General features: G+C 33.0%; 1 pseudogene; it reads left to right on the forward strand.

The window, feature by feature from the left end:
- The first annotated feature begins 16,146 nt into the window (after positions 1–16,146).
- Positions 16,147–17,044, forward strand: LOC111721443 (annotated as a pseudogene).
- The last annotated feature ends 55,045 nt before the right edge of the window (positions 17,045–72,089 follow it).

Below are 72,089 nucleotides of genomic sequence, written 5' to 3' on the forward strand. Positions count from 1 at the left end.
AAATGATTTGTGTTAATCATACCTGTAAAATTCAGATTAGTACCATGTGAAATGAAATTATTAAAGTACTCTGTCCCCTCTTAGCACTTCAATGTCTTGTGTAATAGCACTGTTCATTCCTAAGAAATTCACTTTGCTCTTTTTCTTACAAGTAAACACATGTCAAGGGGCCTTTCATTGCAGGTGGCTTGAAGGGAGGAAGAATGGATTTCTCAAGCTTCTTCTTCCCTTATTTTTCTACAAGAGAGATCTTCATTCTTGCAAGGAGAAGAATCAAGAGATTAGGGCTGGAAGCCACTACTCTGTTCCTACCGAGGAGGTTTATTTGACTGCAAATATTTTTTCTGCTTCATAAATATTATTAATCTGTTATATCTCCTTTCAAGGGTTGCTTACCCACTTTGGGTATCTAGTTTTCACCTAACTCTCACTTATGGCTCCAATAAGTTATGTGCAGTGACCCCCCCAAAAAAAAAACACAACATTTTAGCACCAAGTTGAAGGTAATTGATAAATCTCAAATCTGTTGGTGAATTAGAGAAATATCTACGTCAAATATGTGAAGATTTTGTCTAAAAAAATTGGGTGAATGAAAACATTCTGTTCCCATAGCCACGAAGGTAAGACATGTAAGATGCCAAAGACCACTGCATCAAAGTCCATTTCCAGTCATCCTGACATCTTTTTTACGAAACTTGTATGATTTTAGACATGAGTGTGAGGATGATGACTTTGCACATCTCTCTCACTTAAAAATCCAGTTTTTACAAGTCAAGATATTACTTCATTATGTCTTTTGCAAACAAAGGATGAGCAACAACAATATTAGTCTATACTTATGTAGATTTATATAGAATCTGACATGTTTGAGTTTCTTCTTTTGATTTCTTTGTCATATTTTGTGGGGAAGGTGGACTTAACACCAATTATATCAGCAAAACAAAACAAAACAAAAACAAACAAAAATCCCAAATAGACAAACAAAAAAATCATTCGTTCATTCAAGTCATAGCAAAATAGGAAATCTGAGAAGCAATATATAGGAGAAAATATACCAGAAAATACAGAGTGACTGAGTTCTCCTATTGGGAACAAGATAACTGAGCTCAACCAAAAGAGAAAATCCTGGATCTTATTCAACGGTAAACTCCCTGAAGTCTCTTGAATAGTATGCTGGAAAAAGGAACATGACAGAATATATGCACTGCTCTAATGTCTTCCCAGAATCTTTTTCCTTAAGCAACCAGAGGTGGGACTGAGCGCTTCTCTTTTGGCTTGTTTTCTTAACTCTGTTTCTGAGGATTGGAAGGAGTTTTACATAATTAGGGCTAGCTTTCTGGAGGAGTGCAGGAGGCAGGAGAGCTACCAGGAGATGGTCAAAAATGGAATGTCTCATATCCAGTCCTTCTCAGCCCTTAAATATCCTATTACAATTACATCATTAGAGCATACTGAGTATGTGTGTTCTAGAGAACCATTACATCACCATGCTAAGTACTAAGTATATGTATACTAAAGAACTATCATCTCATCAATTCCACTGAATGGAACTTACCTTGTTGTAAATATCCTTGTTCAAGTACACTTCTCCAGAGTTCCGTCCCACTACAGTTTTATTATCAATTATAAGAGTCCATCAATTCCCTATGGGACTGAATAGAACACTGGAAAATTACTTACTCACTCACTGATTTCCAGTGTCCTATTAGATACTCTTCCATGTGACAGAAAAAGAAAAAGAAAAGCAGGAAAGATGCTCTGGCCCTCTGATTTCAGTTTTTAATGAAATCCGTATGCATGTTATTTACCTTCATTCATTCTTCATTCTATTCTAGCCAGCTTTCTGAGTGCTTCTATACATGCCATCTTAATTCTCCCTCCATATCTTTATACAACATATCCCTCCTTCCTACAATGAACTACTTCACCTCCATGTATGATTCCCTCAAATATCATTTAAAGCATCAGGTTTTGTTTATATAGCATTTACTATGTGTCAATTACTATTCTATACTCTCCAAAATTATTATATTCCTGAATATTCACAATGACCATGGAAGTAAGAGTAATATTATCATTTCCATTTTACAAGTAAAGAAACTAACATAAATAGAAATTAAATGACTTGCCCATTGACATACAACTGATAAATATCTGAGACCACATTTGAATTCAGATATTCCTGACTTCATTCCTAAAACTTTTAGTTGGCTGATTGTTGTCCTTCATTCTCAAAAAGGACCAAAATGGCATAACTATGTTAGAGTCAATTTAGTAGGACACTAACTAGTGTGGGTGATCAGAACAAAATGAGCTTGGAATGCTCGGCGACAGGTTACACACAAATAGTCCCTCTGAACATTTGGGGTAGCTTCTCTGCTCATTTTGTGTTTCTCTTGAGCTAATTCAATTCTGCTTTGTTCATAAAGCACAATACCTTCTTTGATGAGGGCACCCCATTCCAGGCGGTCATTTGCCATCACCTCCCCTAGTCTAAAGTTCTTAAGAGAGACGTTGAGAGTGTCCTATTGATTTTTTGACCTCCTTATGAGCTCTTGTTTTGTGTGAATTCTCCATGAAATATAGTCTTTTTTGGCAAGTGTGCATTTAGCATATGAACAATGTGGCTAACTCAATGAAATAGCACTCTCTGCAGTAGAGTTTGTATGCTTGGCTGTTTAGTTTGAGAAAGGACTTCAGTGGGGGAGGATTCTGGGAAGATGGGAGAGCAGATTGGAAAATTTCAAGCTCTTCCGATTTCCCCTACAAATGGAACAAATTTGCACCTCAGGGTGAACACAGACTGGTAAAATCAAGAAGGCTTGGGGCAGAAAAGAGGTGCTCCTGATACAACCCAAGAAGATATGAAGAAAGATGGGCTGGGAATTAATCTGTCTGAAGTGCAAACATCTTCGGGCTAGCTCCACAGAAACACCAAGTGGGGACCCCTCGGGCTAGTCGGGTGTGACCAGACCCTTAGCAGCAACCCCACAGACTTTCACTATCCAAACTTTTTGTGGAGTTGTGATCTAAGTCTGGGAAGACTGAGAGAATCTCTGCTGATTGGAAATACCAGGTCCAGCTGTGCTGCTGAGATGCTGGGGGTGAGGGGACTGGGACTTGGAGAGAATCTGGATGAGAAGGAACTAGCAGCTGGTGAGTGCTGAGGCAGCAGGGCAGGGATGCTGCTAGCTGTGGGCACTTGCAGGAGGGTGAAGCTCTTGGTTTGGGATTCCTGGTCATAGTGAAGAGCTGAAGGGAAACTTGAGGCACCACTGCCCTACCCCACGATTACAGTTGCTTACAATAATACCTCTTATTATTTTTTTAATAAATGAACTGGCAAAGAAGAAAGAACTTCATCATTGAAATATATTATGAGATGAGGGAAGATCAGGGTTCATCTTCAGAGGAGAACACTTTAGTTTAAAAAAAATGTTTCTATCCCAAAGAGTAATGTGACATGGCTCCCTGCCCTGAGAGAATCTATTGAAGAACTCAAAAAAGAATTTAAAATCAAATGAGAGGCACTGAGGAAAAACTAAAATAAAAAAAATAAGAAAAACAAGATTACCAAAAAGAAAGTTAACCAACTAGAAAAAGAAGTACAGTCTCTAAGATGAAAATAATTCTTGAAAATTAAAACTCGGCAAGGGGAAGCCAGTGAATCTATGAGACCAAGAGATAACAAAACAGATTATAAAGAATGATTGAGTAGAATAGAATGTGAATAATCTTATAAGAAAAATGACAGATCTGGAGAACAGTTCAAAAAGAGAAAATATAAGAATAATTGGACTGCCAGAAAATTGTGACCCAAAAGAGAACTTTGACATGATAAATGCAAGAAATAATCTTTAAAAATTGTCCTGGAGTGATACAACATGAGGGGAAAGTAGAAATAGGCAAAAATAAGTGATTACCACCTCAAAGATATCCTTTGTGGAAAACACACAAGAATATTATTGCCAAATATCAAAACCCCAAGGTTAAAGGGAAAATTTTGCAAAAAACAAGAAAAAATCAATTCAAATACACTGGAGCTATACTTAGAATTGTTTGAGACTTATTAGCAGATACAATAAAACACTGCATGTCCTGAAATATATCTACCAACAGTCTAAGAACCAAGACTGCGAAATATCATGTCCTAGCCAAATTGTCTATAATTTTGAATGAGAAAAAAATGGATTTTCAATGAACTTGCAGATTTTCAGGACTTTCTATCAACCAAACCCAAACTTAACAGAAAATTTAACATATAAAAGTCAATATCAAAAATCAATTTTAAGGAATTCTACATGAACAAACATTAAACATGGACAAATTTTTCTTTTTTTTTTACATGGGAAATGTCAACTACATGTTTAAGATTCACATCAATAATAGGGCAACTCAGAAGAAAGACTGGCAGACTATATAAATGAGATACAGAGGAAGAATAGACACAGAAGGATACTCCAAAATCTAAAGAGAAATAAAGGGAGAAAGATAGGTGGATGGGGAAGCAAAAGGTGAGGGAAGAAGAAAAGGGAGGGATGTTTGGATCGGGTGAGAGTAAGTAATAGCAAGGCAAGTTATGGAGCAGAATTTAACTAAATAGTCAGCTGGGATAGGAAAGGCATGTGTATGTGAGGTATGTATATGTGAGTGAATATTTGTATGTGTGTACATATCTACATATGTATACATACATACATATTTTCTTAAATGTAGCTTACTTGGGAATGGTAGTGGGGGATGAAAATGGGAAAAAAGAATAAAATAAATAAGGTGCACAGCACAGAATCAGAAAAAGGAATTTGGTGTCTATCTATATCTTATTCTGCCAGTGATCTTCAGACTTTATCCATTAATTATATGAACTGTCTTCTTTTTTATTTATTTTTATTTTTATTTAACAGCCTTTTATTTACAGGTTATATGCATGGGTAACTTTACAGCATCAACAATTGCCAAACCTCTTATTCCAATTTTTCACCTTTTACCCCCCACCTCCTCCCCCAGATGGCAGGATAACCAGTAGATGTTAAATATATTAAAATATAAATTAGATACACAATAAGTATGCATGAAACCAAACCGTTATTTTGCTGTACAAAAAGAATCAGACTCTGAAATATTGTACAATTAGCTTGTGAAGGAAATCAAAAATGCAGGTGGGCATAAATATAGGGATTGGGAATTCAATGTAATGGTTTTTATGATCTGTTTTCTAAAACTATCATCAATTCCCATCTAGGCAAAATGTGAGGTATATTGAGAAAAAATGTAAACATTATGTTATCTTTGTGGGTACCACAAAGTGGCAGGATTCTGGCTTAGCACAGACTTATCCACTGGCAGAGTAGATAAAGTGTTGGTTTTGAGGAAGGAGGACCTTAATTAAATTGGACCTCAGATACTTACTAGCTAATTGATCCTAGGTAAGACACAATCTCTGATTCCCTCAGTTTCCTCAACTAAACAATGGAAATAATAATACCCACCTCCAATATTTGCTGTAATGAGAAAGCAAGATATTTGTAAAATACTTGGCACAATGCTTGGCACATAGAAGGTCCCTAATATTTCCTTCTTGATAAAAAATATGATGGACTATAGTATGTGATATCTAATATTTCTTCTAGTTCTAATTCTATGATCTAGAGGAACAACAGATCATAATACAATGGTCAGGAATGAGAGGGAACTTGTAACAATTACTCTCATTATTGCTATTTTTCTTTTCTGTCTCCAGATCTTAGAAATTTTAAAAGAAAACCAAAAACAATAGCATAATTTGTATTGCAACCCACTCCTATGTCAGAGCCCCTTTTCTCTTACATTCTTTTGAATCTTTTCAGACTAAATCCCTTTCTCCATCTGTCCACTTCTTCCTTTGCTATTGCTCTTTGCAAAGGGTGGAATCTTCTCCAGGGACTAAAAGTCAGATCTGGTTGTTCCAGCAACCAGGATAGGTATTTTTTTATTACAAGTTATAGGCCGCAGTATCCCCATGGTGCCATTAACAGCTGTATCCTTTTGCAAATACCACAAGCTGTAATTTAAAAGACTGGCTTCCACAGCTCGCTGAACCAACACATCTCTCTGGGCAGGACAATTTCACCAGGAAGATGTTATGGGCCATGACTGTCCCTTTGAATCTTTTGCCTCAGAACACTGAAGCTGAGTGTCAAGTCCACAAGGCTTCAGTGAATAGCGCAAAGAAATTTACTAAAAGGACTGAAGCAGTCTCTAAATAATGCATACATCTCACCAGAATGGCAGGTAGATTTCTTTCTTGGTTAATAGACCAGGACAATGATGTATAAATCCACAAATTCATGTTAATGTATGTTGGCGACCACTTTAGAAACATCTGCAAAGGAAAAATTTAGACCTATAAACCAGATAAATTATGGAATAGTTATTAAAATATGGAAAAATAGCCTTTTACCAGAGGTATTATTTTAATAAATACATTGAAGTTATAATTTCAAGTGAAATTTCCTTAGTCTACTCCAAATCTATACCCCTTAGTTGACAGATGAGAAAAAAAGTCTCAATGGGCTGAGAAAGTCAAAATTAGAGACAATAGTAAAAGACATAGAATTTCAATTTAGGTCCTCCAAATCAAAATTATTTTTTTTCCACTATGCCAACCATAATTCCTTCCATTGACACAATATTCTATTATTGGAATATGTTTATGCAATGACGTGCATTTATTTTGCAAAAAATGACTGGCACATTTAACTTGGCTTGAGAGGTAAACTGTCTAGTGGAAAGAATTCAGGACTTGAAAAGAGAAGAAATTTTATTTCGATCCTATTTCTGCTACTTGTTATTTGGATGTCTATTTAATTTTTCTGAGTCTCAGTATCCTCTTTGGAAAGTAGAGATAATATCTTTAGTAGTTACCTCAGGGAGTTATTGGGAATATCAAATTGAATAAATTATGTAAAACATTTGCAACCATTAAATCATGGTATATGTAAATTATTATTATTATTATTATTATCTGCACGACATACATATATTCTATCATTGTCCTCCAGATGACATATTGGTCAGTTGAGTGTTGTATCAAAGTATAATTATTCTCTTACCACTTGTTCAACTCTCCAGCCTGTAAGGCAATTTCCTAGTCAATAGAGGTCTAACAAGTTTTAGCCTTCAAGAAACTTATAAGACAGGAAACAAATGTACACAAGAAACTATAATTCAAGTGAGTATTAGAAATATCAAGCTGGGAGTGAGGGTGGATCAAAGATGACAGAGTCAAGGTGGGAAAGTACAGGCCAGGAAGCAGTTGATTTATCCTTTTTCCCCTCCAACAACTTTAAAATAATACTTCAAACAAAATTTTGGGGTGTCAGAAGCAACAAAAGAGGTAGGAGATATTTATACAGGCTAAGATAATTTGGGAGTTCTGCAGGAAAATTCTGTAACACTAAGTGGGTGCAGGCCCAAAGAATAGCAGGAGCACTAGTGGTGGGACTTGGAGGTGGCCATGAAAGCAGCAGCAACAACAGCTTTAGGATCGCTAACCTGGAGATTGTCAGAGGATCAGACAGTTGGTCAGAAGGATTTCAGAGAATCCTTTGGGTATAGCAAGTGAAATTGTAAATCTATTACCCATCAGTGATTGTGGCCTGCAATTTCAGGACTGAGAGAGTTGATTGGTCACAAGGGATCAGGTGCCCTTGTTACAGTTCCATCATTAAGAGTAGTCCTAGTCCTTGCTGCTGCAGGAGAGCAGGAGACCTGGTCACAATTTTAGGCCCCCAAAAGGGCATTATTTCTTATAGCTACAAGGGAATAGGAGCCCTTTTTTGGAGATACATCAGAATGTAAACCAGGAGAGCAGTAACAGTTTTTCTCCCAAGATAAAGTCACCTTGGAAATATCAACAACTTAGAGATCTCCAGAACTAGCTTTGAAAACAGCAGCACACACATACACACAAAAAAAGACCAAAGCTTGGGACATTAGTTTCCCAACTTCAGGAAAGTAGATCCCAATTTTAACTTAAAGTTTAAAGTAAGTAAATAGCCTGCAAAATGAGCAAATAATAGCAATAAAAGAACTTCACTATAACAAACAAATATCATGGCAGCAAAGATAAAATACTTAGAAAATAGCAATGTGAAAACAGCTACAAACAAAGCCTCAAAACAAGTAATAATTGGACCCAAGGACAACAAGAATTCCTAGAAGAGTTAAGGAAGGAGATAAAAGTGGAAGAGGAACAACTGAGTGAAGAAATGAAAGTGATGCAAGAAAATTATGAAAAGAATTAACAGACTTGCAAAAGAGACTCAAAAATTGAACAAAATCACACGTAAAACAGAATTAGCCTTTTAGGCACAAAATTTCACTGAAGAAATTGCTTATTTTTAAAAGTAAAATAGACCAAATGGAAAAGAAGGTACAAAAATTCACTGAAGAAAAATTTCTTCAAAAAGCAACATTAACCAAATGAAAAGAAGGATCCAAAGTCCACTAAAGGAAATCATTCCTCTAAAATTGGAACTGGTCAAGTGGAAGCTAATGACTTCATGAAATTTCAAACAATAAAAATCTTAATCAAAAGAATAAAAAATGTGAAGTATCTAATTGGGAAAACAACTTATTTGGGGAAAAAAGGATCAGGAAAAGATTATTTGAGAATTATGAATTATGAGAAAGCCATGAACCCAAAAGGAGACAAAGCATCACATTTCAAGAAATATGCAGGAAAACTAGACCAATATTTTAAATGCAAAGGATAAAATAGATAGTGTAACAAAGAGATTCCAGAATGAAAACTCTCAAAGTATTATATCCCAATTCATGAATTCCCAAATGAAGAAGAAAATATTGCAAATGACTAAAAAGAAACAAAACAAATATTGTGGAGTCACAATTAGGCTCCAAAAGATTTAGTAGTTTCCATATTAAAAGAGTGGGGAGTTTGGAATATGATGTTCCAAAAGATAAAAGATCTAGGATTATAAGCATAATTTAAATATCTATTTAGAATAGCTCCAGAAGAAAAATAAATTTCTAATGAAATAGGTGATTTTCAAGCATTCTGGAGCTGAAAAAAATGATATTCAAACAAAAAATTCAGAGAAACATAAAAAAAAAATGAAAAGACTAATCATAAAGACTCAATAAAGCTAAATAGTTTACAATCCTATTTGAGAAGATGATACATATAATTCCTAAAAACTTTCTCATTTTTGGCAGTAAGAAAGAGTTTATATAGACAGAAACACAAGTATGAATTTATTATGTTGGGGTGAGAAAGAGAGATATATTAGAAAAAGGGACAGAGAACGGGAATAGTTTTATCACAAAAAAGGCACATAAGAAAAGTTTTATAGTGGAAAGGATTGAACACACACACACACACACACACACACACACACCTTCATACTCAGGTGAGCCCAGAAATTTATCTTACCCAAAAGACAGAAAGGGAAGAAGATAAAAAATATGGGGGTCAGGGCTTGAAAAAAAGGGAGAGTAGTGTCAAGGCAAGCAGTTGTCAGAAGCAAAACAAATTTTTGAGAAGGGACAAAATTAAAAGATGGAGAGAAGGATAAATAGAAGTAAATAGGATGGAGGGAAATATACAGTTAGTAATCATAACTGCAAATGTGAATAAGATGAACCAATTCACAAAATGAAAATGTTATCCACTGCTGGAGAAAGAACTGATGATCTCTGAATGCAAATGGAAGTATAATTTTCTCTTTTTAATTTTTTTTGCTTTGTTTTCTGTTACAGCTTGTATGGAAATATATTTTGCATGATTTAACATGTATAACTGATATTTTATTTGCCTTCTCAGTGAGTGGAGCAAGGTTACAAAGGACAGAGAAAAACTGGAACTTTAGAAGAAAAAGCTTTTAAAGACATATCTATCCACAAATATAGATATACACATATATTATATATAATATCATATAATTAAATAAATACATAAAGAAGCATGAATCTGACTTTATGATCATTTCCCCAATATTTGCCAGTTTAGTATTTTTTTAAATTTGGCTATATAGATAGATTAGATTTCTTCCCTTGAGAATTGTGGAGAGATGGAAGTATAAAAACAAAAGAATGTTTGTCAATTAAAAAATAAAGAAATTAAAGGACAAAAAGTCAAGAAAGAAATTAAGGTTAGAAATTTTAAAGTCATGTTGCATAAGCAAGACAAATGAAAAAAAGGGATGAAAGGGGAAAATATATGTACTAAGAATAGCAAATTCATTGGTATCATTTTAGGATTTGGAGGAATACTCAATGAAAAATATGGAAAATGAACTATTCATGGGAGAAGAGCTCATAGAGGAAAAAAAAAAGTTCACCAAATCTATATAATACCATAGAAAAATCAGAGAGAATGAGAACAGAAAAGATGCCATTAGATGTACATATGAGAATATGACTCTTTAGTGAAATAGTTCAGAGCTGATTTAGACAAATGAACAAAATCTTTCAATCTTACTTATAATAAACAATGGAACTCCATCTGTTTACTTACAATCTTAAGACTCTTAGGATTTGTGATTATTTGGAAAACTGAAAAATAAATAAAAATCATATTTGACATTCCATGCCTGGAGCTTGCCACCTCTGTATACTGAAGAGGCTGGGAATATGCTTCTACATTCATATTCTAGTCAAGACTGATAATTATATTTAATCTAATTTCTGATGCATTTTAATATTTATTTACAGTGAAATTTTTATATGTATTTTATCTGATTTTCTATCATCTTCATTCCTAAATATATCCTTCCTCCATTACTCCATGCCAAAAACTGTCCCTTGTAATAATAATTTAAAACAAAACACTCTTTAATACTCAAGCCTATAAACAGTATCCAATCAAAAAATAAGCAATGTGCTAAGCAAATTGTCAGACACTATGCTAAGCATTTTACAAATATTATCTCATTTGAACCTCACAACAATCATAGGAGGTAAATGCTTATTCAGTCAAGGAAAATGAGACAAACTGAGGTTAAGGACTATCCTAAAGCGACGTAGCTACTAAAACTGAGGCTACGTTTAACCTTAAGTCTTCCTGTCTTTAGATCCTCTGTTCTGACTATTACATTATCTGGATGATTTCAAAAGGCAGTAATTGGGTGTAAGTAAGTTCCTTTCTAATTGATAAATAATTCCCAATGCCATAATCCTCTATAGTTTATGGCAATTATGACTGAGAACAAGAGCTGTTTATATAATAGCATATACTATCCTGTTTCCCATGGGTAGTTCCTAATAAGAAATGACATCTGGTTACTACAAGGCCGTTGGGAATTAAATATGTACACATAAAACAATAATGTACATGTGGCTTTCAAGATTATCCTAGAAAATTTGATAGTGCGATGGATAAAAACAACATGATAATGGGGTTGAAATAATTACAGTATTCTAAAATAAATAAATAAATAAATTAAGCTGCTCCCTATGGTCTACATTCCATTTCCTACCTCCATGACTTTTCTTTTTTTTTTTTTAATTTAATAGCCTTTTATTTACAGGATATATACATGGGTAACTTTACAGCATTAACAATTGCCAAACCTCTTGTTCCAATTTTTCACCTCTTACCCCACCCTCCCCCTAGATGGCAGGATGACCAGTAGATGTTAAATATATTAAAATATAAATTAGATACAAATAAGTATACATGACCAAAAGTTATTTTGCTGTACAAAAAGAATCAGACTCTGAAATATTGTACAATTAGTTGTGAAGGAAATCAAAATGCAGGTGTGCATAAATATAGGGATTGGGAATTCAATGTAATGGTTTTTAGTCATCTCCCTCAGAGTTCTTTTTCTGGCATAGCTAGTTCAGTTCATTACTGCTCCATTGAAATGATTTGGTTGATCTCTGTTGCTGAGGAAGGCCTGGTCCATCAGAACTGGTCATCATCTAGTATTGTTGTTGAAGTCATATAATGATCTCCTGGTCCTGCTCATTTCACTCCAGCATCAGTTCGTGTAAGTCTCTCAGGCCTTTCTGAAATTATCCTGTTGGTCATTTCTTACAGAACAGTAATATTCCATAATTTTCATATACCACAATTTATTCGGCCATTCTCCAACTGATGGACATCCATTCAGTTTCCAGTTTTAGCCACTACAAAAGGGCTGCCACAAACATTCGTGCACATACAGGTCCCTTTCCCTTCTTTATAATCTCTTTGGGATATAAACCCAGTAGTAACACTGTTGGATCAAAGGGTATGCACAGTTTGATAACTTTTTGAGCATAGTTCCAATCTACTCTCCAAAATGGTTGGATTCGTTCACAACTCCACCAACAATGCATCAATGTCCCAGTTTTCCTGCATCCCCTCCGACAATCATCATTATTTTTTCCTGTCATCTAGCCAATCTGACAGGTGTGTAGTGTATCTTAGAGTTGTCTTAATTTGCATTTCTTGATTAATAATGACTTGGAGCATCTTTTCATATGACTAGAAATAGTTTCAATTTCTTCATCTGAGAATTGTCTGTTCATATCCTTTGACCATTTTTCAATTGAGAATGGCTTGGATTTTTATAAATTAGAGTTAATTTCTATATATTTTGGAAATGAGGCCTTTATCAGAACCTTTGACTGTAAAATATTTTCCCAGTTTATTGCTTCCCTTCTAATCTTGTCTGCTATTAGTTTTGTTTGTAAAAAACTTTTCAGTTTGGTATAATCGAAATTTTCTATTTTGTGATCAGTAATGATCTCTAGTTCTGCTTTGGTCATAAAGACCTTCCCCTTCCACAGGTCTGAGAGGTAAACTATCCTGTGTTCCTCTAATTTATTAATAATTTCATTCTTTATGCCTAGATCATTAACCCATTTTGACCTTATCTTGGTGTACGGCGATAAGTATGGATCAATGCCTAGTTTCTGCCATATTAGTTTCCAATTTTCCCAGCAATTTTTATCAAACAGTAAGTTCTTATCCCAAAAGCTGGGATCTTTGGGTTTGGCAAAGACTAGGTTGCTATATTTGTTGACTGTTTTATCCTTGAACCTAATCTATTCCACTGATCAACTAATTCTATTCCTTAGCCAATACCAAATAGTTTTGTAACTGCTGCTCTATAATATAATTTTACATCTGGTACAGCTAAGCCACCTTCATTTGATTTTTTTCATTAATTCCCTTGAAATTCTTGACCTTTTGTTTTTCCATATGAACTTTGTTGTTATTTTTTCTAGGTCATTACAATAGTTTTTTGGGACTCTGATTGGTATAGCGCTAAATAAATAGATTAGTTTAGGTAATATTGTCATCTTTATTATATTTGCTGGCCCTATACAGGAGCATTTAATATTTTTCCAATTGGTTAGATTAGACTTAATTTGTGTGAAAAGTGGTCTGTAATTTTGCTCATAAAGTTTCTGATTTTCCCTTGGCAGATAGATTCCTAAATATTTTATATTATCAGTAGTTACTTTAAATGGAATTTCTCTTGTAACTCTGACTGTTGGATTTTGTTAGTGATATATAAGAATGCTGATGATTTATGTGGGTTTATTTTATAACCAGCAACTTTGCTAAAGTTGTGGATTATTTCTAATAACTTTTTAGCAGAATCTCTAGGGTTCTCTAAGTATACCATCATGTCATCGGCAAAGAGTGATAATTTGGTTTCCTCATTGCCTATTCTTATTCCTTTAATCTCTTTCTCAGCTCTTATTGCTAAAGCTAGCGTTTCTAATACAATATTAAATAGTAACGGTGATAGTGGGCCACCTTGTTTCACTCCAGATCTTATTGGGAATGGTTGCAGTTTGTCTCCATTACATATGATGCTTACTGATGGTTTTAAATAGATGCTGCTGATTATTTTAAGGAAAAGTCCATTTATTCCTATACTTTCAAGTGTTTTTAATAGGAATGGAGAAGTTAAGAGAGTTGCAAGAAGAAATAGACAACAAAACTGTAATAGTAGGAGATCTCAACCTTGCACTCTCAGAATTAGACAAATCAAACCACAAAACAAATAAGAAAGAAATTAAAAAAGTAAATAGAATATTAGAAAAATTAGGTATGTTGGATCTTTGGAGAAAATTGAATGGAGATAGAAAGGAATATACTTTCTTCTCAGCAGTTCATGGAACCTATTCAAAAATTGACCATATATTAGGACATAAAGACCTCAAAATTAAATGCAAGAAAGCAGAAATAGTAAATGCTTTCTTTTTAGATCATGATTCAATAAAAACTACATTCAACAAAAAGTTAGGGGAAATAGACCAAAAGTAATTGGAAACTAAACAATCTCATCTTAAAGAATGATTGGGTGAAGCAGCAAATTATAGATACAATTAATAATTTCACTCAAGATAATGACAATGATGAGACATCATACCAAAATTTGTGGGATGCAACCAAAGCGGTAATAAGAGGGAATTTTATATCCTTAGAGGCTTACTTGAATAAAACAGAGAAAGAAAAGATTAATGAATTGGGCTTGCAACTATAAAAACTAAAAAAAGACCAAATTAAAACCCCAATCAAATACTAAATTGGAAATTCTAAAATTAAAAGGAGAAATTAAAAATATTGAAAGTAAAAAAACTATTGAACTAATTAATAAAACTAAGAGTTGGTCCTCCATGACTTTTCATGTGTATTTAAATAATCATCTCACTTCTATCCCAAAGGGACTCTGGCTTTTTGTAAATGCACAGCTCACGTGCCACCTACAATTCAAAGCTCTTTCTGATTCCCCTTCCTGTTAGTGTTGTTACCCCCTGTACTTATTTATTATGTAAATGATATATCTCCCCGCAGAAGAATTTAAGCTCTTTGAAGTCATTAACTTTTGTAATATTGTCTTTGCATGACTAGTATATGACATAGTGCTTTTGGATTTAGAACAGAAGTCATTATTTAAGCATTTTTCTTTTAAAAATTTATTTTATTTTTAATTTATGGAATAAACCAAATGTTTCCATAACATAATATAACAAAAAGAAGATTGCACATGAAACCAAATCTATTATGTACTATGTATTATTCCTTTTAAATATATAATAAAGTTATCATCTAAATGTCTTTTCTCCCTCTTTTTCCTCTCTTCTCCAATCCTAGAAATGGCTAGCTACCATTAGACACAAATCTGTATATATAAAATTATTCTATGCATACTTCTATTTATCAGTTGTTTCTCCTGATACATCTTCCATCATTTGTCCTTTGTAGTCCATTGAAGTATTTATAATAGTGAAAATGACTAATTTGTTCAAGGTTGTCCTTAAAACAATATTACTGAGAATGTCAGAGGTGGATTCCATAGAACAGAGAGGAGCCAGGAAGTTGCCTGAGATGTCCCCAATGTCTCTCAGAAAAAATGATTTGTCAAGCCTCTAAACAAATTCTGGAATGATAGAAACCCTAAAAAAGATGGAGTGAAACAATTTTCCAGTTTAAGGTAATTTAAATGGACTTCGGGAAAGGACTCACAGCAGAAGGCTCTTAGCATCATCAAAAACAGCAACAGAAGATGCTTGATCCTGGCTCAGCAGTCCAGTGGCACAGATTGCCAGCTATGAGCCTCTAGTCACAGCCCAGAAGGCAAATTGTAAGCCCAGTACACAAGCCAGAAGCACCTGAGACCACCATGAGGAAAGCCAGTGACCATGCTTTTGACCCCAACAGAAGAAGCTTGGGACAATGCCCCTTGTATTCCCAGAGTAGAACTCAAATTTTTAAATTTAACAAAAAGCCAAAGAGAACCCTATCTATAGAAATTTATTATAGGGACAGGAAAGATCAAAGCACAAACTCAGAAGGGGATAACATTGGCAAAATGCCTATATGTGAAGCCTCAAAGGAGAATATGAATTAATTTCAAGCCCTAGAAGTCTTCTCGGAAGAGCTCAAAAAGGATTTTATAAATTATATAAATGGTCAGGTGGCTGAACAGCACAGGACCTGGGTAGAGGAGGCTGGGAGGAATGGGACCTCTGCTCCACCACTTGCCAGAAATCAGAGGAAAAAGCTGATGGCTGTGCCTCAATAGAGCTCGAGATTACTTTCCTGGAGCCAGTCTGAGGCCCTTAAAGTCACTAAGTGATGAGGTATTTCTTAACTACCAAGGCCATCATATTTGAAGCCAGAAGTAGCAGCTGATGAAAATGGCCACGACTGAGAATAACCATGAAGTCGCCCCTGATGTCATATCTCAGAGGAAGTCCTCAAGTGGGACTGGAAATGGGCCAGGACTGGGACTGGGAATGAGAGTGGGTCTAGGTCAGCAGCCTCCTGTAGCTGCAGCCAGGAGCCAGAACTGGCCAAAGGAGACTAGCTGAATGCCAGAAAGGACTTGGAGATGTAGAGAAAATGTTTGTAATGTCCTCAGTTGAAACTCAAGCAAAAAAGGAATTGAAAAACTTTGTCATCAAGTTTGGTGAAGTGGTTGTACAACAAAGATGGTTCCTAACACAGAAAGATCTAGAGATTTTTTTGTTTATCCTCTTTAAAGTATCTCCAAGCATTGCAAAGATTTTGGATCAGAAAGAACACAGATTTGATGGATGGATAATGGATTCTAAAAAGGGTATGGCCCTGAAAAAAGATCCTGTGAAGAATATCTTTTTTTTGAAGACTTAATCCACTGTGTGACCCTGGGCAAGTCACTTAACCCCAATTGACTTAGAAAAAAAGAAGAAGGAGGAGGAAGAGAAGGAGGAGGAGAAAGAGAAGACAACTTAATCTAGAAACTACAGAGATAAAAATCAGGAAATAGTTAGGACACTTTGGAGAGATTGAAACTGTCAAACTTCCAACGGATCCAAAGACAACAAACAAAGAGGATTTGTATTATCACAAATAAAGTGATCATGTTAGAAAGATTTAGAAAAGAAATTTCATAATATTAGTGGAAGTAAATGGGAGATTAATATGGCCCAGATTAAAGAAATGTATCAGCAGCAGAGTTCAACTTTGGTGGTAGCTGAGAAGGCCAAAGCCAATAGATTAAGCATGAGGAGATGGCAGAAGAGGCAGTGGAGGGGAGCTCAAAGTCAAATTTGAAATCAAAATTATGGAAACTAATAAAATCAGAAATGTGTCATAGCGGGGGACTATAAGCAATTTAAGAAAATAATCCCTTAAAAACTAGAATTTGGAAACTGGAAACTAATAACTTATGAGACATAAAGAATCCATGAAAATAAAAATAATGAAAGGAATAGAAAAATATGTAAAATACCTTATTTCAAAAACAAGAGATCTAGAAAATAGATACAGAAGAGATAATTTAAGCTTTATGAGAATACCTTAAAGCTATGATAAACAAACAAACAAAAAAAATGAATGAAGATTCTGAGCAGCATCTTTTAAGAAACTAACAAAGAAAATTTCCCTCATATCCTAGAACCAAGAGGGTAAAATAGTCATTGAAAGAATCCACTGATAACCTTCTAAAAGAGATTCCAAAGTGAAAGTACAAGGCCTATTCAGTGATATTTTAGAATTATTAGGTTAATGAGAAAATGCTATAAAGACTCAGAAAGAAACCATCCAAACATCAAGGAGCCATAATAAGTATTACACAGGCCTTAGCAACTTCTACATTTAAGTGTTGGAGGGCTTGGTATATGATATTTTAAAAGGCAAAGGAGCTTGGATTAAAACTTTGAATCAAATACCCAGCAAAATTGAGCATAAACTTTCAGGGGAAAAGATGAAAATTCAATGAAATAGTAGACTTTCAAACTGTCCTGGTGAAAAGAGCAGAGATGAACAAAATTTAAATTTCAAATTCAAGACTAAAGAGAAGTATAAACAGGTAAAGAGGAAAGAAAAAAAATGTTATTAAATAAGAGCAAACTGTTTACATTCTACATATCCTTAAAGAATGGATTAATAAAATTGAAAGTAAGAAAATATTTAACTAATAAATAAAACTAAAAGTTGGTTTTATTAATAAATCAATAGAATAGATAAACCCCAGGTTAATTTGATTAGAAAAAAATAATACCAAATGATCAGTATCAGAATTGAAAAGGGTGAAATCACTACCAGTGAAGGGGAAACTAAAGCAATAGTTAGGAGCTATTTTGCCCAACACTCTGCCATTAAATCTGACATTTAAGTTGAAATAGATGAATATTTATTTTTAAAAATTGCTCAGATTAATAGAAGAGGAAACATAATAGTTAAGTAAGCTCATTTTAGAAAAATAAATGGAAGAAGCTATGGATTTACAAGTGAATTCTTTATAAAACACTTAATTACAATATTACATAAATTATATTAAAAAAGAGGAGTCCTACAAAATTCTTTTTATTTTTATTTATTTATTTATTTTTTTATTTAATAGCCTTTTATTTACAGGATTTATACATGGGTAACTTTACAGCATTAACAATTGCCAAACCTCTTGTTCCAATTTTTCACCTCTTACCCCTCCACCCCCTCCCCTAGATGGCAGGATGACCAGTAGATGTTAAATATATTAAAATATAACTTAGATACACAATAAGTATACATGACCAAAACATTATTTTGCTGTACAAAAAGAATCAGACTCTGAATTATTGTACAATTAGCTTGTGAAGGAAATCAAAAATGCATGTGTGCATAAATATAGGGATTGGGAATTTAATGTAATGGTTTTTAGTCATCTCCCAGAGTTATTTTTCTGGGCATAGCTAGTTCAGTTCATTACTGCTCCATTAGAAATGATTTGGTTGATCTCGTTGCTGAGGATGGCCTGATCCATCAGAACTGGTCATCATCTAGTATTGTTGTTGAAGTATATAATGATCTCCTGGTCCTGCTCATTTCACTCAGCATCAGTTCGTGTAAGTCTCTCCAGGCCTTTCTGAAATCATCCTGTTGGTCATTTCTACTAGAACAGTAATATTCCATAATTTTCATATACCACAATTTATTCAGCCATTCTCCAACTGATGGACATCCATTCAGTTTCCAGTTTCAGCCACTAAAAAAGGGCTGCCACAAACATTCGTGCACATACAGGTCCTTTCCCTTCTTTACTAATCTCTTTGGGATATAATCCCAGTAGTAACACTGCTGGATCAAAGGGTATGCACAGTTTGATAACTTTTGAGTATAGTTCCAAACTACTCTCAAAATGGTTGGATTTGTTCACAACTCCACCAACAATGCATCAATGTCCCAGTTTTCCCGCATCCCTCCAACAATCATCATTATTTTTCCTGTCATCTTAGCCAATCTGACAGGTGTGTAGTGGTATCTTAGAGTTGTCTTAATTTGCATTTCTCTGATTAATAATGACTTGGAGCATCTTTTCATATGACTAGAAATAGTTTCAATTTCTTCATCTGAGAATTGTCTGTTCATATCCTTTGACCATTTTTCAATTGGAGAATGGCTTGATTTTTTATAAATTAGAGTTAATTCTCTATATATTTTGGAAATGAGGCCTTTATCAGAACCTTTGACTGTAAAAATATTTTCCCAGTTTATTGCTTCCCTTCTAATCTTGTCTGCATTAGTTTTGTTTGTACAAAAACTTTTCAGTTTGGTATAATCGAAATTTTCTATTTTGTGATCAGTAATGATCTCTAGTTCTGCTTTGGTCATAAAGACCTTCCCCTTCCACAGGTCTGAGAGGTAAACTATCCTATGTTCCTCTAATTTATTAATAATTTCATTCTTTATGCCTAGGTCATGAACCCATTTTGACCTTATCTTGGTGTACGGCGATAAGTATGGATCAATGCCTAGTTTCTGCCATATTAGTTTCCAATTTTCCCAGCAATTTTTATCAAACAGTAAGTTCTTATCCCAAAAGCTGGGATCTTTGGGTTTGTCAAAGACTAGGTTGCTATATTTGTTGACTGTTTTGTCCCTTGAACCTAATCTATTCCACTGATCAACTAATCTATTCCTTAGCCAATACCAAATAGTTTTGGTAACTGCTGCTCTATAATATAATTTTAGATCTGGTACAGCTAAGCCACCATCATTTGATTTTTTTTTTCATTAATTCCCTTGAAATTCTTGACCTTTTGTTTTTCCATATGAACTTTGTTGTTATTTTTTCTAGGTCATTAAAATAGTTTTTTGGGAGTCTGATTGGTATAGCGCTAAATAAACAAAATTCTTTTTATGAGACAAATATGGTGCTGATGCCTATACTAGAAAGTCAAAACAGAAAAATGAAATGTTAGACCAATTTCACAAATGAATATTGATGCAAAATTTTAAGATAATAGCAAAAAGGTTATAGCAATATATCATAAATTTAATGTACTATGACAGGAATGTAGGGGATGGTTCAATATAAGGAAAATTATTGACATACTGCACCATATCAATAACAAAACTAACCAAAATCATGTGAATTTTGAATGGTATATAAGAATTTTTCTAACAGAATTACTAGCTGTGTTACCTTAGGGAAATCACAATCTCATTTACCTCAATTTCCTTAACTGTAAAATGATGATAACAATATCACTAAACTCTGATGGTTGTTGTACTACTGAGGATCTGACATAAAGTATGAGCTTAATAGTGTGGGGGGAGGCATATTGCCTTAGAAAACCATACATCAACATTACCTAATTCTATTGAATCTTTGTTTTGTTATTCCAAGTATATTTTTACCTAGTTCAGCCAATTAGGGAACATTGGCAGCCATCCTGGGCAGTATTTTTTAATACTTCCACAGTAGAGAGATTCCCACATTGTTGAAAATGATGTTGAACACCACATAATCTCAATAGATTTATTTTGGTTTATTGTACTTCAATTTCTGCATCTATAAATGCAGAGGTTATGTTTAATATTTAAAATCCTTGTTTAGAGTGATATTAAATGATTTTGTAATTGTTATCTGAGCTGTTGGGATAAGAAGACCATAAGATAAGAGGATTTTTGAGTCATTTAAGATAATGTTTTCACAATGATGATGATGATGATAATGATGATAATTTATGGATTGCTTTATTATTTGCAAAGTGATTTGTGGATATTGTCTTATTTTCTCTTTGACAACAACTCTGAGATGCAGGTGTATTATTCCTGTCATTTTATACATGAGGAAACAGAGTTACACAGCAGATAATTTACTTATTTGAGGTCACATAGCTAGTAAATATCTGTGGTTATTAAACTTGAAATTTTCCTGACTATTAATGATAGCAAACATTTATGCAGGACTTTAAGGTTCTCCAAAGCACAAAATAAGTCTGTTTTCCACATATAGATGGATAGATTATGAGTCCCTTCTGTCCATGAGTTTCTATGATTCTCCTTTTAATAATATAGGGATGGTGGTGAGGAAATAAGGAGGGTCGATACTGCTGCCAACATTTTTACTTTTCAAGGCAGACCATTTTTCCCCAAAATTCATGAAATATCATTAGGAGTCAATTTCAAAGAATCTATTGCAGTCATCTATTTCCCTGTGCCCCAAATCTCTGTTTCCTCCAAATGAAAATCATATATTGAGCATGTAGGTTTTGTCTATTTTGTTTTGTTTTGTTTCCTGGTATTTGTATACCCTGATCATTTTACATCCACATTGGTAGGAATTATGTTGATTGAATATATCATGAGCTATTATTTCCATTATCTCAAGGGATTATTATTTGAAAGATTAATACTCTGTGTGGAAATTTAGTTTGCTATTTCAAAATGGAGGTGAGTCAATCCCTTGTCCTTTTAAATAAAGACAGATCTCTTTGTGAGGGAAAAGTAGCTTAAATTTTTTGGGAAGGAAATATATGTTATTAATTTCCTGAAGAAATCTATCATGACTTTCTCAAGTCAATTATTTCTTTACTCAATGTTTTAAGGCAAAACAACCTGTTTCTGGACTTTGAAACTCAAAAACTTTAGGGATCCTCATCTCCAACATTCTCCAAACAGTCTAGGTTTCATCATTTTGGCATCCATATTTAAAGCTGTATTATGTAAAATCAAATTTTATGAGGACTCCTGAGTCTGGCTGAGAAAATAGACGCTAGTCTGAAAGTCTTGATATTTTTACATTATAATTTAGAGCAGCTTTAGAAAATTTATCCTTAGTTCTGGTTGTGGAAAGATCTGATATTTCCTTTAATCAAACTCCTTCCATAGTTCCTTAGGATATAGCTTCTAATAAGAAAATATTAATTGTATTTAAATAGTGCTTTAAGGTTTATAAAGGACACACATACACATACACACATGCACACACACACATGTAAATATCTAATTGATCCCCATATCAACTCTGTAAGGTAGTTACTACTATTGAGTTTTACAAATAAGGAAACTAAGGCTGAATCAAGTTCAATAACTGCCCAGTGTCTGTATCTGAACTTAGAGTTTTCTTGACTCAAAGCTCAGCACACTTTATCTTATCACATGATTTCTGTTTATGAACTTTAAATGGCTTTCCTGTTCTTCTTTTGCAATGTTCTCCAAAGGATGGTGTCTCCTTATTCTTATGGACATGTCTAATTTAATTTCATCATTAATTCTATACTTCAGTCATGTCTGAGGATCTATTATACCATGTTGATGCCCTCACATTTTCTTCCATGTATACCTTTGTTCAAATTATAATCTATGGAAGGAATCTAATAGCCTTGTTAAATTACTTTTTACTTTAAAATTATTAGTAGGTGACCAAATGTTCTTTAAAATGTTTGTTATTTATCACTGCTATCTTTATTATTATCAGTTCTTTCTAATTTTTGTTAAAACTTCAGTTAAAAAGGTGAAGTGGGATACTAGAAGAATCCCAGCAAAATTAAAAAAAAAAAACCAACCAACAAAACAAATAAACAAACAAACAACATTTGACCTTGACGTCATCAGGGATTGGTTCTAGGCTGCTCCTTATCATTAACTAGCCCTGTAATCTTGAGCAAGCTACTTCTCTTATGTGCATTATATATCAAAATAAGAGTTTTGCAATATTCAAGACTTGTTTTGACTCTAACATCCAATATTTCTGTGATTAGGGAGTCTGTTTGGCATGTTAATGAATTTTGGAGGCCATTTATATATGACTGATAGATTCCTGCAGCTTTCTGTCTATCTCAGTGTGCTCAAGGAAATATTCTGATGTGGGAAGTGTTTCCTTATGCTTGGATATTTCTGTGAGGTAATTACATGATTTGTTCCAAGACAATCTCATTACCTTTTCATGAAGGATACAGTGTCCTCTGTCAGGAACCCATACAATTTTGCAAAGAAAATACCTATCTGTCTCTAAGTTTCTGAATCTTATTATATCCTAGAAAGGTTAGAAATCAAATTCCTGTGAGGGTAAGCTTCACAGAAACTTGAAGAGGTACAGTTAGATGGTGCACTGGATAGAATACTAGCCCCTGAGAATTACCCCAATTGCTTCAACCCCCCTAAAAAGAGAATTTAAACAGAAACTTGAAGAGCAGGTATAGAATCTCAGAGCTTTAAGCAATCATAGATAACTATGCTCTCTAATCTATACATGAGAAGGAATCGCATATAAATCATAAATAACAAATAGAAACTCAGTATTTGCTTGAATACTTCTAAAGAAAATAAGGATTCACTAGTTTCAATGGTATCCCATCCCAATTCAAGAGAGTTCTAATTGTTAGGAAGTGAGCTACATTTGCTACTTTGCCTGATTACAAGATCTTGTCAAGAAGTCTAGGATGAAAGAGAGAGGGAGAGGGAGAGAAACAGAGAGAGATAGAGGGACAAAGAGAGGGAAGGAGAGACAGAGAAAGGGAAGAAGGGAGGAAGGGAGGAAGAGTAGGAAAAAGAGAGAGGAGAAATAAGGCAAATCATTTTTCCTTATGCTAGCCTTTCATATAGATATATGAAGATTGTTATTATTAAGCTCTTCCTTTGTCACTTCTCATTTACCAACTCCTTTTCCAGGAAAAAACATCCTTATTTCCTTCAGTTGGTCCTCATCTGGCATTGTCCAAAATCTTTTCCTTTTCAGGCTGCTTTACAGGCTGCCAGTGTCATCACAGAACTGAAAAGAATACTTCAAATGTGAACTGATCACTAAAAAATAGTTTGACTAATAATTCTTAGCCTTGGACATTATTTTCTTTTGTAGTCTAAGAATACAGTCTAAGAATGTATTCCATTCTTTTTATCTGCAGTAACACACTTAATTTAGTTTGAATGTGTTGTCCACTAAAACCTCCAGTTATTTTTTCAGATGAAATTATATATAGCCAGGCTTTCATACATGTGTGTTTTTTTTTTTTTTTAATTTAAGTGTAAGACTTGGTATTTATCCTTCTGCAGCACAGTTTCTTCCAATTCCTTTCAGAAGGGAAGGCCCCTTACATTTTATACCTTTTTTCCTTCTATTCCAAGGTATTATTTATTACCCTGAGGGGCGTCGAAAAATTCTTCTTCCCTCTATCCCTCACTGATGTTGCTTCCTTCATATTTAGTGTCCCAATGACTAATACCCATTTAATATCCGATCAACACTTAAAAAGTTACTTCATTAAAATAGAAAGAACAAAGAAAAATTCCTCCAAATTCTTGGGGAGCAAGAGGGGAGATTGCATATAATCTTTCTCATAGAGCTTTGTGCATTGTAGGTGCTTAATAAATGCTTCTGGTTTGGGAGGAGAAGGTGATTAGGATCATTTCTTGGCTTGGTTCTGATATTGCCTTAATCTCAAATTGAAATCCAAAGCCCTTTTTAATTAACATCTCTGTTTGCTCTTCAGGACTTCAATTCTAGGTACACTGCCTAAATCTCTAGACTCTGAATTCACATGACTAGATATCCTGAATTAGAAATTATACTTCCTATATTTATACAAATGAAAATGAAAAACTGCCAATACTGCCAATAATTCTTGGAGCTACATGATTTAATATTAGTTGGACAGCATATACTTTATAGCATGGTACCACTAGCTATACATGGAGTTTGAGTAAAGATCTACCTAAGTGTTGTATCAGACCATTTAAAATTTGCCAATAGTTTTCAATATGAATGGGAAAAAAAGAAACTACTCCTCCACATGAATTAGCCTAAAGCTAAACACACATTCATGTACCAATCTACTCTTCCAACATCTTTCACTGTCATGATGCTATAATAGTTGGTCTAGATATATGCTAAATCTCCATTTCACATATATTTTATTTCATTGGATCAATCATAAATGTTGATTCTTCACATGTATGATGGTCATTCCAACTCTGGTCTCTTTTTTTTGTTCTATAGTTCTTTAGGACTGAGAGGATTTCCTGTCAAATCTCCACTTCCTGGAATTCTTGGTTTCATTCCAAACTCAACTTATATCATCTTTTACATGAAGAATTTCTTTATTTCTCCAACTCTCCAGACTCTTAAGATTATATTTGAGCCTTAACTTCTTGGGCTATTTCTAAAAGTATTTCATAGGAATGGATGTTGATTTAGTTTGTTTTCATCTCCTTCTACCAGACTATGCAATTTGGGCAGGAATATCACTTAATTGAGCTAGGTACTCCTATTTCTTAGCACAATGCTCATTTATAATCATTGTGAATTCTAATGTAGTCATTTGGCATGAGAGGGCAAAGCCTTTCATGGGAAATGGATACTACTCCATATGAAGAAAAGGAAAAATTATTACAAGAGCAATATATCCACAGTCTTTACAGTCAATGCTCATAACTAAGATTAATTTATCCACAGAAAATAATGTTGACTATTGAAATTCATACTAGTTTTTTGGCATAATCTCAAACTTTTTTTCCAACATTAGATTAGAGAACCTTTACAAAACTTAGATTGAAACATTTTCTAAATTAATTGTTTTAGAAAGCTAGAGACCTCATGATATATCCATAGTTAGAAGGTATATTTAGAGTTTTTCAGTCAAGTGGTTTTTTGTTTTGATTATACTCTCAAAAGTAAAAGTCCAACACCTCTATAATTTCTGTTCTGTCCTTTTTCATCTGTGGCTGACCCCATTTGGGATTTTCTTGGTAAATATCTTGGAATGGTTTGCCATTTCCTCCTCAAGATGATTATTTAGATGATGAAACTGAAGCAAAGTGGGTTAAGTGACTTGCATAGAGTCATAGAGCTAATAAGTGTCTGAAGTCAGATATGAACTCAAGACCTTTTGATTTCATTGTGTTTGAGACAGGACCTATTATTTGCTCTTAGGTACTAATAATTAGGTACATATAAAAATCAAATTGAAAAAGCATAAAGAGATAAAATGTTTAATCATGTGAAAGATCCATTGACGTTTATTGTGTAGAAGTCATGGTGAGACATACATTTTCTTTTTTTTTATTATTATAGCTTTTTATTTACAAGTTATGTGCATGGGTAATTTTACAGCATTGGTAATTGCCAATCCTTTTGTTCCAATTTTTCCCCTCCTTCTCTCACCCCCTCCCCAAGATGGCAGGTTGACCAATACATGTTAAATATGTTAAAGTATAAATTAAATACAATATATGTATACATATCCATACATATTTTGCTGTACAAAAAAAATCGGACTTTGAAATAGTGTACAATTAGCCTGTGAAGGAAATCAAAAATGCAGGTAGACAAAAATAGAGGGATTGGGAATTCTATGTAGTGATTCATAGTCATCTCCCAGAATTCTTTCCCTGGGTGTAGCTGGTTCAATTTATACTGCTCTATAGGAACTGATTTGGTTCATCTCATTGTTGAAGATGGCCAGGTCCATCAGAATTGATCATCATATAGTATTGTTGTTGAAGTATATAATGATCTCCTGGTCCTGCTTGTTTCACTCAGCATCAGTTCATGTAAGTCTTTCCAGGCCTTTCTGAAATCATCCTGCTGGTCATTTCTTAACGAACAATAATATTCCATAATATTCATATACCACAATTTAGTCATCCATTCTCCAATTGATGGGCATCCATTCAGTTTCTAGTTTCTGGGCACTACAAAGAGACCTGCCACAAACATTCTTGCACATACAGGAGACATATATTTTCAATGGTTTTCAATCTAAGTAGAAGTCAAATGAAGACAAGAATTATATAAAACAAGAAAACAAATTAAGAGGCTATTGTTCATGAGTAGAAGGAGGTAAATAACTTAGTAGAATAAAGAAAAATATTGCAACTATTTAGCTATGTGTGATTGGCAAAAATGAGGATTCAAATATTACATCTTGGTTATTAACCTAGATGTCTTCAAAGATGATAATTCTTTGATAGAGAGGTTTGGGGAACTAAAGATATTATAAATGGTCTACAACACATATTCAGCAAAATTTATAATGGCCTACAACACATGGATGAATCATCCATTTCTACTTTTTTTGTATGCCTAAGTCTGTCCTTCCTAAAATGATAAAGAGGATGGATAAGTGTCTTATTCTTCAGTCTCTTCCCTGGAATGAAGATCATGCTCTTGGGAAGAGCACATCTACAGCCATAGTGTAATATGGATGGCAGAGGGTGGGATTTTTCCAAATATCCCAATTTTCCTATGCAGCTGCCTCTGTGAGTGCCTCAGTAGCAAGTACTGAGGGAATAATTAGGTCATATCAGCCTAAAGGATAATGCCCTGATCAACAGAGCCATTTGGTTGGGTGGAGGTGGGGAGCAGGTTAGAAGAATGTTAGTAATAAAGGTGAGTATTACTGTTTCAGGGATAAATCAATATTTGTTGGAGGCAATTCCATATCACGTGAAGAATGGAGTAGTAGTCCAACTTTTCACTTTCATAGAGGTTGATCGTATCTTTTGGAATCATGCCATGGTCATCAATTTAGACTGATAACATAGTCTAATTTGTTGTTTCATAGATAGGAAACTAAGTCTCAAAAAGATGCTTTTCTCAAGTTTCCACACATAATGAATGATAGAGCCAATATTTCAACACCTATCTTCTGATTCCCAGTTTTGCACTCTCTACTGAACCAGGCTGGACCTGAGAAATAACTTCAACTGACCATGATAACAAATTCCTTATAAATAAATGATTTTGCAGTTCCCATTTTGTGTTTGTGTGTTTATATATATATATATATATATATATATATATATATTTTCATAGTATTTAGTAGTCTTGTATATAATCTATGACTTGGTTAAGAAGAGACTTGTTTTCAAATCTTGACATTAATATTTACTCTCTGTGTGACAATGAGCAAGTCATTTCAATTCTCTAAGTCCTATTTGCCTCATGTCTAAAATGGATATAATGATTTCTATAGATAATCCCTTAAAGGATCATGATGAAGATCAACAAATTGCATATGTAAAATATTGTTCAAAACTTAAAAGTACTCGACTAATTTTGGTCATCATTATAATCATCATGGATATTGGCAATTTCATAATTATCATATCATTTGTATCTTCTATTTGATTTGTAATTTTTGTTGATGGTCTTCTTGCCCTATTGTTGCCAGTCCATGAGCCCCCTCTTCTGTGACTACTACTCCAGAAACAGCATTTTCCCAGACAAATTGAAAGGATGAGGGACCTCAAGCAGTGCAACTTCAGTGGGAGGCCAGTGAACCAGTAGGAAGCATGCTGTAAGGTAATTAAAAAGCCCTAGTCAGCTGCAAAAGGTTGATCTTAAAAGAAAATTCTATCTGCAATCATGCTGTCTTGTTTATAATGGCTATCATAAATGGCATCATTGGAGAATTGTAAAAGTATTGATAAAACCTTCCACCAGAGTAGATTCCTTTAAAATCGATTTGTACCATGGTGCAATGAAAAGAATGTGGAAATTGGACTAAGAAGTGTCTTGTGAGTATTGATTTGCCATATTTAGCTATATATCATTGTTCCTTGATCACCAAATCATCATAATGTAGAAAAAAGAATATAGAATTTGGAATTAAAAGGTCTTTAGTTTGAATCTTCGTTTTGCTTTTTAACTATTCTGTGACCTTCAACCTTTAGTTTTCAGTTCCTTATCTGTTGAATGAAGGTGTTGAATTAATAAAATCTTTTGATCTATTCTAGGTTTACATAGAGTATCCAAATTCAGTTTCCCTGATTTTAAATTATAATGAGTTTATTATTAGGTAATTTTGAATAAAATTCATTATAAATATAAACTTCTACAAGCATAAATTATTATTGTATTTCCTATTTTTGCCAAGAGAACTGCCATTTTTCTAATTTCCTGTGTGTGTGTGTATGTATATGTGTGTATATATATATATTTAGTATTATTTTTAATACCTCACTCTACTACACCTGATATATATCTGATTACTTTCTATTACTTGCTAGATTTTGCTATTTTCACTGCTGCACCATCTCTCACAGACAATCCCTTAGCAGTAATCACATAGATAAAATTTTATTTCAGGTTTTTCTCTCCTCTTATCAAGACTATTGCAACATCATTGTATTTAATATCCTGCTTTAATTCCTCCTTTAAGTTTCAGTTGATTTCAGTTGGTCATCCAAGCATAATTACCTTTTAGCAGAATAGATTGATTATGCTATAATGTGGTATATAGTAAGAATAGGTACAAAATATCTTGCACTCAACCTAAGATTTCCAAATACCTGTCACACTTTCCCACATTTATATACAAAGATGAAGGATAACATAGGCTCAAACATAGTGAACACACATGAAAAAATGATAGTACATAGTCTTAGGGAGTCCTATTGATGGAGTCTATTTGATATTCCCCTTGGAGATGGTTTCCTGGATTCTTTATAGAACCTTAAAACTGTATCCAGTCTATTGCTGGTTCCTGAAGTCATTTTTCCTGAGAAATTTAAGGATATTGATGGGCAGATGAATAATCCAAAATCCACTGTACCTTTTAAAGTTTATAGGCTCTCCTCTAGCCAAGGTGAGGAAAAAGGAAAGAGGTTCAGGATGAAGCTGAGACAAGAATAATCTCTCTTCCCAACTGCCTAAGAGTTTCTTTCTTGGCAGAGGGCTTTTATGCATTTGCTTAGCCTGAAGCCTATGACTGATTGAATCAGTAGAAAAATAATCTTACGAAGTTAGGTTATTAGGATTTAGCCTCTATGGTATCTTGATATGAGGTGGAGTGTGTTATGAATACGTTCGATGCAAAGCATTGCTTATTAGCAACAAGTCATTCAAAAATAGAAGGGATTTCATGGGAAAAACCTGGTACTGCAAATACTCCAGAGGTATTACTGTATAATCGATAGATTGCTGGAGTCAGGAAGTCATATGATCAATGCAGAGACACAATATAAATGCATATACACATTTGCCTGTAAAATATGTATGTGCATTTCATATACACATGCTGTCATGTCTCCAGTAACTGAAGATTGAATATAAATTCCTTTAGTTTATTTAGAAATGTTATTTAGAAATTTCAGATTTTTAGAAATTTTGGAAATTTAGAAATATAGAAATATCAGATTTCTTTTTTGTTTTTCTGTTTTAATTTTTATTTTGTTGCAATGTGTGGTGTAGGAAAAATATCAAATAATTATTTTAGTTTATTATTACCTGTAATTTTTTTTAGCAATGTAGAAGGGAGAAAAAATATAGCTCAAAAATGTAGGTTCTACTATAGTGCATCATTTTAATGTAAATAAGTATTGTGAGAAGTCTTTTACCCTCTCTAGTTCTTAATTTCTCCATCTGTAAAATGTAAGGATTGGATTAGATCCATTCTCAGTTTCTTTCCAGTTCTAACTCTAAAATCTATGACTGCCACTCATGCAATCCCCATGTCATTATCCCAGCTCCTTCAGTACTTCAAAGGAAAAATTATCATACCCTACTGCTATTCTATGATGCATTTCAGTGAAAAGAGATTAAATACAAATAACATGAGGAACAGATGTTATAATCTTCCCGGAACACTATGCTGCATATCCCACTCTTGTAGGTGATTGACTGTTATGAGTGATTTTACTTTTTTGATATTTGAATTCTAATATTATAAAAGCAAATTTGGAAATAGATCACAGAATTCCAAGCGGTGGAGATCAAAAGACTTCTAATTCACCTGTACCTGAGAAAGATTCTCTCTGCAGTATAACTTACTAGTCATTTGTTTGAATTCAAAAATACATTTCTTCAAGATTTTATTATGTACCTGATATGTACAAGTCTAGGGACTTATCCTTAGAATATCCTTGGAATAACTGATATTTATAGAGTATTTTCCATTTTTAAAAGCACTTTATTTGCATCATCTCATTTGAACTTCAAAATTGTGTGTGTGTGTGTATGTGTATATGTATGTATTTAGGGTGGGAGTGGAGCATTATAGGTATAATAGGTATTATTGCTCCATTTTGCAAATAAAGAAACTGAGTCTTTGAGAAGTGATTTGTCCACATTGTAATAAATGTCAGAAGCAGGAACTGATCACGTATTTTCCTGACTCCGTGTCCAACAATACCTTTGAAAAACTTTCCAATGAGGCATATCTGACTACCTTCTAAGCAATCTATTGCACTTTTGTACAACTTTTATTGGTAGAAAGTTTTCCCTTTCATTGATCCAATAGACAAGATACATCATTTAGAAGTTGCTATTCTCTTCATGTAATATTTGAATATTGAATATAATTTTATTGCAGAGATTTTTCTTTTGTATTAATGGCATTTAATACATATAATTCATCCTTAAGCAAGCTGGATACAGAATTCAGATAAAAGAAACAATTCAGAGTATGATGGAATAGCTAACTTTATATTTCTTGTTCTTTGCAATTTATTGTATTTAAAAGTGATATGATTAAGTATTATCTGCCCACCCTGTACTGTTCCAAGTACATTTATAAATGAGAGGTGATGCTTAGAGATTTCTCCAAAACTGATTTCTGGAAAATAAATAAGATTCTTTTTTGAATGAATCTTCTTACAGTCAGGAACTGTGGTGCAATGGACATTTCAGTAGTCTACTTGTATACATAAGCTAGGTTCTTGATTTGATAGATAACTCTGACAATAAAGAAAAATCTTTTCTAACAATTTAAACATGCAAAAATATAATGGAAGGCTCCATGAATATATGGACATCTTGTCATTTGAGTTCCACTGTAAAAGTTAAATCATTATTTCTCACAGAAGTTTTTAGCAGGAATTCTTCATCAGCTGTGGTTTAGATTTTCCAAATTTGGGTTTTTTAAAACCATCTTTGATCAGATTTTAGCCTCAGTAACATGGAATGTTTCTTAAAATAGAAATGTTTGGATTAGATGTTCTCTGTAGTTCTACTAGTTTTGAGTTCTCTGGTTCTATGATCCCTAAGATAATTTCCTATAAATTTATGCTTCTATGATCTCATGAACATATATTAGGGAGTCCTATCTCTAAGTATGGTAAAATGATTACAGCCCTAAAATGAAACCATGGGAGAGATAAAAAACAAACAAACAAACAAAGAAACAAACAAACAGAAAAAAGAAGTGAGCATAGCATGTTCTGATTTGCACTCAATATCCTTAGTTCTTTTGCTGTATGCAGATGGCATTTTCTGTCCAAAGTCTATTGGGATTGCTTTGAATCACTAAACTATTATGAAGAACCAAGACTTTATAGTTGATCATTGCACATTCTTGTTGCTAATGTGTACAATGTATTCCTAGTTCTGCTTGTTTCACTCAGCAAAAGTTCATATAAATCTTTCCAGGTCTTTCAAAAATCAGCTTGTTCATCAGTTTTTATAGAACTATAATATTCCATTACCTTCATATATCACAACTTGTTCAGCTATTCCTCAGTGGGCATAAACTCATTTTCCAATTCTTTACTACAAAAAGAGGTGCTATAAACATTTTTACACATGTGAATATTTTCCCTCCTTGATGGTTTCCTTGGAGTACAGACCCAGTAATGGCACAGCTGGGTCAAAGGCTACATGCAGTTTTCTAGAACATTTTTGGCACAGTTCCTAGTTGCTCTCCAGAATGATTAACTTATTCCAAAATTCTACCAAAAATGTGTTAGTGTCCCAGTTTTCCCACATCCTCTCCAATATTTGTCATTATTTATAATCTTAACCAATCTAAAAGATGTGAGGTGGTACCTCAGAATTGTTTTAATTTGCATTTTCTCTAATCAATAGTGAGTTAGAGCATTTTTTCATACAAATGACTTTAATTTTGTCATCTGAATATTGTCTGTTCATATCCTTTGATCATTTATCAATTGGGAAATGAATTGTATTCTTATAAATTTGAAACAGTTTCTGAAATACTTTAAAAATGAGACTTTTATCAGAAATACTGGCTGTAAAGATTTTTTCTTATATTTGTACTTCCCTTTTAATCTCATTTCTGTTGGTTTACTTTGTGTAAAACGTTTTAAATTTAATGTAATCAAAGTAATCCATTAATCCTTTCATAATGTTCTCTAATTCTTTTTTGGTCATAAACTCCTCCTTTCTCCAAAGATCTGATAGATAAATTATCCCTTGTTCTCCTAATTTATTTTTGGTATCATCCTTTATGCCCAAATCATGTATACAATTTGACCTTATTTTGGTATAAGGTTTGAGAGGTAGGTCTATGCTGTTTCTGACATTATTTACTGGTTTTCCCAGCAATTTTTGTCAAATAGGAAGTTATTATTCCAGAAGTTGGAATTTGAGGGCTTATCAAATACTAGATTGATATAGGCCTTGATTATTGTGTTATGTGCCTCTAATCTATTCCATTGATCCACCACTTCATTTCTTAGCCAGTACCAAAAGGGTTTTGATTTCTGCTGACTTATAGTTTTTGGTTTGGTACTGCTAAGCCACCATCCATTATATTTTTTCCCATTATTTCCTTTGCTGTTTTTAACTTTTTGTACTTCCAGAGGAATTTTGTTATTACTTTTTCTAGTTCTATAAAAGAATATTTTAGCAGTTTGATTGGTATGACACTGAACAAGTACACCAATTTAGTCAGAATTGTCATTTTTATTATATTATCTCAGCCTGGCCATGAACAATTAATATTTTTCCAATTGTTAGATGTGATTTTATTTGAGTGAGAAGTGTTTTATAATTTTGCTCATATAGTTCTTGGGTTTGTCTCAGCAGGTAGATCCCCATGTATTTTATTTTGTCTAATTTTAAATGGAATTTTTCTTTATCTATTTCTGTTGGGCTTTATCAGTAATATATAGAAATGATGATGATTTGTGTGGGTTTATTTTATATCTTGCAACATTGCTAAAGCTATAAATTGTTCAGTAGGTTTCTGGGTGATTTTTTTAGGATTTTCTAAGTATATCATCATATCATCTGCAAAGTATGATAGTTGTGTTTCCTCATTATCTATGCTAATTTTTAAAATTTCTTTTTCTTTTCTTATTGATAAAACCCAACATTCCTAGAACAATGTTTAATAATAGTGGTGATAATGGGCATACTTGTCACCTCTGATCTTAATGGGAATTCATCCAGCTTGTCTCCATTACAAATAATGCTTATTATTTTAAGGAAAGCTCTCTTTATCCCTATGCTTTCTAGTGTTTTTAGGAGAAATTGGGATTTTATAATGTCAAAAGCTTTTTTTTTTTTTTGCATCTATTAAGATTATCATATGATTTCTGTTAGGTTTGTTATTGTTATTTCTGTTAGGTTAGTTATGGTTGATTATGGTAATCATTTTCTTGGTCATAGTACAATATCCTGCTGTTAAGTTGCTGTAATCTCTTTGCTAATATTTTATTTAAAAATCTGCATCAATATTCATTAGGAATATTGGTTTATAATTTTCTTTCTCTGTTTTTGCCCTTCCTGGTTTAGGTATCAGTGCCATATTTGTGTCAAAGAAGGAATTTGGCACTACTCCTTCTTTACCTATTTTTCCAAATAATTTCATAGTATTGGAATTAATTGTTCTTTAAGTGTTTGGTAGAATTCACTTTTCAATCCATTTGGCGCTGGATATTTTTTCTTAAGGAGTTCATTAATGACTTATTCAATTTCCTTTTTACTAAAATGGGACTATTTATGTACTTTATTTCCTCTTCTGTTAACCTGAGTAATTTATATTTTTGTAAATGTTCATCCATTTCAGTTAGATTGGTAGACTTGCTGCCATAGAATTGGAGAAAATAGCTCCTAATTATTGCTTTAATTTCTTTTTCATTGATGGGAACTTCACCCCTTTCATTTTTGATGCTGGTGATTTCATTTTTTTTCCTTTTTCTGACCAAATTAACCAAATGTTTATATATTTTGTTAGTCTTTTTTCATAAAACCAACTTTTGGTTTTATTTATTAGTTCAGTAATTTTCTTAGTATTTTTTTAAATAATGTCTCCTTTCAATTTCAAAATTTCTAATTTTTTATTTAATTGGGAGTTGTTGTTTTTTTTTTTCATGGATCTCCTCTTTCTCTATTTTATTTATGTAGCTATTTAGATGCATAAATTTCCCTGAGGGACTACTTTGGCTACAACCCACAGATTTTGGTATAATGTCTCATTATTTTCATTTTCTTGGATAAAATGATAGATTGTTGCTGTGATTTGTTGTTTGATCTACTCATATTTTATGAATTAGATTATTTAATTTCCAGTTGGTTTTTAGTCTATCTTTTATTGAATATAATTTTTATTACATTGTGCTTTGAAAAGGAAACATTTACTATTTCTTCCTTTTTGCTTTTGATTGTGAGTTTTTATCCACTAATACATAGTCAATTTTTATGTAGGTGCCACGTACTGCTGATAGAAAAGCATATTCTTTCTGTTTCTATTTAATTTTCTACAGAGGTCTATAATATCTAAGTTTTCTAGGATTCTATTAACTTGTTTCTTTCTTATTTATTTTGTAGTTAGATTTTTCTGATTCTGAGAGAGAAAGTTTGAGATCCCCCACTAGAATAGTTTTTCTGTCTATTTCTTCTTTTAACTGGTTTAAAATGTTCTCTAGGAATTTTCCTGCTCTACCACTTGATGCATACACATTTATTACTATTTCATTATTTATGGTACCTTTTATCAAGATGTACTTTCCCTCCTTATCTCTTGTAAATATATATATATATATATATATATATATATATATATATATATATTACTTTTGCTTTATCTGATATCAGAATTTCTACCTCTTCTTTTTTATTTTAGCTGAAGCATAATAAATTCTGTTCTAGACCTTTACTCTGTATATGTTTCTCTGTGTCAAATGTGTTTCTTGTAAACGGCATATTCTAGGATTCTGTTTTTTAATCCATTCTTGTAATTGCTTCTGTTTTATGGGAGAGTTCATTCCATTCACATTAACAGTTATGATTAACAGTTCTGCATTTCCCTCCATCCTGTTTTCTCCCTTGTCTATACTTTTGTTCTCTTTTTTTTCCACCCTGTCCTTAGTTTTGTGTTTTTCTTTACTCATCTAACCCACTACCTTATCTCCTATTACTCCTTCCCCCTTCTCGTAGTAGTATTTTTAAACCCACTCCATTCACTACCTTGTCTTCTATCAACCCTTCCTCCTTTCTGTTACCTTTTTTTTCCTAGTGTTTCTATCTTCCCTTCTATCCTGTTCCTCCCTTTTCTTTTTCTCTTTCTCCTCCTACTTATTTATAGGGTTAGATAAATTTTATGAATGATTAAGTTATTCCCTCTTAGTACCAAAACTGATGAGATCAAGCTTCAGACAATGCTCATCCCCTTCCTTCTTTTCCTTGATTGTAATAGGTCTTTTGAATCTCTTGGTATGAACTAATTGACCCATTATACATTCTCTTTCCTTTTTTCCCAGTACAGATTGTTTTCCACCTAATAATTTCTTTTTCTTCGATGTCATCACATCAGAGTCCATTAATAATCACACCCATAGTCCATGTTATGCCCCCTCTTTGTCTGCCCCAGTAACAGTTACAGTTCTCAAGAATTACAGATATTTTTCCCATCTAGGGATGTAAACAGTTAAACTTTAAATTATATATATATATATATTTATATATATATATATATATATGACTCCTTGAGAAAAGTTTTCTTTTAAAACCTAAATTCCTGAGAAGATATTATGGTTTTGGTTTTCTGTATAAAGGAAAATAATTTTTGAACTAAAAAGTGCAGATCTATTTCCCTCTTTTCTATTTTTATTTCTATTCCTGTTATGAAAAGATGATTTTTTACAAATATGTATAGTCAGGCAAAATGTATTCCAGCATTATTCATTAAAAAAGTCAGTCAGCACTAAGTCCATGACCTCTCTATCTGAAAATGGTAAGCATATTTTCTCATGAGTCAACTATAATCATGATTGGTCCTTCATTACATAGTCAGAGTAGCTAAATATTTCAAAGTTGCTTGTCTTTAGTATGTTGTTTCCTTATAAATTATTCTCCTAGTTCAGTTTACTTAATTCTGAATCAATTCATAATATTCCCCCAAGGAATCTCTAAAATCTTCCCTTATTCTCTAATTTCTTTTAGAATGATAATGTGCTCTCACATTCACATCATTCCTTAAATGAAGGGGATCCCCTCAGTTTCTGATTTTTTAGCAATGCAAAAACAAAAAAAAATTGTAAATATGTTTATATATTTCTAGTTTGAGATTGTTTTATTTAGGACTAATTTCTTCTTTATTCTGCCTTCCATTTATATCTCTTCCGAACTTTCCCCTCTCTTTCCTATTTCCTGGTTGAGTGAAATGTATTTGTGTAACCAGCTATGTATACATGTATTACTTTTCCTTCCTTTGACTAGTTCAGATAAATGACGTACAAGTGTCCCCTAATTCTCTCACCATTTTTTCCCTTTTTAAAATAGATTTCTTATTTGTATACCAAAGTTATAAAACAGTTTTCTTTTATCCTTCCTTTTCTCTCCCTCACCATGTATATTTCTTCCTGCTCCTTTCCATTCTTACTTTAAGATCATCAAAACTTAATGGTACCACTGTTAGGCTCTCTGCCTCATTAGTCTTCTTCTATGACTGTTAATACAAGATTATGAGGGGGGTCATGAATCATTTCCTTGCATTAGAATGTAAGCAGTTTATCTTAGTTTTATCCCTTATGATTGTTTGTTCATTATGTTTTTAATGCTTCTCTTGATTCCTTTCTTTACACTTCAAATTTACTATGCATAGAAGTGGATCCAAAATGCCAGAGAAATGGCATCAATTTGCTTGAGCTCTCCTTAAAAGCCCTCCAAATACTTTTAAACTATGGCACAACTAAAATAAAAGACAGGTTGAAATAATTTTCCATCCAAAGGTAACTTAGAAGTTCAGCAGGAAAGATCAGTCACATCTGGATGCAAGTGGAGCAAAATCTAGCTCAGGTTTACACCAGCATGGACCCAGTCTAATCAAACCAGAAGCAGATTTGGGAACAACTAGATCTACTGCTAAAATGAAAGATTCCAGAGCTCTCAGTCCACAGACAGCAAATGGATAAAGAAAGTGGTAGAAGAAGATTACAAGGGTTTCCTTGATAGCACTGAGGCAGGACTTTGTTGCTTTGTCCATACTCAGATCTAGCTCACTGTCCTGGATGGCAGTACCAGAGCAAGGAGAAGCACTGACACATCAAAGCTTGCAGCCATAATGGAGCAGAGACTCTCTTTACAATTTCAGGGTACAAGAAAGTATTTGTGGTTATTCCATACCAGAGCACAGGTCAGGAGAGTAGTATACACTTCTCCTTAGATTATACCACCTTGGAAAAACTGAAAACTTGGAAATTTTAAGAAGTACCTCTGAAAACAGGTATTTAAAACTTCTGAAGCTTGGAACATTACATCCTCCACCTGGAACCAAAAGTCTACCTTAACACAGAGTTAAAAGTCAAAAAATAGCCTGAGAAAATGAGCAAACAACAGGAAAAGATTCTGATGATGATAGTGAGGAAGATCAAAATACACACTCAGAAGATAACAAAGTCAAATTTTCCAAGAAAAATAACAATTAGTCTCAGGCAATGGAGTATCTGAGAAATGATTGTGAAAATCTTTTTGTGATATGAAAAAAGAGATGTAGAAGAAAAATTGGGAAGATAAGTGAGAATGATGCAAGAAAATCATGATAAACAAAATACATCGAAATGCGTGAAATGCATTGAACAGTAAAATTGGTCAAATGGAAAAAGATGCACAAAAATTCACTGAAGGAAAAAAAAAGTTTTAAAAAAGTGCAGTTGACTAGATGGAAAAGGAGGTACAAAAAGTCACTGAAGAAAATAATTCCTTAAAAATAAGAATGAAACAAATAGAAACTAATGATTTTATTAAAATGAAGAAACAAGCAAACTAGAAAAATGAAAAGCATGGGAAACAATGTAAAATATCCTTTTTGAAAAAAATAACTCACCTTGAAAATAGATTCAGAAGAGATAATCTGAAAATAAGTGGACTACCTGAAAGCCATGATAAAAAATAGCCTAGATATAATCTTTCAAGAAATTATCTTTATAATATCTATTTTTGTAAAGAAAATGAGTGAATACCTATCTATTGGGGAATGTTGGAACAAATTATGGTTAATGAATGTAATGGAATATTATTGTTTATAAGAAATGATGAGTATTCTAATTTCAGAACTGTTCGGAAAGATTTACATGAACTGATGCTGACTGAAGAGAGCAGAACCAGAAGAACATTGTACATAATAACAGCAATATTATGTTTTGATTAACTGTGATAGACTTGGTCCTTTTCAGCAATGAGGTGATTTAAGACAATTCCAATATTCTTGGGATGGAAACTACCATCTGCATGAGGAGAGAGAATTATGAAGATGGAATATGGATTGAAGTATAATATTTTCACCTTATCTTTTTGTTTGCTTGCTTTTTTCTCATTGTTTTCTCTCTTTATCTGAATTCCCTTGCGCAACATGAAAAATATGGAAATATATGTAAAAGGATTGCACATGTTTAACTAATAAGGAGGGGAAGAAGGAAGAAAATTTTGCAGCATGAAATTTTACAAGCATGAATGTTGAAAACTCTCTCTACATGTATTTCAAAAAATAACAATATTGATTTAAAAGGAAAAAAAATACCAAGAAAAATTGTTCTGATAGTCTAGAACAACAAAGTAAAATAGATGTTGAAAGAATTACTTATCACTTGATGAAAAATATCCCAGAATTATTATAGCCACATTGCAGAGCTCTCAGTTCAAGGAAAGAATATTGCAAGTAGCCAGAAAGAAACAATTCAAATACCATGGTGCCCCAGGAAGGATCCCACAAGATTTAACGACTTCTATACTAAAAAACTACAAGTTTTGGAATGCGAAATTTTGGAGGATACTAGGATTGTAGTTGCAAAAAAAACCTCAGAAAAATGAGTATAATCATTCACGTTGAAAATAGGTATTCAATGAAATAGAGGATTTTCAAAAATTCTTGATGAAAGTGCCAAAACTGAATAGAAAATTTGACATTAAAACACAAGACTCAAGAGAAACAGATAGAAACAGATAGAAAAGAAACTCATAGGAACCCATTATTAGGGCAACCAGAATGATATATATATATCTATATATCTATATCTATATCTATATATATATATATATATAAATACACACAGAGAGACAGAGAGACAGAGACAGAGAGAGACAGAGATAGAGACAGAAGGCGGTGCTGTAAGTTGAATGTGAAGGAATGCTATACATAAAAGTAAAGTTAAAGGGTATTGAAAGGATAATCTGGAAGAAAGGGAAAGAGAAATGTAGAACAGGGGAAATTATGTAAATGAAGGAAAAATGAGTTTTTATAGTGGAAGGGAAAAGGCTGAAAATGAGGAGTGATTGAATCTTAGTCTCATCAGAACTGGATCAAAGAAGGAATAACATTGGGTATAGAGATTTCTCATACCTTACCGTCAAGGAAATAGGGAAAAGGATAACCGAAGGGGTGTATGTGACAGAATGGAAGGCAGATTGAGAAAATAGAATAAAAAATCTTGAAGAGTTACATGATGAAAGGAGAGAAATAATAAAATAAAAATAAGGGGAAATACCATGTAAAATCATATAGTTAAGAATCTTAACTGTGAACAAATAGAAGCAAGTTTCTTTCATAAAGGTCCTATTTCTCAAACATAAAAACTGAGTCAAATTTTTGTAAGAGCTATTCTCCAATTGATAGATGATCAAAAGATATGAACATTTTTTCAGATGCAGTAATCAAAGCTATCTATACACATTTGGAAAAGTGCTCTAATTCACCAATGACTGGAGAAATGCAAGTTAAAACAATTCTGAGATACTACCTTAAACTTATTAGATTGGTTAGTAAAACAGAAAATAAAATGATAGATATTGGAGGGAATTTGGGGAAAATGAGATATTAATACATTGTTGGTGGATTTGTGAACTTATTCATCCATTATGTAGAATAATTAGGTACTATATCCAAAGGGCTAAAAAATTGAATACTCTTTAATCTAGTAATACCACTACTAATTCTGTATCCCAAAAACTATTTAAAACAACACCACAAAAAAGAATAGGATATATATATTGTGATGAAATATTATTGTGCTATTAGAAATGATGAGCAGGAAGTTCTCAAAAAAATTTGAAAAGACTTCCATGAGCTGATGCAAAGTGGCATGTGTACAAAGTAATAGCAATATTGTAAGATGATCAGATGTCAATGACAACTTTTTTTTTTAGCAATTCAAGTATTCAAGATAATCTTTAAGGGCTTATGATAAAAATGCTCTGCATTCCAAGGGAAAGAACTGATGGTTTCTGAATGCAGATTGAAGCATAATTCTTATTTTATCTATTTTTCTCTATGTTTTCTTTCACAATATCACTGGTATGGAAATATGTTTTGCATCACTACACATGTATAACTGGTATCAAATTACATGCTTTCTCAACGAAAGGAGTGGAATAGAGGAAGATAGGGAATTTGGAACTCAAAGTTTTGAAAATGAATTCTAACTTTGAATTTTGTTCAGATAATGTTTTGTGTATTTATTATCAGAATGTGTCAATGAAGATTGTATCCTTTAAGATGCAGTTGCTGATTTCTTGGAGTATTAAGTTTTATATTATTCTAGAATCTTATGCACAGTTCTGCACAAGGACCTAAAAAGTTTTCAATATTCTCATAGTGATCTGACCTAGGACAGAGACTTATTAATGTCCTTCTTGTTTAAGTTCTGAAAGTTCCTGAATTGGTTTGGGGTCTGAACAGTTTACTCATGGGCTTTACCCTGGTTGTAATTCCAGTAGACCTTTGTTGGATTTAATCACAACTAGTCACATGGAAATATTTGTTGATTCAATGACAGAATTTCAGGCTCCCCTGCCCTAGTTCTTTCTGTTACAGGCTTCAGACATGAACAAAGGGTAAAACTGAGAGATTGCTTTTTTCTAGGCACCAGAGGCATAAATCTCTTGCTTCTGAATCTGTTCTTTGCTCAGTACAAATTCTAGGGTCAGCAATAATTCTGTATCCTGGAAAGTGTGCCTCCTCCATTCAATTTTGATTTACTTATCTATGACCTGCAACTGTGTATTAATCAATGGAACTGCTAATGTATGTATATCTTTTCTTACAGTCCACACAAAGTCAGGGATCTCAGTGCTTCATATGGGACCTCTTATTGCTTAAATACCCAGATAATTCCTATTCTGAAATGTTCTTCAAAGCCATTTCTTACTAGATACTGTCCGCATTACACATCTCTCTCTCTCTCTCTCTCTTTCTCTCTCTCTTTCTCTCTCTCTCTTTCTCTCTCTCTCTCTTTCTCTCTCTCTCTCTTTCTCTCTCTCTCTCTTTCTCTCTCTCTCTCTCTTTCTCTCTCTCTCTTTCTCTCTCTCTCTCTCTTTCTGTGTCTCTGTCTCTGTCTCTCTCTTTCTCTCTCTCTCTCTCTCTCTCTATTGGTCTATGTCTCTCTCCCTATCTCTCTTGACTTATGCCAACTTGGGCTGGAAAAAATGGATCATTGATTATTTTCCCCTTGATTTCTCAAGCAGGTCCTAGTTAGATGAGTTTTCTAGATTTATGTAGAGGAATTTTACAAAGAGTTTGATTCCTGCTAGTTTGCTATTTTGGTTCTGCCCTTAGAGAGTAGAGATTATCCTTTGTGTTTCTTTGTTTTCCCACTGATTAACTTAGTACCTGGTACATAATAATTGTGATATATCCAAAGTCATATATAGTAATAGAAACAATTTAATAAATTTTGAAGATATTTGTTGACAATAAACAAATGTTTATTGCTGACTTCATATAATTTGCCAATATTATATTGACAATCCTTTCTAAACTGTGGTAAGTTGGCCTTCAGATGACAAACACACTGTCATTTGCAAGGCTCATTCTTGAATGTACTAGTATGACTGAGTATGCAAGAGTGTACACTTAAGACATTGGTTCACACAGTCTATGAATCTAGGTATGTAGTTCTGTTTTCTGTTTAAACAATGAAAACACTGGATTGTAAATTAGTCAAGTGCTTTCAAACATCTCAGTGGAGAAAAAGAGTGGCAGATGAAAGCTGAGGAAGTCTTCTCTCACCTCAATTCTTGATATAACATGTTATTACCTTAACAAATACAATACTGTAATTGGATTTTTTATAAAAGTTAGTAGAAAATAAAAAATTCTATAATAACATTGGACTCAAACAAGGTTACATCGAAAAACCCTTCAGGGATACAAGACTATAAGAAGCACAATTCTTTTAGTCATGAATATGTAGAAACACAAATTAATATTTTCAAGAATTCTTGTAGGATTTCATACACATACCAAGCTTTCTGAGAACATTCATTCATGATGAGAAAGAAGGGAGGACCTGGGGGGGGGGGGGAGAACACAAAAAAGCAAACAGATTGTGTCCCAATAGATAGGATTGTAACCTTGATGAAAGAATTTTTGAAAAATTTATCTCTGTCAGCAACATAACCCATAACAATTTAATTTATTGATACACTGAGAAATGCTATAATTTACTGGGTTCAGAATGGACTTTGCCACTTAACTGTCCTATTCAATAAGTCCTTCAAGCCTTCTAGACTTTGGGTTCCTCATGCTGTTAAATGGGGATAATATATATGTACTTATGCTTACAAGGATTCCTGTGAAATTGAAATAAAGAATATAAAAGCTATTTTTAACAATAAAGCACAATACTGCCAATGCATATATGTTGGATTCAGGTCTATACTTTCATTGGTGTGGGGAATATCTTGTGATAAAACAGACCAGCCACTAATTGACAATGTCTTGTCTTAAGATGTTTCCTGGAGATACTTGGTAGAAAAGTGACTTGACAAGGTTTACACAGCTTATATAGGTCAAAGATGAATTTAAGATATGTCTTCCTATCTTGGAGGCTTACTTGCTATCCACTACTCCATGTTATTTCTCATGATAAATATAGGATATCAACAATATTAGTGAAATATTAAACTCCAATAACTAAAAACTGTATAAAGACTTTTGAAATACTCTGTATAGATTATTTCTGTGGTAACATATGGCTTTGTTTATACTATGAATCCAAATATTATAAACATAATGATGACCTACTGTTATCTAATGGGATTGTCCTTTCTTGTATTAAATCAATTCAATTACACATTTAAGTCAAGAAACATCTAAGAAAATAAATGAAAAGATATACATAAATCAGAACAGTTTCAAGTAGACTGATGCTTCAGAGAGATCTCAGGATATATACAGCTAGAGATTATAAATTTGGATAATCCAATGTGATCCATTCTAGTATAGAAGTTTAATTTTTAATAAAGTACTCACCAAATAATAGTGTGGTAGATTGTAGCACGTACAGGTACCTCGATCAGATATGGTGGAAAGAGAAATAAAGAGAGTAGACAGGAGAAGAGCCCAGAGATGAGTAAGAAATGAACCTGTGAGACTTGAGGCCCTTCTTTAAGTTGGAGATTCAGGGAGAATGTATAGATTTGTATTAGTAATGAGTGTTCTTTACTGAGACTATTCTATACCAATGAAGTTATAAGTCATTTACCTTTATTCTTTCCCATAGAAGAAATAAACAAGCTATTCCTCTGAGGTAGGTACCGAATTTTTTTATTATATTATTATCTGCACTTAACAGTTAAGGAAAATGAGGTACACCAATATGCTCCAAGGTATATAACATAAGAGCTGGGACTCAAATGTACATGTTCTGACTTTTTGTTTAGTAATCAGTTTGGATTAATTTAGACCAGGTGATTATAGGGCTAGGAAAGACTTGGAGTATTCTGTTCCAACTCTGCATACCCACATTTTAGAGATAAGAAAACCAAAGAACTTAAAGGTCAAAGGATTTGTCCAAACTTACACAGGTAGTACGTCTCAGAGCCATGACACAAAGTCATATCATATGATTTCAAGTTCAATCAAGTTATCTCACCTCCTCCTTGGTGTCCTTTTTCTTTTTTTTAACTGAGGCAATTGGGGTTAAATGACTTGCCCAGGGTCACACACACAGCTAAGAAGTGTTAAGTGTCTGCGACCAGATTTAACTCAGGTCCTCCTGACTTCATCCTTGGTGTCTTCTTAATGGAAAATATCTAATTCAAATCTTACTTCAGACACTTATGAGCTGTGTGACCTTGGGCAAGACACTTAATCCTGTTTACCTCAGTTTCCTCATTTGTAAAATGAGCCAAAGAAGTAAACTGAAAATCACTTCAGTATCTTAGTGAAGAAAACCTTAACTTTGGTCATTAAAAACTGGATGTGACTGAAGCTTAATTGTAGGGCAAATGTTTGGGGTGGCTAAGTAGAGCAATAGATAGAGTGCTGGGTTTGGAATCAAGAACATGCATCCCAGGAATACATTTTATACAATAACAACAAGAATGTGCAATGATCAACTATAAAAGATTTGGTTCTTCTCAGTGGTTCAATAATTCAAAGCAATCTCAATAGACTTTGGACAGAAAATACCATCTGCATTCAGAAAAGAACTAAGGAGCACCTGAAAAATATTTTGTTCCTAGAAAGTGATCAACAAATGTTAATTGACTTCTAGGGATTAATTAGTGTATTTGCATTCTAGTCATGTTATGGCCAATACCAATGGATGTGGGAGACATAGATATTCACTGACTAGACTAGCAGCAGTCAATAATAGATTAGTCCAGAAATAGATGAAAGAATTTGGCTTATGTATGACAATATGAAAAATGATTAAACATTTTTCCCGAGCCTGGGAAAGGTGAACACAGGAACTATGTGAATTTATAAATATTAAAAATGAAATTCTCCATTTAAACCATTTTTAAAAAAATATGATTTATATCCAACTAAATGCTGATTTGGAGACAAGAACTATTGATACACTTTGGCTGAAATCTCAGGATTTTTAAGAAGTCCAAAGGCTGTTTGTGTAACATTTTTGTGGTTACTATCTCAGATGCTGCTACTCAATAAAACAGCAAGAAAATTACAATGTGTGGTACTATGACTTAAGAGTACAAACACCTGTTTTAATATGCTAATCCTAGGGCTTGTTCAGAGCATTGTTAACTTCTTTATGACAAATTAGTTTTTACTTGGAAAGCCTTATATAAACTGATGCTGAGTGAAGTGAAAAGAACCAGAGAATATTGTACACAGTAACAGCAACATTTTGTGATGGTCAAGTAGATGTAGCTCTTCTCAGCAATATAATGATTCAAGACAATTTCAACAAACTCCTGTATGGAATTAGTATACACATCCAGAGAAAGAACTATGGAGTCTGAATGCAGATTAAAGCCATCTATTTTCACATTTTTTTCTTTCTTTTGCTTTTCCCCTTTTTTTTCTGATTCTTCTCTCACAACATGGCTAATGTGGAAATATGTTTAATATTTTTGTATATGTATAATCTATCTCTATATCAAATTGACTGTTGTCTTTGGATAGAGGTAGAAAGGGAGGAAAGAAGAAAAAATGGGAAGCAAAACCTAAAAGTAATTGATGAGTGTTATGGGCGAGAACTCAGAACTTGAAATAAGGATTCTTATAAGGTGCTAATTTAGTGGAATTGATAAAGACAATGATTGTTTAGCCTGGTGCTTAACAATTCTCTAGTTCAGTATATGTACTTAGTACTTAATATAGTTCTACAAGATTCACACCTATGATAAGAGAGCATATAAACTGGCATAAACTCAGCCAGATTCAGAAGCAGAGAAGACAAAAGAACTGGAGGCAGGAGCTTAAGCTCTCAGAGAGAGAGAGCTACAGAAGACAAGCAGACTGGAGGCTGAAGCCCAAGCCCTTGGACTATTTCCATCTTCATCAGCACTGTGGTGGCAGGTTCTCCTCTTGCACTTTCTTCACTGAAACCAAGACTCCAGAAGGCCTCCAAAAAAGCTTCCCAGCCCCAGGCAAAGAGACAATAAAGGATTTGGACTTTAACTCTTTGCTACTCTTGTGGCGATTACTGAACTGAAATGAAGCCAGCTCCCAGAGACCCCAAGAAAAGAACCAAAGAACACAACAGATAACTTAAAAAGACACATTTTTGCAGTTTCATTGTCTGTCTCTCTAAATGAAATTATTTTTGGAAATACTGCTCCAAAGATATTAGTATTTTCTTTCCAAAGGGGACATATTTAGTTTGTCTTATTTTATTAGAAGACTAGACCATAAGATCATAAGTCTTAAAGACCTCCAAGGTCACCTAGTACAAATCTCTCATTTTAAAAGTAAGGAAATAGTCTCCAAGAAGGTAAATTACTTGCCACCTTAACTTCATTTTAAACTTCTAAGGGATTTTCGCTTTCTCTTACAACAACTTTTACAACAAAATTTCAATTATCCATCCAGTAAAAGGAAAATCTTGTTATTGGCATTTTTTTAACTCCTCACCACAATTATGGCCTAAGCCATTCCATTCAATATTCATAAATACCACAAGGAAGAGTAAGAAAAATATAAATCTTCTACACTTCAATCCAGAGGTCACACATTTGCTTGAGGCATCTAGAATAATTATGAGAAATATGTTATTTGTCCTTGAGCTCACTTTCCTTCCATGAGTTCTTACCATATTTACTTTGATCATATTCCAAAAAAAATCCATACATAGAGAATAAGATTTTTGTGTTGTATTGGGTATGCCAGCTTTATTGTCCAGTTGAATAGATAGAGTTACAGAGAGGGGAAAAAAAGGGAAACAATCTGATCCAACACATTACAGCCATATGAAGTTTTATATCTCCAATAACTTCCCACCCAAGACATCCTACCAATCAACTTCTCGAATTTCAAGATAACTGGGGAAATATTTGTTTATAATTTTGTTTTTCATTAAATGTCTCTCTGTCAATCCATAATGTATTAGCAATGTTAGTACTTGATTTTGAATTCTTATAGGGTCTCAATAGCCAATTAATCCAAATTAATTTTAAACAGGAATCCTCTCTACAACATATAGATGACCTTTTTTTTTTAACTCCAAATCTTCCAAAGAATGGGAAAATAATACATTAAGAGCAAATACATTATTTTAAAATTGTGTTCCATTTTTGCAATTTTTTTCTTTTTAGAAATACTTTTCAGCATTCATCTTTGCAAAATCTGATATTTCAAATGTTTCTCCTCTCCCCATCACCTCCACCCCTTCCCTAGGAAAGAAAGCAATTCATTATAGTTAAATATGAGCAATTCTTCTAAACTTATTTCCATATCATCCATGCTGCACAAGAAACATCAAATCAAAAGGAAAAATATGAGAAAAAGATAAGCAAACAATAACAAAGAATGTGATATTATGCTTTAATCTACATTTATTTAATCCATAGTTTTCTCTTGTTTCAGGTGGCTCTTAGACCAAAGTCTATTGGGATTTCCCTGAATCATCTCATTCCTGAAAAGAGTCAATTCTATCACATTAATCATCACCTCATTTTATTGCTGCTGTGTAGAATGTTCTCTTAGTTCTGCTCACTCCTTAGTATCAATTCATATTAATCATTCCAGTTTTTTCTGAAATCAGCCTGCTCATTATTTCTTATAGAACAATAATATTTCATCACATTTATATACTATAACTTATTCAGTCATTCCTCAATTGATGAGCATTCACTCAGTTTCCAGTTGCTCGTGACTATCAAAAAAGTTGCCAGAAACAGTTTTACACATGTGCAGACTTTTCCCTTTTTATGATCTCTGTGGTATAAAAGCTTGATAAAAACAATTTTATGACCCAATTGGACAGTTCCAAATTGTTCTCCAGAATGATTGGTTCAATTCACAATTCCACAACAATGATTTAATGTCCCAGTTTTCCAACATCCTTTCCAATATTTATCACTATCTTTTCCTGTCATCTTAGTCAATCTGAGAGGTGAGAAATGGTACTTCAGAGTTGTCTTAATTTGCATTTCTTTAATCAATAGTGATTTAGAGCATTTTTTTTTATATGACAGAAATGGCTTTAATGTTTTTTAATCTGAAAATTGTCTTCACATCCTTTGACCATTTATCAGTTGGAGAATGGCTTGTGTTCTTATAAATTTTAGTCAATTCTCTATACATTTTGGAAATAAGGTCTTTATTAGAAAGACTGGATATAAAAATCCCTCCCTCCCCGAGTTTCCTGCTTCTCTTTTAATCTTGGCTGCATTGGTTTTGATTGTGCAAAATCTTTTTAATTTAATGTAATCAAAATTATATTTTGCATGTCATAATCTTCTCTATTCTACTTTGGCCACAGATCCCTCCCTTCTCAATAGATCTGAAAAGTAAACTATCTCTGTTCCCCTAATTTGCTCAAAATATCACCTTTTATGTTTAAGTCATGACCTTTTCTTCAACTCTTTCTGGACAGTGGGTGTTAGGTGATAGTCAATGCCTAGTTTCTGCCATACTATTTTCCAGTTTTCCCAGAAAATTTTGGTCAAACTATGAATTCTTATCTCAGAAGCTAGTCTTTGGGTTTATCAAACACTAGATTACTATAGTCTTTGACTATTATGTCTTTTGAACCTAACCTGTTCCAATGACTTACTATTCTATTTCTTAGCCAGTACCAAATCTTTTTGATGAGCACTGCTTTATAATACTGTTTTCGATTTGGTGCATCTAGGCCTCCTTCCTTTACATGTTTTTCATTGACTTCTTTGAAATGATTAATCTGTTTTTTCTTCCAGATGAATTTTGTTGTTACTTTTTTCTAGCTCTATTAAGTAATTTCTTGGCAATTTGATTGGCATGGGACTAAATAGATTTAGATAGAATTGTAATTTTTACTATTTTAGCTAGACTTACCCATGAGTATTTGATATTCTTCTAATTCACACTCATATGTTTCAGTAACTTTATTTGTCCAAATTTCCCAAACTGTGCCCCACTCTTTACTCCCAGACTAAATTTACGGTTTGTACCTATTTCTCTTAGTTTCCTTATTCTGCTTTCTAAAAGTCAATGGAAATGTAGAAATTCTGAAAGATATAGGAGTCTAGGGAATCACAGTGGATTTTAAGGATATCATATTTTCATGGTATCGCATGATATATTTATCATATCAAGAATATGATTTAAAGACATCATACTATCAGTTCTAATAAAATTGAATGACACATATCTAAAGTTTGTCTGACACAAGAAAATCTTTCAAGTCTACCTGATTAATTCTTTCATACTTTCATACTTTTCAGGCTTTTAGATACAGACATTGCATATAAATTTATTACCCACACAACTCTAAATTCATTTGTCCTTACTGTAACATATAAAATACAACATATTGGGATATAGGACAATTGAATCAATTGATCTCAGATGTAGTATGACCAACTTCAAAACAGGTTGTTGCTATTGTTATTGTTGTGACTCTGTAGATGTGCATATTTTTTTTTAAAAAATACTACAATGCAACAAATAATATATTTGCTTTTAGTACTTAGGTATGTGTATGTGTATGTATTTATATATATATATATATGTATATGTAAGTGTGTGTATATATTACATGTATATATGTAGAGAGAAAGAGAGAGAAAGTGAGAGAGAGAGAAAAAAGAGAGAGAGAGAGAGAGAGAGAGAGAGAGAGAGAGAGAGAGAATATGGCTATATTTGGAAAACTATTATGCTCAGGGTTTGTGGAAGAAATTGTCACTGAATAATTTATACTAATTTTGTACTTCTTAGTGTTTGTCTATATATTTTGTTCCATTTATCTCTCTAGCTAGAATTTATTCTTCTATGTGGCAATGACTATAGCGTCTAAGTAACAAACAAGTCAACTAAAATCTTTTCTTTACCTTGATTATATTGCAATAATTGAAACCTTGTAAATATAGATGGAATCAACTACTTTTGATGAAATTTTGAATACCATTCATACGTAATGGGATATAGCTTGGCCTGTGTTTGTTCTTCTGTCTACATTCTTAAAGTAAAATGGTAGCTTATAAATATTTTTCCATTATAAGTGGATCTTTCATAGCATATTTTGATGAAACTTGATCTTCATGTTTATAGTCTAAATTCAATGTTTCTCTCCTCTTAAATACCAGCAATGAAAATGTTTAAACTACCGAACAGATTATTTTGCTCTTCTACTTAACTATTTATTTTTCTATTCAAAATATAGCCAGCAATTTCATCCAAAATAATTGAGTAAGAGACTATGAATAAGCTTTGTCTTCCTTATCACATCAATACAGCTTTAAGAAACCAAATATATATTTTATAAAAGAAACAATTATAATGCAATAGCAAAAGAATATAAAAGGAAAAATCAACAATAACACTGAAGACATTGGTGAGACCAGGAAAATAAGGAAACGAAGCATCAAAAAAGTTTCTAGTCAATCAAAAACTCAAGGAATATTATATGAGACTACTTTACTATTTTTTTTTACTTTACTTTTACTGTGTGTCTACTCTGTGACCACCATGTGAAAGATACTTTACTAAGTTCTGGGGATAGAAAAGTACAGAAAATATAATTTTTGACCTTAAGAAAGTTATAATCTAATGGCAAAGAAAATAAGTAAACAAGTATACATAAACACACTACATACTGATTAAATGGTAAGTAATTATTATATGGAAGACAGCAGGACCAAGAGAGCTTGAGTTAGGCTTCCTATAGAAGATAGCACTGTAGCCATATCTTAACTGAATGCAAGGAACCCAATAGGTGAAAATGAGGAGGAAGAAGACTCCAGGCATAAGTTGTAGCCAAAGAAAATAGAATGTTGCAGTGTTTTCAAACAACAAGGAGGTAACATGACCAGATCAAAGAGTACATGGTAGGAAGTAAAGCTTACTTACTTCCTGAAACTGAAACTGAAAATATAAGAGGGGAAAATATTTTGAAGGACTATGGAAGCCCTACCCCCAATTTTTTTTTTTATTGTAAAGGCACTAAAAAAACTCACTGGAGTTTATTGAATAGGTGATATTATTAGGCTTGTGCTTTAGGAAAATCACTTTGATGGCTAAATGGATGATGGATTGGAGTGGGGAGAGAGTTGAGACAGAAGGACCTACCAGAAGCCCATTACAATAGTCCAGGTGTGAGCCACTAAGATTCTATACCAAAATTAAGCTACAGTCAGAGGAGAAATAAATAGATATTGGTAATATGTAGCATAGGTAAATCAATAGCCCTTGACAACAGATTGGATTTGAGGGATGTGGTGAGGAGAAAATAGTTGAGAATGATATCTAGATTGCAAACCTGAATGAAAGGGATGCTGGTATTGCCCTTTATCATAGTAAGGCATATAGAATATGAGAAGGAATTAGGGGGGAAATTAATGAATTAGTTTTGAACATGACAAATTTATCTACTGGATATTAGTTTTAGATATCTACAAGGCATTTGGAGATGCAAGACTCGAGATCAGCAAAGACAGTGGCAAAAGCTATGTAGATTTGAGCGTCATCATCATAGAGATAGTAATTAAATTCATGGGAATTGATGAAATCACAAAGTAGAGAACTATAGAGCAAAAGGATAAGATGGCTCAGGACAGAACCCTATGGGACATTTATGGTTAGATGGTGTGATCTGAACAGGGATGCAAGGAAGAAGACTGAGAAATAATAGACAGGAAGAGAATTGGGAGGGAGGGATATCCTAAAATTCTAGAATGAAGAGAATATCAAAGAGGAGAAAGTTATCATCAGTGTCAGAGGCTAGAGAGAAGTCAAAGACCTCTGTATCCTGACACAATGAAAATATTAAAGTAAAGAGAAGCTAATATCCAACTTCATAATAATAAATAATGGACTGATTTCAAATGAGACAAAAAAGCAAAATGGACTATATATCTATATGTAACTATCATCTATCTGTGTGTCTGTCTATCTATCTAATAATCCTAACCCTAAATGTACATCCTAATCCTCACACCTTATTTTTTCCCTCCATGCATTTATTTTAGAAAGACTAAAACACTACATTTTATACAAAGACAAAATATCAACTCCAAATCCAATGTTCTTTTCACTCTACAATGCAATCTCAATTATGTAAACAATGAAGGAAAACTTAGAATTGCTGTTACACCTGCCTGCTTTATTGTTTCATTGAAGATGTTTATAAGAGAACTATGAATAGTGTTTCTGTTTTACCTTCAAGAAGTCAGTCTTGTTAGAAGAGAATCTTTAAAAGAAAAGGAACCTGTATGTACAAGAATGTTTGTGGCAGCCCTCTTTGTAGTGGCCAGAAACTGGAAACTGAGTGGATATCCATCAATTGGAGAATGGCTGAAAAAATTTTGGTATATGAATATTATGGAATATTATTTTTCTGTAAGAAATGACCAGCAGGATGATTTCAGAAAAGTCTGGACTTACATGAACTGATGCTGAGTGAAATGAGCAGGACCAGAAGATAATTATATACTTCAACAATACTATATGATGATCAATTCTGATGGACGTGGCCCTCTTCAACAATGAGATGAACCAAATCAATTCTAATAGAGCAGTAATGAACTGAACCAGCTACACCCAGGGAAAGAACTCTAGTAAATGACTATAAACTACTACATAGAATTCCCAATCCCTATATTTTTGTCTGCCTGCATTTTTTATTTCCTTCACAGGCTAATTGTACGCTATTTCAAAGTCTGACTCTTTTTGTACACCAAAATAACTGTTTGGACATGTGTGTGTGTGTGTGTGTGTGTGTGTATACATATATATATATATATATATATACATATATATATATATATACACATATATATATGTATATAGTATTTAACTTATACTTTAACATATTTAACATGTATTAGTCAACCTGCCATCTGGAGGAAGGGGTGGGGGGAAAGAGGGAAAAAGTTGGAACAAAAGGATTTGCAACTGTCAATGCTGAAAAATTACCTATGCATATATCTTATAAATAAAAAAACCATAATAAAAATAAATAAAAGAGGGTCTTTAAAGTATCATTTTGCTCTTAAACAATTAAAAGCTTGTAATAGTTGGAAAAAGAAAAAAACTATTGTATCTTGTATTTTTACAATATTCAGTCAATTGTATGAAGAAAATTATGTGGTCTACTTTGGAATATGATTTAAAATATCCAATATTTTTTTTATTTAATAGCCTTTTATTTACAAGTTATATGTATGGGTAACTTTACAGCATTGACAATTGCCAAACCTCTTGTTCCAATTTTTCACCTCTTACCCCCACCCCCTCCCGCAGATGGCAGGATGACCAGTAGATGTTAAATATATTAAAATATAAATTAGATACACAATAAGTATACATGACCAAACTTTTATTTTGCTGTACAAAAAGAATCAGACTCTGAAATATTGTACAATTAGCTTGTGAAGGAAATCAAAAATGCAAGTGGGCATAAATATAGGGATTGGGAATTTAATGTAATGGTTTTTAGTCATCACCCAGAGTTCTTTCTCTGGGCGTAGCTGTTTCAGTTCATTACTGCTCCATTGGAAATGATTTGGTTGATCTCCTTGCTGAGGATGGCCAGGTCCATCAGAACTGGTCATCATATAGTATTGTTGTTGAAGTATATAATGATCTCCGTATCCAATATTTTTTAATAGTAATACTGTCATGAGGATGTCTTTGATTGTTACTTGCTTTACATAATTCCAATTTGCTTTCCAAAATGGTTGTAGCATTTTATGATATTAGTATGGCTATCTTTTCACCACATCTTCAACACTGAGAGTCACCATTTTGGAGGGTCATTTTTGCCTATATTCATGATATGTAGAGTATGGGCTTGCTCCCTGGAGGCCTCAGGGTCAGCCAGAGTCAGGATGAATTAAAGTCCCTGGTCTTTAGGGAGAGAAGTTAAGGAGGCAGGCAAGCAGAATCCTTAATTCTCAAGTCGGAGTCACCAACCTCTCTCCTCCTCATCCTGCTGCCAAGTGATGGTACCCTGTCTTCCTCTGCCCTCTAATCCTTGCCTATGATTATCTTAACATCAAACATTCACAAGCACCAAAGGTGAGAAGAGCCATTTATTCAAATATATACCAATAGAGTCATTGTCTCACAGCAAATAGGTAATTAGCCTTAAGTGCTCAGTTGTCTGATTCAAGCATACCTTTTCAGAGTTTTAACCCTCTATATCTTGTGTGATTAAACCTTACAGTTGTTTTTATTTAAATTTTGTTAGTAGTAATTTGGAGAATTTTTTCATACTTTGCAGTTCTTTTTTGGAAAACTCTATGACTATTTATCTATTAAGGGCTAACTATTATTTGAATACATGTTTAACAATTGTTTATATATCTTAGATATAAAACCTTTATAAGAAAATTTTGATTCCATGATCTTTTCCCCATTTGACCATTTCCCTTCTTAGTCTATGTCAAAATATTTTGGAGATACCCTGTTTCCCAGAGCTAAGGCCATATAAGCAGGCTGTGTCTTGAGCTTGGCAGAATAAGTATTTATTCTCAGGATGATATCACCTTCAGGCAAAGTGCATTGATTGCACTAGTGCCAGGAGTTAGTTCACTGAAGGATGTAGCTTCCCCTATTTTCAAAGGTTATCCATGACATATTCACAATCCCTGTTCCTTCTTACTGACATGTACTGCCCTCTATATATCTCTATATATTTTAGAAATGAGGCCTTTATCAGAACCCTTAAGTATAAAAAATGTTTTCCCAATTTATTGCATCCCTACTAATCTTATCTGTATTAATTTTGTTTGTACAAAAACTTTTTAACTTGATATATTCATAATTATCTATTTGGTGTTCAATAATGAGTTCCAGTTCTTTTTTCTTCACAAATTCCTTCCTTCTCCACAGATCTGAGAGGCAAACTATTCTATATTCTTCTAATTTGCTTGTAATATTACTCTTTATATCTAAATCATGAACCCATATCAACCTTACCTTGTTATATCATGTTAGGGGAGGGTCAGTGCCTAGTTTCTGCCATATTAGTTTCTAATTTCCCCAGCAGTTTTTGTTAAATAATGAGTCTTTACTCCAAAAGCTGGGGTCTTTGAGTTTGTGAAACACTAGATTGCTATAGTCATTGATTATTTTGTCCTATGAACCTAACTTATTCCACTTATCCACTACTCTGTTTCTTAGCCAGCATTAAATTTGTTTCGATGACCACTGCTTTATAATATCGCTTTAGGTCTGGCACAGCTAAGCCACCTTCATTGGCTTTTTTCATTAATTCCCTTGAAATTCTTGACCTTTTGTTCTTCCAGATGAACTTTGTTATTAGTTTTTCTAGAGTTGTAAAATAATTTCTTGGGAGTTTGGTTGGTATGGTACTAAATAAAAATGCTGATGATTTATGTGGATTAGTTTGCATCCTGAAACTTTGCTAAAGTTGTGAATTGTTTCTTGTAAAGGACTGAAAGTCTTAAAAGGTGTGCTTGAATCAGACAACCGAGCACTTAAGGCTAATGACTTAGACAATGATTCTATTAGCATATGTTTGAAAAATGGCCCTTCTCACTGTTCCATATTGGCTCAATGTTTTGGTGTATACAGATAATTGTAGGAAGGATTAGAAGGTGGTGTGAGACAAGCCAGATTCACTTTTCAGCAGGATGAGGAGAAAGGTTGGTGGCGAGCCTATGGCAGTTTGTCTGTCTCCTTCACTTCTCCCCCTAAAGACCAAGGGCTTTTACTTATCCTGACTCAGGCTGTTCTTGAGGCCTCCAGGGAGCTAGTCTGGACTTTACATTTTCTAGTAGCTTTTTAGTTGATTTTCTAAGGTTCTCTAAGAATAGCATCATATTGTCTTCAAAGAGTGATAATTTGGTTTCCTCTAATTTCTTTAATCTATTTTTCCTCTCTTATCTTCGAAGCTAACATTTCTAATATAATACTGAATAGTAATGGTGATAGTGGGCAGCCTTGTTTCACCCCTGATCTTACTGGAAATAGTTCTAGTTTGTCCCCATTACATATGATGCTTGCTGATGGTTTTAAATAGATACTGCTGATCATTTTAAGTAAAAGTCCATTTATTTCCATGCTCTCTAGTGTTTTTAATAGGAATGGGTGTTAGATTTTATTAAATGCTTTTTTTTGCATCAATTGAGATAATCATATGATTTTTGTTAGTTTGGTTATTGATATTGTTGATTATGTTAACAACTTTCCTAATATTGAACCAGCCCTCCATTTCTGGTATAAATCCTACTTGGTCATAGTATATTATCCTGGGGATGACATTCTGTAATCTCTTGGCTAATATTTTATTTAAGATTTTTGCATCAGTATTCATTGGGGAAACTGGTTTATAATTTTCTTTTTTTCTATTTTCACCCTATCTGGTTTAGGTATCAATACCATGTTTGTGTCATAAAAGGAATTCAGTAGGAGTTCTTCTTTCCCTATTTTTTCAAATAATTTATATAGTTAGAATTAGATGTTCCTTAAATGTTTGGTAGAATTCACATGATTTCTGTCTTTCAATATTTGATTTTGAGAGTTTTATGCTCTAATACATGGTCAATTTTTGTACAGGTTCCATGAACTATGGAGAAAAAAAAGTATACTCCTTTCTGTCTCCATTCAATTTTCTTCAAAGATCTATCATACTTAACTTTTCTAAAATTCTGTTTACCTTCTTTCTTTCTTTTTCATTTTGTGGTTTGATTTATCTAGTTCTGAGAGAGCAATGTTGAAATCCCCCACTATTATAATTTTTCTGTCTATTTCTTCTTGCAGCTCTCTTAACTTTTACTCTAAGAATTTGGTTGCTATGTCACAGTGCATATTTGTTTATTATTAATATTAATTCATTATGTATGGTACCCTTTAGCAAGATACAGTTTCCTTCTTTTTCTCTTTTAATTAGATATATTTTTGCTTTTGCTTGATCTGAAATCAGGATCCCTACCCTTGCTTTTTTTAATTCACCTGAAGCATAATAAATTTTGCTCCATCCTTTTACCTTTACTCTGTATGCATCATTCTGCTTTAAATGAGTTTCTTGTAAACAACATATTGTAGGATTCTGGCTTTTAATCCAGTCTGCCATCTGCTTCTGTTTTATGGGAGAGTTCATCTCATTCACATTCACAGGTAAAATAACTAATTCTGTATTTTCTGCCATCGTGTTGACCTTAAGTTATGTTTTTCTCTTTCCTTTTCCCTTCTCTCCTCCCCAGTATTTTGCTTCTGACCACCACTTCCCTCAAACAGCCCTACTCCTTTAGAGCCCTTCCCCCTTTCTTATACCTTTCTTCTACTACTTCTGTTTTTCCTTCTATTAGTCTTCCACCCCTTTTTTTCCCCTTTCCCCTCTCACTTCTCTATAAGGTGAGACAAATTTCTCTATGACACCAAATATGTTTGATATTCTCTATTTGAGCCAAATCTGATGAGAGTAAGATTCACACAATGTTAAAGCCATGTCTACATTCCATCATCTTGCTTCTTCCCCCCTCTTTCTTCTGCATTCTTAATGCAAGAGAACCTTCCAAGGAATACATTATAAATGCTTATCTTTTAAATATTTTCTGCCTTGTAGGGCTTGTCCTATGGATTCACTTTTCCCATCCTACTTCATTTCTAGAACAATGCTTATTTTTTAGGCCTCAGAGAGGATGCTGCTTTAACTACCATGTTCATGATTATATAGTCTGTCATGCAGCTGTCTATTGATATTGGGTATTTTTTCTACATTTATCTTTAAATCTCCTTTTTGTATAGATGGTCTTCTACTCCTCCAAGAGTTATTTTCCTCCAGGGAAACCAACCACACTCCTCTCATCCCAGGACAAATATACTTCTCATACAATAAATTCACTAAGCTTCATTCAGTGTAAGTTCTTGATCTCTCTTCACCAGCCATCTCTCTTTACTCATGGGAGAATTTATCAATGAAATCCTTTCCTGCCTTCAAAATCGACCTCTTTCCTCTGCCCCCTTAACCCTTTCTTATCTATCCATTTCTTTTTCTGAGACTTTAGTATCATTGAGAGTTGACCCTAGCATATCACTCACTTCCCTCATTCTTCATGCTCCCTTCCTATTTTTATATACTCTACTATGTTCCAATGTCATCCCACAAGAGAAACATTACCCTGTGGGTAACAATATCATATTTTGTCCCCTCTTTGCTTTTCAGTTATCTCCACTAAATTTTCACATCCCCTGTATCTCCTTGTGAAAAGTCTCTTACTAGACTCTCTGTTATCACTTTTCTGCTATTTCTGTCCTTGCCTGATGTATTTATTCATTCCTTATGAATTTCTATTATTTGAGATATTGTGACAAATAATCTTTTCAGCTACTCTTTCCTTTCTTAAAAATGTTTCAGATTCTTCTTTAATATTGAACCTTTTGTCTGGTATGATGAAGTTGAGATTTGCAAGATAAATCAGGCTGTATCTGAGTACCAATGTTCAGGAAACTCCTTTTTTCTAGTGGGATGGAATAGTCTTTTGTCATTCAAATGTTTTTTTTTTTCCTTTTGGTCTTTCTCCAGATGGCCGAAAAACTTGATGTTTCTGATGTAAATTTTAAAATTTAACCTTATGGATCATAGAGTATTTTGCTCTCTCTCTCTGTCTCTCTCTCTGTCTCTCTCTCTCTCTCTCTCTCTCTCTCTCTCTCTCTCTGTGTGTGTGTGTGTGTGTGTGTGTCTATGTGTGTGTGTGTGAATGTTTATTGTTTCTGTTTCTGGGAGTGTTCTGTGAATTTTTTCAATTGGGATTTCATTTTCTTTGTTTAAAACTTCTAGGCAGTTTGATTTTTTGTTCTTTATTATGATGTTAAAGGTTATGTTCTTCTGAAAGAGCTATGATCCTGCGATCATCTCTATGCACCCTCTATGCACTCTATGCAAGAATCAAAGATTTTGTTGCATTATGGACATATTTTCTTTTAATGTTATTTTTTTAAATTTTTCTAAATTTTAAAAAGTTTACTTGTCCAATTATGTGTATTTCTATGCCAAATCTATTATTTTTTCTTTTGTTTTTTTTTTTTTTTTTTGTGAGGTTTGCCAGTTCAGATTAAAATTGTCCTCTTCCATTCATTATTTTTGCAATGGAGAACATAATTTTCATTTTTCTTTTAAGCCTCTGTGGAATAATATGTGGTTCCATGTTATCATCAAATTCCATAACGTCTTATTTGCCACGACTAATTAACTAGGTATGGAGGCCATGTTCATTTCTTACATTACTGTTTTTCTCATGGATTTATTGCTTACATTTAAGATCTTTGAATTTTTTTCCTGAAATCTTTGGGATTTTTTTTAGCTTTTTCTTTCCCTTATTTTCCTTCTCACTCACTTCTTGACTGTATTTTCTGAAAGTGGTTTCCTTGGGGGTCTGAATTTCAAAGTGCCATAGCTTCCTCATACTCCGAGTTCATGGCTCACCAGCTTAGATAACTGCTCTAAACTGGTTTTAGCTAGATTCTGTGTATGTTCCTTCTCTCAAAATTGGTAGAATTCTTCACAGCTCCTGCTCTTACTGATCCATCCCACTCCCTCTGTTCTCTAGTTCCCCAGACCACCACTGGCAGTTCAGAGACAACTTGTCCTGGGACTAAATTGTTCAAAATTGTATAGCACTAATGTTTTTATGTTGCTGATCCCAGTAGGATTTGCTTCTGAGAGGCTGTGTCCAATCTGTCTATTGAGACAAACCACTATAGGAGCCAAGATCTCAATGGCAATTGAAAGAGATCTTAGAAAGAAGTCACCATGAAGGTGCTGGGATTTTTTTTTTTTTTTTTGGTTTATACATGTATATTTTGTTTACAGATTTATATGAGCCATGTAAAGAGAGAGAGAAAAAAAACAGAACAAAAGGGAAAAAAACCCAGAAGGAAAAATGGTGAAAATATTATGCATTAATCTACACTCAGTTTCTATACTTCTCTCTGTTGATGTGGGTGTCATTTTCCATCCAAAATTTATTGGGATTGCCTTGGATCATTACATAATCCTGTTGCTATTGAGTCCAATATTGTCCTGGTTCTGCTTCCTTCACTCAGCACTTGTTCATGCAAACCTTTCCAAGTTTTTCTAAAACCAGCCTGTTTATCATTTTTATAGAACAATAATATACCATTACATTTATATACTATAACTTATACAGCCATTACCCACTTAATGGGCACCTACTTATTTTCCAATTCTTTGCCATCACTAAAAGGGCTGCCACATTTTTTTTTTTTGCACATGTGGGTCCTTTTCCCTCCTTTATTATCTCTTTGGAATACAGACCCAGTAGAAATGCTGTTGGATCAAAGAGTATGCAGTTTTATAGCTCTTTGGGCACCATTCCAAATTGCTCTCAGATGTTTTTTTATGTCAGCTTTAATCATGTCCTTGTGTCTCCTAGTGCAATCTCACTGCCTAGCAAGAGAGGTAGGAGAAAGATGCTAAGTAGTTTCAGAGTCACTGAAAGTTCCTAGGTTTTTTTTTCTTTTTTTTTTGGGGGGGGGGAGTTGTGATTACATAAGCTTTTTTTAGATTCTGGATATCCTAGACAATGGAGATAGCTGAAGTTGCTTTATCTTTGGCAGATAATTTCTGTTTTAGAAAGGTTTGAGAGGTTATTGGGATCAGAGAAAATAAAATGATGCTTCTACCATCTTGTTTCTAAGGTGACTCAGTCCTCTCAATTACATTTTGATAGGGTTCATGTTACACTTGAGAGAATTGTGGATCACATTGTCTATGGAGCATGTTTGCTAGCTGTGCTATAAGCAACTGGCAACTATATTAGATGGTATTGAAGACAAAATGTTGAGATGTGTTGGTAGAAGTATATCTGGGAGCTGACTATACCAGTTAAATCCCAAGTCCAGTGCCTGCCTCTAACCTTTGTATTTGGGATAGCAAAGTTCTGAATACAAAATGTGTGCCTAATAATTGTAGAATAATCCAATACATTATAAAATATGGATATAATATTAGTTGAATGGAATAGTTATGGGCTATAAGGCATGTTAATTAGAAGTTAGAAGCATCATGACAAAACATGCACTTTTCTGGATGAAGAATGTAATTTCAAGAATATTGTATGTTCAATGATTTTTTGTTTTTCTGCTGTTTTAACCCTGTTCAACTCTTCATGACCTTATTTGATGTTTTCTTAACAAGGATCCTGAAGTGGTTTGACATTTTCTTCTCCAGCTCCTTTTACAGATGAGGAAATTGAGAGAGACAGAGTTAAATTACTTGCCCAGGATCATCCAATTAATAAGTGTCTGAGACCAGGTTTGAACTCAGGAAGATGAACCTTCATGAGTTCAGAATATTCTATTCATTCTGTTACCTAACTATACAGGTTTTTATTTTACATTTCAATATAATTTAAATACAGGAATTTAAATAAAGTTAAATAGTCAGACAGCAAAACTCTGCTCAATGTTAGTATAATGCCAAACTTAGATGACACATCCCTCCTTTCTATTAATCACTCATTTTTCTTTCAGGAAATCTACTCAATAAGTAAATTTGTTCTAACAATTGTTGAGAGATGTCTATTACTTCAAAATAAGTTATATTAATACATTAAATAAAAAATACAACTAATAAACATGTAAAAGGGTCCAAAATAAAAGCTCATTCTAGGAAACATTTTCTACAAAATTTTAACTATACTAAAAAGACAGTAATTCAGATGGGTAATGCTTGTGTATTTCGCTCCTGTATTTTATAATGTTTGATTTTATCCATTTGGGAGTTTCTTCCATTTCTGCTCAGTATCACATTGTAGTTGACTTCCTGGGGATAAAATTCTGGACATCAAAATATGTTCTGATGCAATGGAATAGTGCTTCTCCTCAGGCCTATAAGAAAAACCCTTCAAATTTCAGATAAAAGAACTTCAGTCAAGGGCATATACTCCAGAGAGGCAAATGAAAAACAAACAAACTGTTCCACCAAAAGATTCCCAACCCCACTTTTTTTTATGATAGCAAAGAAAGGGATGCAAAATTGGTAGCCTTCCGTTGAGGAGTGACCAAATAAATTATAGTTTATACGTGTAGTAGTATTTTGTTGTGTCATAATAAAATGATAAAGATGGGAAAATCAGAAAAACATTGGAAGAGTTTAATGAATCAAAGAGGAGTAAAATAAACAAAATTAAAATGCAAACTAGAGAAATATTAATACTATTATTATTAGAAATATTAATATTAGAAAAATAAAATACATGCTATAGGAATATGAATGCTACATTATCATAAAAAAAAAGCAATATAAAAAATTAAGATGTATGCCTTGTAATAATAATCACCAGTCCTTTCCCTAGGAAAGCTGTAGGGAAATAGTTTTCTTTCTATATAAAATATGGAATTTTGGGTGTGAAACATTTCAGTCATTTACAATTGTCACCATTGTGTTAATTGATTTTAATTACCTTTGTTCTAAATTAAAAGAAATGGTTCCTGGCCAGAACTGTGACCACAATAATATTTACATAGTTCTTATTATGTATCAGGCACTGTTATAAGCACTTTATAAATCTTGTCTCTATTTGATTCTCCTAACAACTCTCTGAGGTAGGTACTATTATCATCACCGTTTTACAGATAAAGAAACAGGAAAATAAAAATAGTGAATTATCAGGCTCACATGATTAATGAGTGTCTGGAAGCTCTATTTGAACTCAGGTTTTCCAGATTTCATGCTGAGTGTTCTATCCACTGAACCATTGAGTTATCTCTAGTTAGAAGCTGGAAATAGGTATATCTAGAAAGGGCTGTGAGTGTAAATCAAAATATATCAATAAAACATTAAAAAATACTTAACCAAAACTCATGAAAATTGCTTAGCTTGTATAAAAATGTTTTTGTTTGTTTGGGGGGGATCTTTCTTTTTCTTTTTTTTAATCAAAAAGGAAAAAAAAGGAAGAAAGAAAACAAAATGTAAGCAAACAATAATAAAAAAAAGAATGAAAAGTCTGTGTTGTAATCCACACTCAGTACTCACAGTCCTCTCTCTGGGTGCACATGGCTGTCTTCATCACAAGACCATTGGAACTGACCTGAATTACCTCACTGTTGAAAAGATCCACATTCATCAGAATTGATCATCTGGGTCAAAGGGTATGTACATTTTTATAGCCCTTTGGGCATAGTTCCAAATTGTTCTCCAGAATAATTAGAGAGATCTTTTAATTCTTACCTATTTCTATCTTGTGGCGTTCCACTTTCTTAATGCTTTTCCTTTTTTCTTGCCCCTTATTTTCTAAACCTTAACTGGATTTTACTTTTTAAATTTTTTCATTTGTCCATTCACAGATATTTCTTAGAAAATCTTGCCTTTCCCCCTTCTATTAATTGATTGATTTGTTGATTCAATTACTGTACTATTTTAAAATTATATCATCATTTTTCCTTATTTATTTAATTTAGATTTGTTTTTATTTTTCTCTCTAGCAGTAACATTCTTTTCTGGTGTTTATGTATTTCTTCTTATTGTTTTGTGCGTGTGTGTGTGTGTGTGTGTGTGTGTGTATGTGTGTGTGTGTGTGTGTGTGTGAGAGAGAGAGAGAGAGAGAGAGTGTGTGTGTGTGTGTGTGTGTATGTGTGTGTGTTTAGCATGTGAAAAGGCTGACTGCCTTCCATCCTCACTCTCCCTCCGACATCTTGGATCTGTCTTACTTGTATAGTTTTGAAGACACAGATGTCACTGACTCCTGTGACATAAAGCCCTGGGAATTCACTTGCCGCCAGATTCTGCAGTGTCAGGAGCCTGTCACTTCATTTCAAGTGAAGTTTCCCCAAAGTGGATTGCAGTATTCTAACCCAGAGGCCACAAGGAAAACAACTCTGAAGTGTCATAAACCAGGGCTACCACCACAACTGACTGTCCTGTAGTATTTCAAAGCCTCTCAGGCCCTAAGCAATGATTTCAAAAAGGAGGCATGTGATGGTATTGCCCTGGACACTGAAGCTTTTCAGAAAAGCAATTAATCAAAGCCTGTCTTTCATTACAAGAAGTACTCATCTATCTGAACTATGACTTTCCATAATTCTCATCCTCACTCCCCATATTCAATCAATTTCTATGTCTATCTTCATGATCTGCAGAGCCTTCTATCCAATCACATTTGCATTATTCTGGTTCTTTCCACTCATGTCTACCCTATAACTGTATATCTATGCTCCTGTTATGAATTGACTTAATACATCCTAAAATGTTGGACTTGCAGGGGACATTTGGAATCACTTCAAAAAAGAAACTGAATCCCAAACAGATGAATTGATGTGTCCTGTAGGTAAGGACTCTATTACCATTCTGAATTAGAGCAAAAGTATCTTTATCAATATTTTTTCCACTGGCCCATATTCTCTCTAATTTATATTAGTTGTAACTGTCAAAATGTTTTACCTAATATGTGAGCTCTATCCTTAACCTTGCACTTACTATTTCCCTTTACTCTTGGAAATTGATGTGTTTTAACTTAGTGAATATTTTATGCTTATTTTTTTATATACACACTTCCCCAAAATAGATAGTAAGCTTTTTGAGGGCAAGAGTTTTTATTTTTATTTGTGCTTTTCTATTTCTAATTGTTAGTACAATGCTTGAAATTTAATAAAAGCTTAATTAAGTGTTTGGCATTTGGTAATTAATAAATCCTATTGATTAGATAACTGGTGGCTTACCGTGTTATAGAGATGACCTTTGGCTTCAAAGGCTATCCAAGTCAAGCAGTAAGTGCAGATTAGTATGTTAATACAGCTGAGAAGTTCTCTAAAGTAAGAAGGAATTTGTGTGTCATTTGAGTAAACTTCACTTCAAGTTTGGCTATTCAGTTAACAAAAGTATATGTGACCTGTTTGATTTAGCAGCATTGGTAGGTAGTTGTTAGTAAATAAATAAATAAATACAAGATAGACCTAAGTTTTTCAAAGTTGATTCTCATTTTTTTTCCTCCTGATTTTGTTCATTTTGCATCAGTTCATACCAGTTTTCACAGATTTCATTTCATCATTTCTTTTCTCTCCCTCCTCCTCACTGTCTCCATCTCCATCTCTTTCTCTGTCTCTCTGTCTTTGCCTCTCTGTCTCTGTCTCTGTCTGTCTCAAGAAAATTGGGATTAAGTGACTTGCCCAGGGTCACAAAACTAAAAAGTGATGTGTCTTTTTCAGGAGGATTTGAATTTAAATCCTCTGATTCCAGAGCTGGTATGTGATTCACTATGCCATCTAATTGCCCCCTTCATCATTTCTTACAGCACAATAGTATCTTGTCCATTCGTATAATACACATGCAGACATCTCTCAGTTTCCAATATTTTCCTCTACTCAGCAGCGCTAATATTTATGTAAATATTCATTCTTTTTCTTTGGTGTCTTCGCAGCATAGGTTTAGTACATTTAGAATTGGTAATACTTGGTCAAAGTTTATCTGTAGCTTAATAGCTTGTGGGTCTCAGTTCTAATTGTATTCCCAAATTCCTGGACCACAATAATTGTAATTCTACTAGTAGAGCATTAATATATGCTTTTAATCACAGTTCCTTCAACATTTGTCAGTTGTATTTTCATAACTTTGTCAATATAATGAGTGTGAAATGAAACCTCAGGTTTTTTTTTTTTCTTTAAAATTGTACTTTTCTAATTCTTAGTAATTTGAAACTTTTTTTAAAAAAATTATGGATACTGATCATGCAAATTTTTTTTCCATCAAAAATTTCCTGCTTTACTTTTATATATTTATCTAATGGGGAATGAATGTTATTCTTATAAATTTGTACCAGTTTATTACATAGCTTGAATATGAGTTCCTATTAGAGAACTTTGCTACAATTTTCCCCTAGTTACTTGCATAGTTTTAAATTATAACTTCATTGATTTTGTTCCTACAATTTTCTTTCAAATTTTAGATAATAAAAACTAACAATTTCTACTTCTAGTTGGGTTAAACAATTTTTGGTTATACATTACTTTGAAAGGTAACTTCTCTTTCCTTCCTTAAAATAAAAAAAGGATTATATGTCCTTTTGGACCTGACTGTGATATGTAGAATGAAATGCTGATATAACCTTAATCTGTTTTCAAAATAGTTTTTCCAGAAGGTTTTTTATCAACAAACAAGTCTTTACCTTAGATATTGTCATAATATTTTAGTAGTATGCTTGCTTCTATATGTTGGGTTGTCTGTTCTGTTTATTGACTTTTCTGTAATTTTTATCCTTTTTTATTGTTTTGTTTTTAATCCAATACCAAATAGTTTTATCAACTAGAGTTTTTTTTTAGTGTAGTTTGAGATCTGGTAATATTTATCCTTCATCCTTTTTTTTCCTACCCTTATAGCCCATTAGAATGTATAGTTTTGAATTTCTTTATATAAATTATTTTCTAACTCTTTAAATAGTCATTTGTCGATTTAATTGGTATAACACTAAATAAGATTAGTTTATACTTTGTTATCAATTATGAACAAATAATCTCTCAATTTATTTAGATCAATTTTAACTCTGTAAAGAGTATTTTATCATTGTATTCATATAAAAGTTCTCCATGTCTTCAGAGATGTATATTTAAATACTACTTCATGTATTCTGTAGCTATGCTGAGTGTAATTTCCTTTCAGTTCTTACTAGAAAACATTCATGTGGCTTTATTTCATATGTTCCTTCTCAGCTGAAAATATTCAATGTTTCAATTAATTTTTAGTTCTCTATAGATTTCTTTGTAGAGCATCATATTTTTTGCTCAAAGTAAAAATTGCATGTCCTTTTACCCTGGGTTTATTTCATATTGTCAATTTTGTTTCTTACATTATTACTATAGTTTATCTCTGGCATATAATGCAAATTATTGGTTTTAGATAAATACTAATAAATACTATTTGTCATGTTGAGAAAAGATTTATTTATTCCTGGGATTGTTAGTATATTTATCAGAAATAAGTACTGTATTTTTGGAAAAGCTTTTTCTGCATCTGCTGACATACTCATGTAATTTATTATTTTTTTTTTGGTTATTAATGTGATCTATTATGTTTGTAGCTTTTCTTTGAATTGAACCAACTTTGAATTTAGGGCATAATGTTACCATATCATGATTCATATTTTGATACATTAATATAATATACTTTGCTAATGTTTTGTTTAATTTACTCATCAGTATTCATTGGGGATATTGGCCTATAGTTTTCTCTCTTTTTGTTTCCCTAGTTTTCTCTGCTTTGTATTTTTCTAATTTATGTGGCTAAGAATGTATTTTTTAACAGGAGTTTTTGTGCAGGTTGAATCAAATAATGAATATTTTTGAGTTTTAGGACAAGGAATTTAAAGTAAAATCAATCCTTCAAATTACATGCTGTTATTGAGATCATTAGTATGTATAAGGAAGGATCACAAAAACCATTCCTTTCCAGTATTTTCATAAAACATTTCACATAATATTGAAATAAATTTTTCTTTGAATATTTGAAAGGATTTACTTGTAATTCTCTCTGGTTTGTGCTTCTTTGTATCCCACTTTCTAAATTAATCTAAACTAAGATTATCTAAAAATTTGTCATTTTTTTCTCTTTATTGAATTACTTGAATTATTTATTTCTTTCACTATTAACCTGTATCTTTTTTCATAAAAATTCATTCATTTCATTTATATTGTCATTTTTAGTGACCTTTAAAAGGGCAAAATTGTATTTTAAAATGTCCTTTTTATCAATGCATTGTGATATTTATTTTTTTATTTTTCATATAGTTTCCTTCCTTCTCTTTTATAATGATTAGTCATTGATTTTTTTAACTTTATTTTCCCTATTAACTTCTGAATAGTTTCATAAATTTTTTTTACTTTATCAATATTTTAAAAATTATATTGCTGATTTGGTATTTTAATGAGTTTAATGGTAATCTTGTATTTTATTTCTATTCACAAGCTCAATTCTTTGGCCTTGCCTTATGTTTTTTTTTTTTTTTTTAATGGTGAAAATGTTCAAAGATATTAATCCCTCAAGAATACTTTGGTGAAATTAATCCTATCTCTTTGCTGACATTTGTTTGGATGAAACATTCTTTTCTCCTCCCTCTATTTGTTCTTTGATCTTAATATTCTTTGTGATTAAATTATTCAATCTATAATTAATTTGACAATTTTAAAGTCTCCTTATTGAATAGATTATATTGAATTGTGCTTAGTTAACAATACATTTAATATAAATGCTCTGTTACAAAGCATCTTTTAAGCTCTAATCCATGACAATTTTTTGGTAAATTTGTTACATGAGGTTCAGAAATATAGATACACTTTTATTTTCTTAGGAATTGCCAGTTTTTATCATATCAAATTAAATTTTTTTCATATCCTTAATATTTTTCTTTTTTATCTTTTTGTGAGAATTGATTGGTTCTTGGATGGGTACTTTGAGAAAATTGATTATTATATTTTACTGGAATTTTAATTTGACAAAAAATTGCCATTTAAACACTGAAATATATTCAGTATGTATACTATACATGCAAGATTTTAATATGAATTTGTTGTTTATTTTACCTCTAAGCATAATATAGACTTTTTTAAAATAAAAATTATTTTAAAAATTTTTTTGCTTTTCATTGTTACCTTGCCTTTTTTTTTTTTTTTTGAGTTAATGATTACTACCCATGATTTTTAAAATTTCATTTAAAGAATGATAGGTATCTTCCTGCTCCTTATTATAAATCTGTGCAACTTTCTTTTTTGAGCTTTTCTTTAAAAAATATATTCTGTTGTCACTTTTTCTGAAATTTATTCTGTAGGCCTCCTAAAATTTATGGTGGGTTTATTTTATTCAGATTTGTATCTCTAAATATTAGCTCTCCATTTCCATGTATAATGAATTTAAATAATTTCTCCTTTATTTGCCATTATAATCCCTCCCCTTTTTTAACTAAAAAGACAATTGAGTGGAGAAAGGAGTATATAATGGAAGAGATCTTTTATTTTTAATCTATAACTCTTCTTTTCTTCCTTTGGCCCAGTATCTAATCAAAATTTCTTATCCTATCTTTGTTTCTTTTAATTCATGATTTCATTGTCTACTTTCAAAGAGTCATTTGTTTTTCTAACAATTATTTTTTCCCCTAAACCTATGGTGCCATTTAATCCTCATTTCCCTTCTCCATAATCCTTAATCCTGTGAAATTTAGTCAGGAGACTATTTGTTTATATTCTACTCTCTTATTTCCATTTTAGATACTTTTTCACCTTCTCTGCTTTTTCAATCCTAAAATGATGTAGCCATAATTTTGTTCTCTTATACAATGATTAAGTGTAATAATGTTTTATACATTCTTCTTCCCCTTCTCCCATAATATATTACTATTTTATTCTCCTATTTCTGACTCTCTTTTTTTTAATTAGTAGCTTTCAGACCAGCTGTGATCCTGATTATAGTTATAGCTTCTTACTTTTTGAACTCTCTTTCTATTTATAATATATATATATAAGTCTTTTAAAATTATCTTTCTGGATCTAATCCCCATCCATTTCTCCTTCCAATGAGTTATTTCACATTTTTTCTATTTTTTCATTTTTTGTTTTGCTTTACTATATCTTGATTTCTCATAAAGTCATTAGCTTCCATTTTCTCAAATATAATTTTTAAGCAATCATTTTCCTCAGTAAGCATTTGTACCTCCTTTCCCAACTGACCAATTTTGCTTTATAAGGTTTTCTTCTCTTCATTAGCTTTTAATATTTTCTTTTGCATCGCTCTAGGTATTTTTCTTAATTTTCCCTTTATCTCTTTTAATTTTCAACATCCCTTTTGAGCTCTTTCTTGTCCTGAGTCCAATTTTTATTTTTCTTGGAGGTTTTGAATATAAATGCTTTGACATTGTTATTATTGTCAGAGTATGTTTTGATTTTTCTTCTCACCATAAAACCTTTTAATAGTCAGAAATTTTTTCTGTTTGCTCATTTTCCTAGGCTATTACTCAACTTTTAACTCTTTGTTAAAGTAGGGCCCTATTTCCAGGGTGGAGAGCCCCTGTCCCAAGCTTCAGGGGTTTTGTGCAGCTCTTTTCAGAGATCCTTCTAAGGACCTGACAACAAGCCTTCTTTTCTGCCCTGGGATTGTTGGGAGTTTCCCCACCTCCCTGTAACAAAATCCAGTATGCTAAAACAACCAAATCCTCTGTGCTAGTAAAGACACCATCCTGTGAGCTGAGGCCTCCAAAAGTTGCCTTCACCACCACTGCCCACATCCACTCCGGGTATGGTGGTTTGCCAAAGCCCTCTACTGACTCCACTGACAAATTTTTCCTATTGACCTTCAAAGTCATCTTGGGTGTCTCTGGGCTGAGAGGTCTGGAAGCACCAATACTGTTATTGATTCTGAGGTCCCTATGCTATTTCTATTTTGCTGGCACTGGGGCTAAGGCTGGGGCTAGAGCCAAGGCTGAGCTGGTATGGTCTTCACTGGGATTGCATGTTGCACTCCCACTTTGGTGCCACAGGGTTTTCTTGCTGATCTTCTAAATTATCTCCAGCTGGAAAATTGTTCTAATACATTTTTTTTTTGCATGTCCTGATACTCTAAAATTTGTTTAGAGTCATTATTTTATTTTATTATTTATTTTTGCTGAGGTAATTGGGATTAAGTGACTTGCCCAAGATCACATAGCTAGTAAGTGTTAAGTGTCTGAGGCCAAATTTGAACTCAGGTTTTCCTGACTTCAGGGATGGTGTAGAGTCATTATTTAAGGGGATTTGGATGTTTAGAGGAGAGATTGGATGAGTTCCTGTCTTTATGCTGCCATCTTGGCTTGACTTCTCTGAAAATTCTGTATCTTCTGACTACTTTTCAATAGGGGAATGAGAAATGAGGCTTTTAT

Source organism: Sarcophilus harrisii, chromosome 6 (genome assembly GCF_902635505.1).
Source record: "Sarcophilus harrisii chromosome 6, mSarHar1.11, whole genome shotgun sequence".
Lineage (NCBI taxonomy): Eukaryota > Metazoa > Chordata > Mammalia > Dasyuromorphia > Dasyuridae > Sarcophilus > Sarcophilus harrisii.